The following is a 72,089-nucleotide window of genomic DNA, read 5'->3' as shown; positions in this document are numbered from 1 at the left end:
TGCCGCGGGCGTCGAACGCACGTGCTTTATACTTCCTGGTCGATGACGTCACCGCGCCTGTGACGTCACTCCCGTCATTTCATTGGTTGTAGACATGATTCAGAGTGCGGCCCGCCAATGGCGTTCCCCATAGCGTTTCTAGACGCGGCGTCTCGTTCCCTCAGGGAACTAAGGTTACATACGTAACCCGAGACGTTTCATACGAAACCCGAGGCGTTCCCCTTCGGGAACGTCGAGCTGCGTCACTCCGCTTTGGGAACGATATGCCCACGCCGCCAGAATTCCAAGCCCTGCTCTGTGTGGAGCGGGTGGAGAGAGAAGGGCGAAAGTAGCCCATGAAAAAAGGGCGAAAGTAGCCCTGAGTAATGTGCGGCCCTAGCCGTCTTAGAAGAAGGGCGAAAGTAGCCCGAATGGAGCGAGGGCCTCAGCCTCTCCCGTCAAAAAGGGCGAAAGTAGCCCTGAGTATAGTTGCTCTCAAGCATAAAGCGGCCTCAGCCGTGAATGGATACCAGCAGGGCGGAAGTAGCCCGAGTGGTGCGAGGGCCTCAGCCTCACTCGCAAGCGGGCGAAAGTAGCCCGTGGAAAAGGGCGAAAGTAGCCCAGAGTATAAATGCTGCCAAGCATGACACTGCGGCCTCAGCCGTGCTGGAAATAGGGCGGAAGTAGCCCGAGGTAGAGGGCGACAGTAGCCCGTAGTAAAAAGGGGTGACAGTAGCCCCTGGTAGACGAGGGGGCCTTAGCCCACCTGAATATATGGGCGGAAGTAGCCCAGAGCAGACAGTGTCAGCTTGTCTGAAGGGCCAAAGTGGCCCGAGTGAAACGAGGGTCTCACTTGCCAACGGACGAAAGTAGCCCGTGGCGAAAGGGGCGAAAGTAGCCCGAGGTAGAGGGCGAAAGTAGCCCGTATTTAAAAGGCGAAAGTAGCCTATGGTGATAGCTCCAGCCCCCCTTGGGAAGGGCGAAAGTAGCCCAGTGTAGTTGTTGCTATCAAGCATGAAGGTGCTGTCAGAGCAAGCAAGGGCCTCGGCCATTGCAAAGAGGGCGAAAGTAGCCCGAATCAGTTGTAAGGGGAAGTTAGTTTCGAGGAGTCTGCTGGAGTAAAACACAGTTAGACAGCTCTGCTCGTAGAGGGAGCGTCAGAGAGGAGGGCCATAGAGCCCGGAGTATAGGGGAGATCCAGTTCATAGAACCTGGCAAATGTAAGCGGCGTGGACCATCCCGCAGCGTTACAGATATCTTGCAGGGGGACCCCTGACATGAATGCTTTGGACGCCGCAACTTTGCGGGTCGAGTGCGCCTTGGCTTCCATCGGAGAGGGAAGACCAGAGGACTTGTAAGCAGTTGAGATGGCATCCGTAATCCACCGACTTAGAGTCAGCTTAGAAGCTGGAAGACCTCTATTGCGAGGACCGAAACACACAAATAATTGGTCCGTCTTCCTCCACAGGGCAGCTCTGTGGACATATGTGTCCAGTGCTCGCACTGGACACATACAGTTAAGCTTCTGCTGTTCCGGTTCCGTGTATGGGGGAGGACAGAAGGCCTGAAGCACTACGGGCCGTGGCACTGCTGACGGCACCTTGGGTAAGTAGCCCGGCTTAGGGTGCAGAAACGCTTTGACCATTCCAGGGGCAAAGTCGATAAAAGAGGGGGCCACTGAAAGGGCCTGTAGATCACCCACTCTCTTAAGAGAGGAGATCGCCAGCAGAAAGGCAGTCTTAAAGGACAACAACCTGTCCGAAATTGCTTCAATAGGCTCAAACGGAGGGTTGCAAAGAGCCTCAAGTACCACGGCCAGGTCCCACGTAGGGACACGTGAGCGCAACGGGGGCCTCAGCCTCAGTGCACCACGGAGAAATCGTGACACCAGGGGAAGTCTTCCAAGGGAAGTAGTACCGAAGGGAGCGTGGAAGGCATCTATGGCCGCCACGTAGCCCTTCAAAGTAGAATGAGCATTGCCAGCCGAAAGGCGGGCTTGCAAGAAGTCCAGCACTGAAGCCAACGGGCAGTGAACTGGTTCGATTTGGTGCTGCCTGCACCAGGCGACAAACATATTCCACTTCCTGGTGTACGTCTTTCTCGTAGAGGGAGCTCTGGATTGAAGGATGGTCTCAACGACCTCAGTCGAGAGACCGGAATCTAGGAGTCGTGCCCCCTCAGGGGCCACGCCCACAGCTTCCACAACTCTGGGCGAGGGTGCAGAATTGCCCCTCCTGCCTGTGAGAGGAGATCTCTCCTGACTGGGATTTCCCATGGCGGGCCGTCTAGGAGAGACCTCAGGTCTGAGAACCAGGCTCGACCCGGCCAGAACGGGGCCACCAGCAGGAGGCGAATCCCGTCCTGGCGCACTCTTTCCAGAACTCCCGGGAGCAGAGCGATCGGGGGAAATGCGTACAGGCGAAGCCTCGGCCACGCCTGTACCATAGCATCCAGACCCAGGGGAGCTGGATGACACAGAGAGAACCAAAGGGGACAATGTGTTGTCTCCTGGCTCGCAAAAAGATCCACTTGGGCTTTCCCAAACTTCTTCCAGAGGACTTCCACCACATCTGGGTGGAGTCTCCATTCCCCGGGCCTCAGCCCCTGTCTCGACAGGACGTCTGCTCCCACATTGAGATGTCCAGGGATATAAACTGCTCTGAGTGAGAGGAGCTTCCCTTGGGACCACAGGAGGATCTGGCGCGCCAGCTTGTTCAAGGGGCGCGAACGCAGACCTCCCTGATGATTGATGTAGGCGACCACTGATGTGTTGTCGGTGCGAACTAACACGTGGTGCCCTGTGAGGTCTGGTAGGAAGTGTTTTAGAGCTAAAAACACAGCACGCATTTCCAGGCAATTGATGTGCCAATTGAGATGGTGCTCGCTCCACAGACCTTGGGCTGAGTGGCCACTCATGACCGCTCCCCACCCGGTGAGCGAAGCATCTGTCGTTAGTGTTACACGACGACAAGGAGTTCCCAGCACCGGGCCTTGGGACAGAAACCAAACTTTCTTCCAAATGTTCAGGGCACGAAGGCAGCGCCGCGTGACCTTGATCAAACGGAATGGGTTGCCCCTCGGGGAGAACCCTTTGGTTCTGAGCCACCACTGTAATGGTCTCATATGCAGCAGGCCAAAAGGGATCACGTTGGACGCAGCTGCCATGAGACCGAGCAGTACTTGAAACTGCTTTACAGTGAGTGATCGGCCTTCTTTGACTCTCATGACTGCATGGAGGATTGACTTTACCCGAGCGGGAGACATTTGTGCCCGCATCGTGGTTGAATCCCAGACTACACCGAGATAAGTGGTTCTCTGAACTGGAGAAAGAACACTTTTCTTGGCGTTCAGTCTTAACCCCAGAGACTTCATATGGGCGAGAACGACATCTCGATGTCGAACCGCCAGTTCTCTCGACTTCGCTAGTATGAGCCAGTCGTCTATGTAGTTTAATATGCGGATGCCCTGGAGTCGCAGAGGAGCCAGCGCAGCATCTACACACTTGGTGAAAGTCCGGGGTGAGAGTGCTAGACCGAAAGGAAGGACTCTGTATTGGTAAGCTTTGCCCCCAAAAGCGAACCTGAGAAACTTCCTGTGTTGTGGAAGGATGGAGATATGGAAATAAGCGTCCTTGAGGTCTATTGTGACAAACCAGTCCTCGGACCTGATTTGAGAGATGACTTGCTTTATAGTAAGCATCTTGAATTTGAGTCTCAGCACTGCGCGATCGAGCAGCCTGAGATCTAGAATAGGACGTAACCCTCCATCCTTCTTTGGAACTATGAAGTAGCGGCTGTAGAAGCCGCTCTCTGTGAGATGAGGAGGGACCACCTCGATGGCCTCCTTCCTCAGAAGGGTTTCTACTTCTTGTTCCAACACCAGAGCCTGCTGAGGGGCCACGACCGTAGTGGTGATCCCCTGAAAGGGCGGCGGCCGAGCGCCGAACTGAATTTTGTAACCTCTTTTTACTGTTTGCAGGACCCATTGAGACACGTTTGGCAGAAGTTGCCACGCTGCCAAATGCTTTACTAAGGGAATCAGCCTCTCGAGGCTGACCTCTGGTGGTACTAGAGCTTGCGAGTCCCCCTGTCCCGCTACGCGAACGGGCAGATGCAGGGGGGACAAACCGCGGGAGACCGCTGCGCCCTGAAGCACCTGAGGTGGCAGGGTTAGCGAACGGATCTCCAGAGGGCACTGGGGAGATGTTACTAGCCCAGGGGGGCCTGCCCTCTGAAGCCCAGAGCCACTGGCGTCAGGGCTTCTTTGCCGAGGACCTCTTTGCCTGAAGGACGGCCCTCAGGTCGTCCTTAGGCTTAGAAGCCCCCGACTTAGAGCGCCTACGGGACCCCTGATGTCGAGGAGGAGTCCGCGTAGCAACGCTCCGCTTTTGTTCTTCTCGGTACGAGGAGCGGGCACTCGGGCGGGGCTGCTCCCGTCCAGCAGCCCCAGAGCTCGAGCGGCGAGGAAGAAACCTCTGGAATGCCGCCGCTTGTTGACGAGCCTGCTGAAACCTGTCGACGACGGAGGGAACTGCGTCGCCGAACAGGCCAGACTGCACAAGCGGGGCATCGAGCAGGACGGCCCTGTCGTGGTCTCTCATCTCCGACAGGGTCAACCAGAGGTGTCTCTCTGCGACCACCATGGCTGCCATAGACCGCCCAATGGCACGGGCGGTCTCTTTGGTGGCTCGCAGAGCAAGGTCGGCGGTACGACGCAGCTCGCTGACATCGACCGCCGCCCCGTCCTCGCCCTCATCGAACTCTTTCAACAGGTCGGCCTGGTATGCTTGCAGCACTGCCATGGTGTGAAGGCAGGCTGCGGCCTGACCTGCTGCCGAGTAGCCCTTCCCCAGCAAGGAAGATGTTGTTCTTAAAGGCTTGCTGGGGAGTGCCGAGGTCTTTAGGGACGATGCTGAACTCGGGGACAGATAGCTTGAGAGCGTCTGTTCGATTTGAGGCATCGCCCCGTAACCGTGCTCACGAGCCCCCACCACGTTGGAATATGTGAAGGCAGATTGAGCGTGAACACGGGCCGAGAATGGCTTTCCCCACGACTTCGACACCTCAGTGTGGAGGTCGGGGAAAAATGGCAGACCTCGGCGTGGAGGTGGGGCTTTTGGGCGCAGAAACCGCTCATTTAACTTTGTCGGTTTCTGCTCACCAGTCACCACGTCTGGCCAGCTGATGTTGAGCTTGGCAACAGCACGGGTGATCACCTCCATTAGCTCCTCGTACTCGAGTGGCTGGGCGGGCGTGGTCCCAGCCTGCTCGCCTACATCCATATCTCCCTCCTCAGAGGAAGATAGACGCAGCGGCGAGTGCTCCTCCTGGCGAGAAGAAACCGACGAGCGGGCTTCTACGCCAGAGAGAGGCATGGATCTGGCAGAGGAGGATGGAGAAAGGGGCTCGCCCGTCTCCAAACTCGATACCAGATCCAGTTGCGATCCCCACGAATGCAGGCGCCGCTCAGCCTCAGCCGCAGCGGGACCTGATCCGCGAGGAACGCTGGTGAGGGCTCCTTCCTCGAAAAGAGCCCTCCGGGAGCGAAGCGTGCGGAGGGGAAGCCGCAAACAATGCACACAGTCAGCCTCCTCAAAGGCTGACTGGGCATGCCTCACTCCCAAGCAAGCAACACACATAGCGTGTGTATCCTCGGCCGTGATATAACGTTGGCACGGAGGAATACACTTCTTAAAACGCTTGCTATCGCCCATCTCTATCTATGTCAACACTCAAATAAAAGTGAAGCAAACTGGCTTCAAAAAACAGTGTTAACAGACAAACAATTCACACAGAGCGCGACTGAAAGACAGAAGCTGCCGGCTGCATTCACCGCATGTGCTTTATAGCTTCCTGGCTCCTGACGTCACCCCGTCCGTGACGTCATACGTAACTCTCTATTGGACTGATTTCACACGTGATTCAGAGCGTGGGCACGCTGGAGGCGTTCCCAAAGCGGAGTGACGCAGCTCGACGTTCCCGAAGGGGAACTACCATTTTTTAAAAAACAGATCCTATTTACTATTAAATACATTTCTGGTGTTACAGTGCACAATTCATCAATGCACCTTATTCTAAAGATAATATCATTTTCTGTTGATGTCACCTAGGATGCAAAGGCAGGAAAAAGATACATTTTTGGTCATTCCTCACACAAAATTGCTGTATGTCCACTTTAGGCATTCTAATAACTACAAGCAACTTTGCAACTACATGTCAACTAACTCTTTTTAGAATATGTCAACATGCACTTGCAAACTTACTTATAGTCAGTACACTGTCTGTTGGAGAGCATCAAAATAAAGTATTCACAGATACTAATGGTTATCAAAGGTTGCTAGTTGACATGTAGTTTAAAAATTACTTATAGTTAGAAGAGTGTCCAAAGTGTAACCTGTACTGCATAGTGTCATATAGGGCCTGTTTACACCCGGTCACTTCATACATTTTTTTCTGATCGGATAGCTATCCGATCGTGAATAGGCCAGATTTAAATTCCCTCCAAAATGCTATTGAGACGCATTTAAATCCGATTACACAAAACCACTTCAGGAGGTGGTCTAGGCCGCATTCCAGACAAAACTGGACAAATGTAAATGCATCTGGTTGTTGAAACCACATATGTAAATTTTGCTGGCCTAAAATATTAAAATAATAAACATGAGAGAGTGTTTTATAGGCTATATGGCATGTTATTGTCAGATATGACAGTCCTAATGGAACAAGATGAGTAGCTGAGTATCTCTTTAGCAAGCCGACACACAAATTACCAAAAATAAAATTGAAAGTAAGTCGCAGACACACAATCATCTTCATTAAAAGTAGTGAGACTAACCTATCTTTCCAGTGCTGATGCCGTGCTCTCTTGTTGCGGTCTTTGAAATTGAAATAAGATGGTAATAATAAAATAGCATAAAATGCAGCGTATATCTGTTGCTTTTGCTGATGTGAACTAAATTTGTATATAGCGTGGAAATTGAAGACTGGATTTATATCCGTTTTGTGAAGACAGATGAGTGTCATGTGTCCAGAATGAGCTGTGAATGAAATCCAAAGAGCTGTTTGAGAGTGTGTGAAGAGCTAAACATAGATGTGACTGCTCTTGAGTGAACAGCTCCTCCTGGGCCTGTAATGACCATGTGCTGACACTACAAGAAGAGAGAAAGACACACTCTGGAGGGTAATTTGACGGTAAACGGCAGTGCTGTTTCTGGGCCGTAATTCCAGAGGAGAACAAGTGAGTCACATCCCAGTGGGGGGAAATTGCTAGCCACTGTGTTTTTTGAGGAACGGGGTGTGGATGCCATGTATGGAGATTCAGTTCACCTTGACCCGAAAGATGCATTCGGGATGCATTCATACAAAACTATTTTTGATGTAAGATCTAATGACGAAACTTACCCTTACCAAAAGTTCTGCAGTATCAGGTATAATCTATGGTCACAGTACTACCACATGCAAGTACAAGACATAAGCAGGATACTGAATGTGTTTCTTTGTTGCACTACTTCTCGAACTTGAACTACTTAATATTAATTAATTAACCAGCAAAGGGCCAGCATAAACCAACTAAAACCAGCATTCCAGCACCAAAACATACCTAACCAGCATATGATGTTTTTTTCAGCAGGGAGAGCAGCTTTATACTGAATATACTAAACAGCCATTATAAAATTAATATTAAGTAGTTCAAGTTCGAGAAGTAGTGCAACAAAGAAACACATTCAGTATCCTGCTTATGTCTTGTACTTGCATGTGGTAGTACTGTGACCATAGATTATATCTGATACTACAGAACTTTTGGTAAGGGTAAGTTTCGTCATTAGATCTTACATCAAAAATAGTTTTGTATGAATGCATCCCGAATGCATCTTTCGGCTCAATGTGAACTGAATCTCCATGTGTGTGTGTTTTTTTTTTTTTTCAGTTTGATGTGCTCAAATAAACATAAGTAAGTAATTCCTATGCTGATTCCCCCAAAATTATAAACACCGTCTCTGTGGCGCTATCAAAATTCACTTGAAAAAAAAAATGTTTAATAGAGCTATTGTATTGATTGTTATCATTATTTTTGTCTTACTTTTTCATTTTATTCTACAGAACAACAGTAAAATTACAATGCTAACATTTATGAATGTTGACTTTTATTTTGGAGGAAACCCACAAGAAGAGCTCAGTACTACTTTTTGCTGACAGCAGCAGATTTATGAATGATTCTCATTACGCTGTTTCAGCGCAGATTTTCCTCGTGCTTTGGACTTTGAATCATTGTTTGGTATAATTTATTATGCCTTTTTCGCTTATTCGGCCAGCTATTATCGGCCAAATAATTTTGGTTGCTGAACATTCGGTGCATCCCTAATCTTAATAATAATAAAAAAGTGTAAGAATCAAACTTTTTCTGCTCACATTGCTTATTTTTTGGAATTATCCAAAATTCAATGGAAAATTACTTGTGGATTTCTGTTGAGAGAGTAATGTTAACTTGTTAAATAAATACATCATCCCTCCAGGACTTTATTCTGACAAATTCTGAGTATAGGTCACCATAGTTGGCCACACGTCAAATCCTTTTTCTTTTAAGAATAATCTTCTTGGACAAGAACAAATAATGGGCTGCAACAATTTCACCTTAGGTAAAAAGATGATGCTTGCAACATAATTTGTGGTAGTCTTCTGTCAAAATTTCAAAAAAATTGAATGCATGCAGCCATTCAACATTCAACACAAAGCCTTGTGAAGCGAACTGCCATTGACTCCTGAATGACACCACTTTTGATGCACGAACTGCCATGATGTGTGTAAGGAGAATCTGTGCGCTAACTTGACTTGACTGAATAAATCCTTGAATGTAATGACAGCATGACACCTTATTTCTTCATCTACTCCTCCATCAGCCCAGGTGTGCTCGGATTGGTCAGAGCGTTTAAAGGATGACTGTAAGCTGAAGTGAGGTGGCGTGGGATTGAGTGTGACAGTAGGTTGACAGAGCGGGATAATCGATAAGAGTGGAGTGATGTTCCTCTGTCAAGTGCAGCATCTCGATGTTTGATTATCTGACATGTCAGAGGCAGAACAAGCGTGTATCATCACAGAAGCCACATGGTCACACCTGCATGACAAAACATGACCACCAGGCTCTGATTCACAGGGACAGGTAAAGACGCTGCCGTTTACTGCCATTTATATATTTAGCTTCCTTCAGCAACAATGAATGCTGTAGGCCATTCAACACAAAAAGTTGGAAAATACAGCCTCCTATATGGAAAAATTGCCAGCAAATAAATAAGCAGGAGCATCAAAAAGGTATAAATATTATTTTTACTATTATTAATTATTTTAATTTTTATTACTAGTGCAGTGTGAGCACCATATATGATATTTTGATATCTGGTACTTCGGCCCTGTGGTGGAAAAATGAGTCCACTAGTAAGTTTTTCAAACAATATAAAAGTATTTTTTCCTGTGAATGGGCCAGGAAAATCCCACACCTAATTATGCAATGCACAGTAAACATTACATATCACAGAGTTAATACAAAGAGAAACTCTTCATAGAGTGCAAACTTAAAGTGAAAGCATGTGGGTGAGAGCACGTCCCAGATGACCACATTAATCGTGACTACAGAATGTTTAAAAAGATTAGACTGAATAAATCCTCTAGTGTTCTCTTTTCATTTTGTTACTCATCTGCATGGTCATTCCCTCTCTAATTGACTCATTCTGTCGTGTCACATTAGGATGGAGTGGGCTGTATTTCTAGCTGTGAGTGCTCTTTCCCTTCTCTCTTGTGGGCAACAAACATGAAACATTTTAATGCATTGTAAGTAAACCTTTCCCTGACCTATTTTCTGTCCACAGCTAGAGCTTGAGGGTCTCCTCACATATTGCACACTCACACATACTGACATGACACCAGTGGTCCTGCAAATTAAACAGAAGCAGGCCTGCTGCCTATTACATAATACTACATGACCTGCCACTTATTATTTCATAATCGGATCATGGATCAGGATTATTTGAGATAACTGCAATTACTGTATACTTAACTTTCCCAAAAATATCCAGTCTGATACTTCCAGTTTTGGTTCTTGCTGATATTACTTTCTTTATTTATTTTACAACAGAAAGTAGAGAACCAAAACAACATTAATTTTATTATTGGATAAACTGTTTAGTCATCAGATTTCCTTTAGTGATTTGTATTGTTAATTATGTATGTTAAAAAGTATTGCATAAGCTTCTGTTAAGATCACTGTTCCATTGTATTTTATCTTTTGTTTAATAGCGGAGCACACATTTAGAGATGCTTCAGTGCCAGTAATGGCCAGTTTGGGTACTGTTATTACATGATGTGCTCTTGTAATGATGTAGGGAATCATTTGTTATACAGAAAGCATATAACAGTTAATGTTTTTTCTTGTATATGTGATTTGGTTTTAATCCGAATTAAGTGTGTGTTGTAGTTAAGTGCATGCAACAGAAGCATTTTCTTTATACAAACTATATATAAATCCAAAGTTATGTCATTAAACTTTAAATGGCACATGCCAATAGGTTCTAATTTAATCTGATATAATAACATGATTATTCACATGGCACAGCTAATTTCTTTTTTTTTTTTTTTTTGCATTAGCAGCCAATGAGCTTCCTGCTCAACATTTAAATACTTGGGTAGATCTTGCTGTAGCAGTTGCAGGGTGCTTAAGAAACCCTCCACCTTCCCCAGCTCCACTTGTTTAGATCTGCTATGGGATAATGTCATGTACGTTAAAAATGAGGGTTATTTCATGCCGTATACCCAGGGCTGGAAGGGGGGTTGGAACTTAAAGTGTTTTTTATATTTTATCCATTCAAAATATTACAAAAATGACCATAGTTCTGCACATAAACGTAGCGCATTACTAAGAATTACTAAACCGTAGCCAACACGGCTAATCTTGGATATCTCCATTCTGTTCTTTGTTTGTTTTGCTGTTTGTTCAGCATTTATTTCTGTGAACACAAACACTGTACACATGCTGAATGGTATCGGTTTTTGGTATCAAATAATTTGAGAATGAGTACATGAGAACAGTATTGAGTCCGATACTGATACAAGTAATAGTGAATCCCTAATTTAGGTGAATATAAAAATTCCACAGAATGCACATTGTTATATAGATTTTTATACTTGAGTTGCTGGTTGCTGGTTACAGTTTGCATATTGTGCGTACACAGAATGCACTCTGGGTTTATGCTATTCCAAAGGAAGATATGTAGTTTATAAGTGAAAGATTTGAGTCTGGAGTGGAAGAATTTGACTGATCTTGGGTGGTCTTATGGGTGTGGTGTTAGGGGGTCCATATATTATGTAGGTATTTTATTTATTATACTCATACAATAAATACATTATAATGTAATTTATAATGTCATTCTACCCTTTGAAATGAACACATCGATGAATGAAATAAAACAGAAATCATTCATCTTTATTATTTTATGACTATTTATTGTCAGCACAATTGTATAAAGGACAGACATGAAGAGACAGAAGGGACTTTTCATAGGGAGTGTATTCTTCCTCTTATATAAGTTGCCCACGCCTTTTTATTCCTCCATCCACTCTGCCCTAGTGAATACCCACCAGGTGGCACAGCACACTACATCATTATGTGTCTGAGCCACCCATACCCTTACCCACCCCACCGCCCCCTCTCAGCTTAGCTGCAAAAATCACTCGTAACATATCCAGATGCTGGCTGCTGGGATAAAGGATCAGAGTTATGCTGAGGCCACACTTAATACACACTGAAGCTTTATTACAGAGAGCTAACACACACACTAACACACACTGTCAGATTACAGCTATACACACAACTCCACCACAGGTGATGACAGTTTTATATTCCATACTGCCACAGCAACAAGTTTTTGTGTTTGTTCAAATCACTAACCTTAACTATTAACAATAGTAATAGTGATGCATTCCGTAGCAGTCATCACTAATAATAACTACATATGTTGATCCTAAAGAAGACAAATTGGTTGATAAACAGTGTGTGTGTGTGTGTGTGTGTGTGTGTGTGTGTGTGTGAGAGAGAGAGAGGGGTTAGAAAGATAAAAAGTAGCTGTTCTTGTCGCTAAATCTATTTGTACCTTCAATATCCTTCAGCAAGAACACACATTTACTGTTCTTAGCATGCTATTAGGAAGAGAGTAGCATGCTGGCTGCCTGCAGACACAATTGAGAATTTGAGTTCCCAATCCAGTGTTATATCCCTCCTAGTTCCTGTCAGAAAAGAAAAGAAGAAAAAGAAAAATTCTTCCCTTTATTTCTTCTCTTGTCAAAAGAAGAATCACAAATTCCCAAAAGTTCATGAAGGATACAGAACTTTTTAGAACGCACAGCTCCCTGGAGTATTTGACTCTGATTGTCTGAATTCTCTGTTACAAATATTTTAGTAAAATGGCCACAAAAATGTAAATAGACTAAGTTAATACATTAACAAGGTACACCTGTTCATTTAAAAACCCATATGTGCTCAATTTCATCACTGTACAATAAATATCACTAATTAAATTAGACCTACGGTGGCTGAGAGAGTTCAATGTACTGCAACTGAAGAAAACACATGGAAATAGAAAAAAACACAAGTAAACTATGAGCACATTTTCATCAGTTTGAAAACACATGTGCTGCAAATACTTATGACGCAAGCAAATACAGAAACACACTGCAAATACTAATAAAAGCAACCAAATGCAGAAACGCTACACAATACAGAAACATGCTACAAATTCTCACCATGCAACCAAATACAGAGACACACTGCAAATACTCACTAAAGATAGAAAAACAGAAATGCTGCAAATACTCACAGTGCAACCAAATACAGAAACACACTGCAAATACTCACAGTGCAACCAAATACAGAAACACGCTCAAATACTCACAGAATAACTAAATACAGAAAGCATTGCAAATACTCACAGCACAACAAAATACAGAAACACTGCAAATACTCACAATGCAGTTAAATACAGAAACACACTGTAAATACTTACAGCGCAATGAAATACAAAAACATGCTGCAAATACTCACAGCACAAAGAAACAAGCTGCAAATACTCAATGCAACCAGATACAGAAACACGCTCAAATACTCACAGCTTAGCCAATTACAGAAACATGCTGAAAATACTTACAGCACAACGAAATACAGAAACATGCTGTAAATAGTAACAGTGCAACCAAATACAGAAAGATGCTGCAAATAGTAACAGCACATCCAAATACAGAAACACATTGCAAGTACTCACAGCACAACTAACTACAGAAACACGATGCAAATACTGACAATGCAGCACAAAGCAGCGCAAAGGAAAGCAACACAGCATGTTTCTTAGTTGTGTTGTGAGTATTTGCAGCATGTTTCAATCCGATTATTGGGTGTTTTCTTTGCTTTTTTGCATGTTTTTTTCAGTTGCAACGTTTTGAGCTCTCTCAGCCACTATGGATGCCTCACTACTACAGCAGCAGATCAGATCCATCCTGTGTGATGAACAACCTTCTTGTGGTACTTTAACAGGAAGTTGTTTGGAAGACAGAAGCTGGAGAGGTCATACAGAAATGCAAAAGCTCTAAATCTTGCAGCTCTGGGGCTCTATGACGTCAAGCAAAACACAACCCAGCCAATGATAGGATCAGGCTGTCCAAATAGAACAAGAACACAGATGTCACCACAGATCAAGAGACCAGTGTCTAGACATAAGCAATCTTTTTTGGGTGGAGATGCACGGATTTTTTTTTTTTTTTTTTTCTGAATACTGTTTCTGGTATTAACATTAGTTTTTAATCAGTGAAATTATCAGTTATTTTAATGGCAATCAATTATGAAAATTCACGAAATCTGACATCCCTTGTGGGGAAGGTCCATAATGTTTTACTCAAAATAATACATTTGCACTGTGGGCTTGTGCTTTGTTCTCTGCTTTATAAACAGCAGTTCTAAGTATATATTACGTCACTAGTTGTAGTTCAAGTGTTAACCTTGAAGTACCACCAAACCTGACACTGTCTTTTGCTGCTGGTGTCTCATTGTGTCTCACTGAGCATTCAGGGAATGAACTTTGCATTGGACCAACACAATAAGAATGGCTTGCTGGCCTAAGGCCAGTGTAAAAGAGTTTATTCAGTTGACAGAGCTACATAATGGAATCCATGTTTCCCTCAATGAACTGCAGCTCCCCAGTACCAGCAGCACTCATGCAGCCCCAGACCATGATGCTACCACCACCATGCTTGACTGTAGACAAGACACCATTTTCTTGGTACTCCTTACCAGGGCGTTGCCACACATGCTGGACACCATCTGAGCCAAACAAGTTTATCTTAGTTTCATCAGACCATAGAACATGGTTCCAGTAATTCATGCTCTTGGACAGGTTGTCTTCAGCAAACTGTTTGTGGGCTTTCTTGTGAGCCAGCTTCAGAAGAGACTTCCTTCTGGGAGGATGTTCATGCAAACTGACTTGTTGCAGTGTGTGGCGTATAGTCTGAGCACTGATAAGCTGACCTTCTACTTCTGCAACCTTTAAAGCAATGCTGGCAGCACTCATGCATCTGTTTTTTGAAGCCTGACGCACAGAACAAGTGCTCAACTTTGTGAATCGACCCTCGCAAGGCCTGTTGCGAATGGAACCCATCTTGGAAAACCTCTGTAGTGTAACTCGGATTCAGGGTGTTACTGAACCTCTAATAGCCTTGGCCATCTTTGCGGAGAGCAACAATTCTAATTCTCAAATCCTCAGAGTTCTTTACCATGAGTTGCCATGATGAACATGCAGAGGTCAGTATGAATGAATTTGTCACCAAGATAATGCTATATAGCTGGCTAATGTAGAAGAGGTTTTTATCCACCTTTTTTTTTACCTATAACAGTGGGCGCGGTCATTTGTAAATTTGATGGGTCCGGCTTCCGGTCTTAACCTCGCCCTGCTTTTTTTAGCTGTACAAAACTTGTTTTGCTGCTTGATATTGCAAATTTGTGTGTCTTACCATATTATTATAATGCATTTTTATTGTGGGCACACTGGTTTATAGTGCAAAGAGTTTTACCATTTACTGCATGTTGTAATTGTTCTCATTATTTCGGCTTATGAGCCAGTCTCACCGATAGGCTTACTTCAATGACTACGTTTACATGGGCAAGAATAATGCGATTATTTCCAATAATCAGAGTAAGGACTTAATCGCATTATAATGTTTACATGTCAAGAGCAAAGTTCTTCACTCCGGTTTACATGGAATTTCCAATATTCCTATTATTCCTATTGTCCGTCAATGAATTGCATTATGTCGTGCAAAGTCCAGTTTCCTGAGCTCCCTAAAAGTGTGTCGCCTTCTTCCCCGTCGTTGTTTCTAATCTACAAACAGGCGCCAGAATATTTTCTCTAACGGGGCTAACGGGGGGCTAGTCCAATATGTGGGGGTGCTAAGAAAATAATCGATATTCGTGACGTAAAAGTTACTTAATGAAGAAATTGTGTCTTTTTTATTTTTAAAGAAAAGCAGCTCTGGTAGCCTACACACCATATTTAACAGAAGTAGCCTATAATTTAAATTTTATTTAAAACGGCCTTTTAAATTATATTTAAAACTGACACGAACGAAAAAAAAAAAATAGACACAAATTTAAAACAAGCCCTGCATTCCAGCCCGAGCCCGACGGGCAGCAGTGAGCGCGCCTTCAGCGCATTTTTTTTAGGAGTTCCACAAATCCGCAATCAAGAGCACATGAAAGGCTAACGCATTTGCCTCACGATTGCCTAAAGATTCCTGTTCCTGAAGAAGAGAGCCCATTCCATTTTTTTTATATAGAAAAAGCACATCAATTTGTTGGTATTGTTTGTGAGGGCACGCAAATATACATAAATCCTTTACAGTTACGAATAATAGCTATCGCTCTTACCTTTACGTGCAAAAAAGTCAGCGTATTTTAAGATGTTTGCAATGCAAGTGATCACACTTGCTACTTCATGTCCAGTAAAGCGCGCGCTAGCCTCCACTCTCCGCACAGACGATAGAATATGAGTCTAACAGCGCACATACAGGTTAAACGTTTAAACTAACATTTTGATATGCTTGAACTCTTTAATATCTATAGATTTTATTTTAGGCAAGTCGTGATGATTTAAGAAAGCTAAATTGATCAAGCATATGAACTCACCGTCTGCCGCTGGTCGCTTCTTTAAAAAAAAAAAAAAAAAACTTAGCCTATATTTAACAGGAAAAAAATGCTTTAAACTTTTTTCTAAATTAACTTAAAAAAAACCTGAAACGAAATATAATTACATTGTCATTGGGCCTATATACAAAACTGAACTATTTTAATAGCTAAAAAAATGGTAGTATAAGCTGTTTTGGGAGAAGTGGCCAAAAAGACTTGGGTCGGAGTCTGGCCAGTCTCTTACCAAGAATTCTGCCAGGAGCTGGGCTAGATTTTAGGCCTATTCAGGGCTCTATACACAAAGCAACAAAAAAAACCTGTTACATGCAAAGGAAAGACTTCAAAGCTGGACAGCACCATGCGCTCCGTGAGACTGGGTTGTGCGCTCAACATTAACACAATTCATATGAATGCGTAATTCAACTGTGTATACTTTACACTTATATTAAAAATTAAATGAACGACACGTCTCAATCTTAGTGATGATGTAATGGATTAAATGTAGCCTAATGCACGAAACTGCGCTCACATTACGCGTGTGTAAGAATACTGTGACAAACAGCACGGGACAGCAGCACTCCTTTATCTCAGCTGGTTGGGGGGGCTAAACCGAGATATTCAAAATTCTAATGGGGCTATAGCCCCCTAGCCCCTTTGTAGAGCAGTCCCTGTCTGCAAGTGCGTGGCACGTGACTCAGTCAGGAGTGCGTGCGCACTCTGGTGAAAGCGGCAATACTGCGATTAAGGTGTTTACATGCCGGTATACTTCGATTAAAATCGGCGTGCGCCACCTATGTTAATACGATTATGCTTGCTGCGATTATGAGCTTAATCGCATTATTATAATCGAAGTATTGCGTTTACATGGGGAAAAGTTTAATCACAATATCGCCAAAATCTCATTATAATCGCATTAAGAGGGTCCATGTAAACGCACTCATTGTTAAAGAAAAAAGTGAATTATTCTTCATTGTATATCATAATTTTTTTAGCAAATGTGTGCTGTGACTAAAGAAAAATACGTACTGTTGTGCCCTGTGTATCTGCATTCATAATCTTTGACACTTTAAAGATTCTAGCTCATTAGAAGATTGGTTAGTACACCACTTTCTGAAAAAGGCCAACCTTAAGTCAAGCCAGGAGTCTGCTAAAAGCCATGTGACAAATCTGAAACTTTCCAGAAGAACATATGTGGTCTTAATGAAACCAAAATTGAGTTTTTTGGCCTGAGAGCAAATTGCTATTTTGGCATACACCAAATTCAGCCTAACTGCATGTTGCACCTTCAACTGCGATTTTCCTACAGATCTTTAAGAACTCTTAACAGAATAGGTTTGTTAAAATGTAATTTAATATGGATGGATTTACACAAATCAGGTAAAAATGTGAAATCTCTAAATGTCAAAGACAAACAGAAGAAAAAAACAAGAAAGCTTGTAAACTGTAAAAACACAGAGTGGCACTTGTCATACAGCCTTCATAGAAATATTAACATATTTAAAAAATCCTAAATAAATATCTCCAACATGGAGATTCACTACAATCCATTTTCTAGCTCTCTTGCTCACAGTCCTGATGAAACCCCTGAGGCTTCAACTGGAGCAAAGATGAACAGTGTTGCCACTGACTCCATCTTCTTCAACCTGATTTTACCACAGCAGGGGTATAACACCTTTACATCTGACCCACTTACAGACAAACCAACACAGACCACCTGAAGAACCTCACACATCTTTCAATTTTCTCTGCAATGAAATACTGCAGAGAGACTTATTTCACCGTCATATAAAATCAGCAAATCTCTATTGACTGCTTCTAACTCAGCATGGTCAAATTGACAGATTTCATCAAATAAACCTGTCAAACACTCTGAATACACCAAGGCTACATTTATAAGGAGTATTAAACCCTTTTTAACACCTCTTTTAACTGAAAGAGATGTTAATCACACAGTAAGGTGAGGTGTAACCAGCTACCACTTCATTAATAGTACAGTGTACAGCCACACAGGGTATTAGTCTCCTCTGTTACCATTAAACACAGGGAAATAGCCAGGATAACCATCTCAAAGTGCATTTCTTAATTTGTGTTCTGAGTCCAGTGCTGTACCAGGTGCGCTACTGAGCAAATTTACTATGTAAGAAAAGCCATACAGCTGGTTTTGTTCATTGCACAAAAATGAATAATTATTAATTTGATAATCTCCCCCGTAATCATAGTCTGTGTGAAAAGCAAAAAAAAAAAAAAACAATGTTAGTGTTTTACTGCTATTAGAATTTATTTAATCTAGAAACTGCAGGAAAATATAAAAGTTTGTATTACATAGGTTCCAGCATCCCCTCGATCTTACATAGGACAAGCGATTTGTAAAAATTGATGGAATACAACTATTAAATATGTCCTTTATTGTTATAGCTAATGTCAATCATCCATATCATAGTCAGAAAAACTAATTCAAACTTTCGTAGTAATTAGACCACAATCTCCATACATTTATGAAGACATTTAACCTCAACACACACTGTGACATCATGGCAGTCATGATGGCTGTCGGAACTGCATTGCTTGTTATTAAACTCTGCTTGATAATGATCAGCCATGTGCAGTGTTTTTTCAATGGGCCATTACAGTTGAGTTTGTTTTGCTAAGTGAATCTGAGATGTGACACACACAGGTCAACTAGCACTTTCTATGAGCCATGAGTGCGAGTGCTGAGAGAGGAACTCTACAGCATAATAGAGCTTGAGTTATCCAGACACATTAACCTTAAACACACGCTATTAGAGATTCTGTCCTACACCTGCCGTACAACTCAGAAATAATGCATTACACATTCAATCACTCTCGCCTCTCTTACACAAAATAACTTTTCCTGACCAGGCAAATAGCAATGTGTGACAATACTGCCCTGCCAACACTCTGACTGACTGGAACTGGTCCTCAAGGGCAGAAAACAGCCGTTAACTTGCATCTGTCAGGCTCTAAAAAGGACAGCCCTTGTGAAAAAGGACACTTCAGCATACTTTTAAAATGAGTATTTCTTATGAAAATAATATACTTTAAAAGAATATACCTAAGTGCAAAATGAATGTAAAGTAATCCAGACATTTAAATGCATGTTATTTACGAATAAATGAAAACTCCTTATAGTTTTAATTAATATTAAATGCAATTAGTTGAACTTAAGAGTGAGTTTTGTACTAACAAATGTACTGACAAGTAAGAAACAGTCATGACAGTGTATTCTGTAATGTTAAATAAATGGCCTTTTACTGTTGGTTATTGCTGTAGTTGTAGATTACTGCTGCTGCTGCTGCTGCAAGCAAGTACAGACCTTGCTACTGCCAAAGCATATGGCAATACGGTGCTGTGAGTATTTAAGACATACTGCTGCTGCACAAATAACATAAAATAACCAGATCTATACAGGTGGAGCTAGGGAAGGTGGAGGGTTTCAGAGGAACTCTGAAAGTGCACTGCGAAATGCCCAGGTGAATACTACCAGCCATTTAAATAGCTGCAAGCTGCAAGCTCATTGGTTGCGTATGCAACATGAACCGATCAGCTTGTGCCAAGTCGTATAACTCTGTAATATCATCAGTTACATTAACAACCCGTCAGCCTGCATCATCTAGAGTTTCATGGCAGAAATAGGTATTTTTACATTTCAGTACACTACACTACACTACAGTACACTACAAGTGCACATTCAAAACTTATTTTTCAAAAGGGAAAAGCTAATGCACATGTGAGTTAAAAAGGACTCACAGAGTTCTGGCCACACAACTGCCAGTGACTGCTGGCAAGAAAAAGTTGAGCAGAACTTCATGCAAATGAGAAGCAAAGCAATGTGGCAACAGAAGTGCAAAAAACAGTGATACAGTTGGTCACCACAGCAGACTAGAATACAACTAGAATAGAATACAGCTCAGAGGTTCTGTGATCTGCAGTTATTTAATCGCTGTCAGTGTTAGTTCAGCTTATAAGGGCTGTTATAAAAACCAGGTAATGCTTTTGCCAATAGCTTGTTAATGGTTAGCTTGTGTTTATAAGTGGTCTGACTGCTCTATATAGTGTCCTGTCTGTGATGACTCTCAGCAGTGAGGGGTCAGAGCAGTTCGACAGATAAGAGGCTTGTCTGCAGTCACTGAAGGCTGTATGATACTATGCAAAATCAAAACTGCACACATTAATAACCAGAGGTAACGCATTACATGTAACACAAGTTAAGTAATCAGATTACTTTTTTCAAGTAACTAAAATAAATCTTTTTTTTTTTTTTTTTTAATTTACAATAAATTTTGTTTTCTCATTTATTCACTGACACCTGTCCTGTCCTGTGTTGAGAGAAAGTGGGAGTGAGGTGCAGAGGCACTTCCTTCAGCTTGAGGCTTATAGATTTCACTTTTGGTCTGAAAGGAACCTTGCCAAAAGTACAACTTTTGGGTTTTTTGTTATTAAAAATAAAAAAGCAAGCCCAGCCCAGGTGACAAAAAGTAATTTAAGGTTTAACGTAATGCATTACTTTTCATAAAAACAAACAAATTTTTTTAATGGAGTAACACAATATTGCAATGCATTACTTTTATGTATTATGTAAAAGAAAATTTCCACAACTCTGTTTATACCACATTCTCAAGGCTTTCCATCTGCGTAGCATTAGAGAAAAGTATGAAAAGTTGCACACTTGTAAGGACAGAGATAACTGCGTTCAATCATTTTTCAGCATGACACCCCTGTGCTTAGGGCTGTCTCATATAGCTGTATGGTATGAAAGTATGGATATACCACACAGTAACAGAAATGTGTCAGTCAGCTGAGATTTTGCTGTACAATTTATACCATGTTAGGTATATTTGGCCAACAGGACTGTTTTTCATTATTCACACTCCAGACTGATGAAGAAATAGAGTGAGACGCATAACACTCTAACAACCCAACTGAGGGGCTTTATTATGCACAAAGTGGAGTTCAGATGTCTATAGCTATGTCCATAGCTGCCAAACAACATCACACCAAACCAGAGATTTGAAATGATGTGCTTAAAGTATTTCAGCTACTTTACAACGGCTTTAAATATGGCTCTTCCAATCACAATTCACAGTTTAATCTGTCTTATAATAACTCCTGTTACGTAACGCAAAGCTGTGTGCATATGTCAGACTCATTCATATGCCAGACTTATTCATTTGTCTTATTCACTTATTCACAAATATTTTATTTGTAGGGTCTGATGATTTCTTGAAAATGTGAACAAACGACCACAACATCTATATAGTCATAGAATTCCTTGTATAAAGCAGAAGTCAAAGTATTGTGGCCGGGCGGGGAACAGCACGACAAGACAAGACTTTTAGTTGAGCCCCGGAGGGTGAGTTTATTGAACAGACTTAAGTGAAACGGTGAAGTGGCAGGTGAATGTGCGTCGGTGCTCCGTGAGAGGTGAAGTCCTTGTCGTGCAGAATTCCCCAGGAAGGTGCAAGCAAACGGGTAGGTGCTTGAAGGTGAGTTCGCGGTGGTGGCGGTGTCCAGAAGTGACGGTGGCCAATCGTTCACGGCGAATCTGTAGGGGGAAATGAGAGCAGAGAGCAGGTAAGCTTCAACCTCATCGGAGATAGTTTCTCAGTGATCTGTGGTGAGCAACCGGCTTTTGTAGGGGCGGCGTCCGTGAACGATTGGTCCGTGGTGATGAGGTCCAGGTGTTTGGCGTGAGTTGCCAGGGCGACGCTGATTGTGCCTCGGGACTCCCGCCACACTCCCCCCCCCAAGCGACGTCCTGGTCCTGGTGGCAGAAACAAAAGGGGAGACAGGGGGTGGGAGGGGAATGACCCCTGACAGACCTGCATACGCTGCCCAAGACCGAGAGAGTCCGTCAGCGTTGGAGTTGCTGGATCCGGCCCGGTGGCGCACATCGAAGTGGAAGTCCTGGAGCGAGAGGAACCACCTCGTGACCCGGGCGTTAGTGTCTTTGGCCCGGGCCATCCACTGTAGCGGTGCATGATCTGTAAACAGTGTAAAATGTCGACCTAATAAATAGTACCTCAGCTCCAGGACTGCCCACTTGATGGCGAGAGCTTCTTTCTCTACCGCGGCGTAGTTGCGCTCGGCCTTGGACAGCTTCCGGCTGATGTACACAATCGGATGCTCCTCTCCCTCCTGGACCTGGGAGAGCACGGCCCCCAATCCCGTGTCGGAGGCATCCGTTTGGAGCAGGAAGGGACAGTTGAAGTCTGGGGCACGCAGGACGGGCTCGGTGGTCAGGGCCTCCTTGATGCGCCGGAAGGCCTCCTCGGTTTCCCCAGACCAACGGATCCGCTCTGGCTGTCCCTTCCTGGTCAGGTCTGTCAGAGGGGCGGCTATAGAGGAAAAGCCGGGGATAAAGCACCGATAATAACCCGCCAACCCCAAGAAGGCACGTACCTGCGACTTGGTGGATGGCTTAGGGGCATCCATAATGGCTTTGACCTTGTCCTCCTGAGGCCGGATGAGTCCTCTTCCCACTTTGAAGCCGAGGTACCTGCCTTCGTTCATGGCTAGGTGGCATTTGCGGGGGTTGGCGGTTAGTCCAGCCCGGCGAAGCTCCAACAGCACCCTGCGCAGCCGCTCCAGGTGGTCTTCCCACGCCTCCGAGTGGATGACCACGTCGTCGAGGTACGCTGCGGCATAGGCCTGATGGGGACGGAGGATTACATCCATTAGTCGTTGAAAGGTGGCGGGGGCCCCATGCAGGCCAAAGGGGAGAACCCGGTACTGCCAGTGCCCCGAGGGCGTCGAGAAGGCCGTTTTGGGCTTGGCGTCGGCCGAGAGGGGGACTTGCCAGTAGCCTTTGGTGAGGTCGAGTGTTGTGATGTACCGAGCCCTCCCCAACCGTTCCAGGAGCTCATCCACTCGGGGCATGGGGTAGCTGTCAAAGTCGGAGATGTCGTTTAGGCGTCGGTAGTCATTACAGAACCTCAGGGTGCCGTCGGGCTTCGGGACCAGGACAATCGGGCTGGACCACGGGCTCCGTGATGGTTCTATTACCCCCAGCTTGAGCATCTTTTGGACTTCCGCCTCTATAGCCTGCCGGCGGGCCTCTGGGACTCGGTAGGGCCGTTGCCGGACGAGGACGCCCGGAGGGGTGCAGATGTCGTGGCTTAGGACATTAGTCTGGCCGGGGCTGTCGGAGAAGACGTCCAGGAACTGACCGACCAGGTGCCGCAGCTCCGTCTTCTGTGTGGCTGACAGGTTGGGATTGACATCTACAACCGCGGGATCTTGGGAGGCGAGGGCGGCGAGCTGGTCCCGGTCCCCGATCCACTTCTTCAACAGGTTAACGTGATATAATTGGTTTACTCTTCTTCGGCCGGGTTGTCTTACCCGGTAGTTAACTGGGCCCACTCGCTCCTCAACCGTGTAGGGCCCCTGCCACTGGGCCAAGAACTTGCAGGCTGCGTTGGGGACCAGGACCATCACCCTATCTCCAGGTTGGAACTCCCGCGGTTGGGCCGCCCGGTTGTAGAGACGTTGCTGGGCCTGTTGGGATTTCACCAGGTGTTCCCGGACTAACGGCATGACCCGGTCGATCTTCTCCCGCATGTCTCGGACGTGCTCGACGACGGTCCGGTAGACTGCCGGCTGCTGCTCCCAGGCTTCTCGGGCTACGTCGAGGAGGCCACGGGGTTGCCGGCCGAAGAGGAGTTCGAAGGGAGTGAACCCTGTGGAGGCCTGTGGTACCTCCCGGATGCCGAACAGCACATAAGGCAAGAGCAGATCCCAGTCCTTTTTGTCTTCGGCGGCCACCCGTCGCAACATCTGTTTTAAGGTCTGGTTGAACCTCTCGACGAGCCCGTCGGTCTGGGGGTGGTAGACCGAGGTCCTCACTTGCTTTACCTTCAGCAGCCGGCAGAGGTCAGCCATTAGCCGGGACATAAAGGGGGTTCCCTGGTCGGTCAGTATCTCCGACGGTAGACCCACCCGGCTGGAGAGCAGGAACAGCTCGCGAGCGATGGCTTTGGCGGTGGTTTGGCGGAGGGGGACTGCTTCTGGGTACCGGGTGGCGTAGTCCACGATAACGAGGATGTGCTCGTGTCCCCGGCCAGACCTCGGCAACGGCCCCACGATGTCCATCCCGATTCGCTCAAAGGGCACCCCGATGATGGGTAATGGAATCAGCGGGCTGGGGGGAGGTTTTCTGGGTGACGTGCGCTGGCACGTAGGGCAGGCCTGGCAAAACCTCCTGACCTCGGCCTCCAGGCCGGGCCAGTGGAATCGATCCCGAATCCGTTGCGTCGTGTTTTGGGCTCCCAGGTGACCAGCCATGGGGTGCGAATGTGCCAACTCTAGGACCAGCTCCGTCTTGGTCTTTGGGACGACCAGCAGGTGTTTGACCTCCCCCCGTCGCTCCGCGACGCAGTATAGCAGACCGTTCTGGACGACGAAATATGGGAGAGGGTGAGGTGCCGGGAGGACTTCCTTTCCCTCCAGGATGCGGACCTGTCGCCAACAGTGCTTCAGCCGGTCGTCCTCCTTCTGGGCGCGGCCAAAGTCTCCCCCGCCCGTAACCTGCCGGAAGACATCATGGAAGAGGTTAGTATTACGGGAGGGGGACTCACCATCTCTCCCACTGTCGGTTGTCAACAGGTTGGTATGGCCTCGAGATCCCCGCGACGGCGGCCGATGCTGGTGGTGCCGAGGACGAGGGGACCGGGCAGCTTCGGCGAGGGCAGCCTCCAACCCCGGCCAGTCGCGCCCCAACAGCAATGGGACCGGCAGGTCGCTTACGACTCCGACTTCCAGGGTCCAGGCTTTTCCATCCCTACGAAAGGTAAGTAGACTTGTAGGTACCTGACGGGTGTCACCGTGGACACACGTGATAGGCATCGTTGACTTGGGGGCTGGCCGGGGTTCTAGGGGTCCGGGCCTGGCGAGGGAGACTGAACTTCCGGAGTCGAGGAGGGCCCGATACCGTCGTCCTCGAATCATGACGAAGGTCGTGGGGGCTCCTGGTGGCGTTTCCCGGTGCACCACGCAGCCGGTCATCCAGGCTTTGGGGGTCGGTGATGGTGGATCGGTGGGCATTGGCTCGTCGCGGGGACTGGGCGGTCTGTATACTGCGCGGGGGTGCGCCTCTGGCGTGCGTCGCTCCTGGTTCACCCTCCGGGGGAAAGGCGGCGCTCGCTCCCCGGCCTCCCGGTGGAAGGCTGCGTCCGCCAGCTCCACGGCGTCAACCAGCTCGGCTAGAGTTCTTGGACCCTTCATCCCGGCCGCCTGCTTCATTGAACGCGGTAGCGCTCTCAGCACCCGGTCGACTACTACTTTCTCGACTACCTGGGCCGGAGATGGCGAGTTCTCTAGTAACCAATGCTCTGCTAACCGCATCAGATCGGCTATTTGAGCGCGAATTGGCAACCGTGCTTTAAACTCCCAGTCATGAAAACGCTGTGCAGCCGCAACGGCTGAAAGCCCCAAACGCCCTAAAATTTCTCTCTTTAATTCACTATAGTTATTTTGTGCTGCTGCTGGCAATGAAAAATACGCCCGTTGGGCCTCACCAGAAAGCAGCGGTGCCAATATCTCCGCCCAAATTCCTCTCGCCCAACCCTCTGTGCGAGCGACAGACTCAAACATTTTGAGGTAAGCCTCAATATCATCATCTGCGGTCAGTTTAGGTAGTAGTCGAGCGGCGGCGGCGCGGGGGTCCGGCAGCGGGACGGTGTGAGCAGCCGGGGCACGTAGTTCTGCCAAATATCCTTGAATCTGTCCATGTTGCTCCGTCAACAGTTCAAAGCATTGCTGCTGGCGGACGCTAACCTCGGTGAGTTGTTTGACCAGTTCTTCCATGATCTCGGGGAGCGGCGCGCCCTGAAAAAAACAGAACCGGAAGTGAATGGGGGCAAGATGGCGGTGTAAACAAACAGTGAGTCTTGCTCGTCGGTGTTCTCAGGCCCGGAAACTTGCCCGCATTCTCCACCACCTTGTGGCCGGGCGGGGAACAGCACGACAAGACAAGACTTTTAGTTGAGCCCCGGAGGGTGAGTTTATTGAACAGACTTAAGTGAAACGGTGAAGTGGCAGGTGAATGTGCGTCGGTGCTCCGTGAGAGGTGAAGTCCTTGTCGTGCAGAATTCCCCAGGAAGGTGCAAGCAAACGGGTAGGTGCTTGAAGGTGAGTTCGCGGTGGTGGCGGTGTCCAGAAGTGACGGTGGCCAATCGTTCACGGCGAATCTGTAGGGGGAAATGAGAGCAGAGAGCAGGTAAGCTTCAACCTCATCGGAGATAGTTTCTCAGTGATCTGTGGTGAGCAACCGGCTTTTGTAGGGGCGGCGTCCGTGAACGATTGGTCCGTGGTGATGAGGTCCAGGTGTTTGGCGTGAGTTGCCAGGGCGACGCTGATTGTGCCTCGGGACTCCCGCCACAGTATGAACTAGTGCATATGAATGTTTGACAGAAATTACTATTGTACAGTAGAATGTACTTTCTTTCTTTCTTTGTACTTCCCAATTTAACAATTTAATTTAAAATTAATTTAAACTTTTTTAAATTAAACATTTGTTGTTCAGCCCTTTATCTGCCAAAACTAAAAGGACTTCAAATTTCATGATTAAAATAACATTTTAAAAGATTAACTAAAGTTTTTCACATTCACTTGACCACTACTTTTAATAACACATTTGTATTAAATCATAAAACAAAGAAACATCCATCTGCCAGGTTTCTGTCACTTCAGTCTGGATTATTCTTGGCTTGGTGGCACTAGTGTACTGTCTTCTCTTTGTGTGAGTGTGTGAGTTGCTCAGGCCGTGCGCTCGTCTGTGTGAGGTGCTGTATGTGTGGTTTTTGGATCATGGCTCTCCTGTCTACACTCTTAAAAATAAAGGTGCTTCATGATGCCATAGAAGAACCTTTTTGGTCTAAATGATTCCATAAAGAATCTTAAACATCTGAAGAACATTTCTGTTTCACAAAAGGTTCTTTGTGGTGAAAGAAGGTTCTTCAGATTATAAAAAGGTAAGGAAGAGATGGTTCTTTGAAGAATCTTTGACTGAATGGTTCTTTGTGGAACCAAAAATGGTTCTTCTATGGCATCGCTGTGAAGAACCTTTTAAAGCACCTTTATTTTTAAGAGTGTAGTTCGGTTTCGGGGTCCAAACATTCATGCTCCATGTTTTGTCTACTAATCAAAAATTAAGTTTTGATATACACTATATTGCCAAAAGTATTCGCTCACCTGCCTTGACTCGCATATGAACTTAAGTGACATCCCATTCCTAATTTATAGGGTTCAATATAACATCGATCCACCCTTTGCAGCTACAACAGCTTTAACTCTTCTGGGAAGGCTGTCCACAAGGTTTAGGAGTGTGTTTATGGAAATTTTTGACCATTCTTCCAGAAGCGCATTTGTGAGGTCACACACTTATGTTGGAAGAGAAGGCCTGGCTCTCAGTCTCCGCTTCATCCAAAGGTGTTCTATCGGGTTGAGGTCAGGACTCTGTGCAGGCCAGTAAAGTTCATCCACACCAAACTCGTCCATCAGATTGCCAGATGGAGAAGCGTGATTCGTCACTCCAGAGAAGGCCACATGAAGTTTGGAGGTCTGTAGCGATTGAATCTGCAGAAAGTTTGCGACCTCTTTGCACTATGCACCTCATCATCTGCTGACCCCGCTCCGTCAGTTTATGTGGCCTACCACTTCGTGGCTGAGTTGCTGTCATTCCCAAATGCTTCCACGTTCTTATAATGCTCAGCTTGCATCCTATCACAGTTCCACGCTGGAGTTCACTGAGCTCCTGAGAGTGACCCATTCTTTCACAAATGTTTGTAAAAACAGTCTGCATGCCTAGGTGCTTGATTTTATACACCTGTGGCCATGGAAGTGATTGGAACACCTGATTCCGATTATCTGGATGGGTGAGCGAATACTTTTAGCAATATAGTGTATTTACAGTGGGAAATAAAATATCTTCATGGAACATAAACTTTACTTAATATCCAAATGATTTTTGGCATAAAAGAAAAAGCAATAATTTTGACCTATACAATGGCTATTGCTACAAACACACCTATGCTACCTATGACTGGTTTTGTGGTCCAGGGTCACATATAATAATTAATTAATATAAATTACCCCCTTTTTCCCTTTTGTAAAAAGCTTTTAAATTCTTAAGCGACGTCTCATGTAGTTTTTTTTCTCCTTCTTATTTTATGTGGTGGCCACAAGAAGGAGCTCTGTGTATATATTTTTCTTTCCTTGTTTTCTTTACTGACGTGAAAAGCAAAAGTAAAAGTTTCATGGAAGTTTAATGGATGCTAACAGGACAGAGTGCCTTGGTTTTATTTGAAATCAACGCATATTTTATAAATAGAACACCACTTTCACACATAACGCACTGAAGCAGACCCTGGTAATGTCACAGGTAAAAATGTATATTTAAAGGAGCCTCCTAAGGTATAGTTCGGGAAACACGCCTAGAAAAGGTACACCTTTAGTTAAGGCATACCTTTAGAGTCTTCGTAGAGCGTAAAGAGACAACGTTATCAGGAAATGCAGCTATAGACAGTTGCCTGCAGCGTCTAAAAGTTAGGCTTCAGAAATGAGATTGGTTGGATGAGGGAAAGAACATTAAGGTAAGCCAATCAGAGGCAGAGAAGGACGGGTCCATTCCTTTGCCAACAGATACGACGACGATGACACCGCCGAAAGGTGAAAAGTTTGCACCCCTGTCCATCTAAAATTGCTCTCCATCATTACCCTCCCATTTATTCTTCTTGTGTTCACTGTCCTGTGCCAGATCTAATGTCATTAAATGTTCCTGCAGTCCCATGGGTTTCCAAGTTGTGTCTTGCCCTGCTGTGCCAGAATGTTTTCCCCTACAGTGTATTTTTTCTTTCATCTGTACTACCTGTAATATAAGATTTTGGTCATACCATTTCTAAGTGGGCTTATTTCAATACAACAATAATGAGCTAAGCAGGTTGGTCTGTATGTGTGTCAAGTCAAGTCAAGTCACCTTTATTTATATAGCGCTTTTAACAATACAGATTGTGTCAAAGCAACTGCACAGTATTTAAACAGCACCATAGTGTGTAAGTAACGCATTATTGTAAATAATCAATTTTCAGTTAAAGAAAGTTCATCAATGAATTGTGTGTGTGTCTGGCCTCAGGCTGGACCCACCTCTGACTCGGTTAATTGGTGTCTGTGAACCCAACGCCCATTGCTATTCTGCTAATAAGACATTTCCTCTTCTGTCGCAGATACATCCAGGCTTCTCACAATGGCAACATAAAGCCAAGTAGTACACAATCTGTGTCTTAAGGTAGAGCTGCACGTTTCGTGTGCCAGGTTTCTATTCTCTGATCTTTTCTGTTTTCTTTTCCTCCACGTTCCTGCTTTTTATTCTTTTATATAAAGAATGCTATAATTTGCACTCCCACTCATCCAATAACACATTAGTGCTGATTTACATTGTCTTTTTTTGGTTGTACTGTTTGTCTGCGTGTGGTCTATCTGTCTTTTTATCCACCCATTCTTCCTCTCTTGCAAATTGCAATCTCAAATTTTCCTACTTGATATTTTCTGCCTCCACCCACACTCTTTCCTTTGCTCAGTTCTCTGTCTCATTCTCTCTTTATCTCAACAGCAGTTTTTATGAAGCTGATAATGTAGACAGCTAATTTAGTCTAATTTAACCAGACTTTTGACTATAGTCATAATGTCTGGTCAACTTTACATGGTCAGCTTATTCTGGACATTTTTTATAACAAAGTAACCATCATTTGTTTTTATATATGTGACATTTAAGGGCATGTAAATCTGAAATTGGATATAACCAAACAATGTTAGTTTTTCAGACTGCACAATGCTGTTACGTGAAGCAACTAGTTAGTACATAATTGATGAATTGATTTAAACTTAGTTCATTTAATTTTAATATTTGTACAGGTATTTTGGAGATTTAGAGCCAATTAGATTTTGCTATGGCAGGCCCATTAGGTGCAAAGTAACAGAAACAAGGCAAATGCACAGCTCCAGACTAATAAATGAAAGCAATGAAACTTGCAGTGTAAACATTTTTTTGGCCTAAATTTAAGAAATATTTATTTGAATCACAGTTAAAATTTTAATTAACTTGGATTCCACAGTTTTAACTGTACAGTACTAATGAACTGAATGTGGTTAAATACTCAATCTGTTTACCATCAATAAATTTAATTTGTTTCAGTCCCTCACTACATCTTAACTAATTAAATATTGCTTGTTCAACAAGCCATATTTTTATTTATAGACACACATTTCATGTCTGAATAAATTTAAGTTTCACAATGGACATATTTATGCTGATTCTAGGGGATTTGAACAAATGCATTTGAGTGCAGGAAGCTGTTTCGTTTATGTATGACTGACAATTGCATCACATTAAGTTTACTATGTTAATACTCTGTAAATCCAAATGCATGCAAATTTAAATGCAACTCAAATGCATGACTCTTAAATTTAGGCCTACATTATACCTACATTAACTCCATGCTAAAAAGTAAGGCCGTGATTAGATCCTTCAGACAGTCATTCTTGTCTATTGATTTTGTAAATCCAGGGTTTAGAATCTGGCATGCCATTCTTCCCCATTTACCAAAAGAAAAGATCTTACAAACAGCCCAGCATCTTCACATATCTAAAACTCAAACTTCTATGATGATTTAACATTTATCTCCATCAGGGCTAAACCTGTAAAACACCTGCAGCTGGTTATAGTGTTGCCAACACGTTATTTTCCATGTTATTTTGTTTTAATAATTTGGTCCTATGATTCTACTGGCTGGTTTCAAATTAGCTCTTCACACAGAACATTATAATTATGGCCTTAATATGATAACTGGCCACAGACCAGAGAGGAACCCCATGACACATTTGTTAGTATTATAGGAGACTCCTGTAATATAATATATTATGAGCGCGGCTGAAGCGGTCCATATGGTGCCGCCCACACGTTGCAGGGTCTCACGGCAGCACCCAGTGCTCTAATTGGTATTTGCGGAGGCCGAATGGAGGCCCATTTGTTGTGCTGTCCTATTAACTGAGCCGAGAACAGCCTGCGTGAACAAGCTGGGAGGAGCGCTGGGGCAAACCTTCACCAAATGATGGATAGCCTTCTATTCCTGCATGGAGGAAACTAAACGTTCCTTCAACCAAATATCAAGTGGATAAAATGCAATTAACAGCTACAAACAATTTCACATAATAAACACAGAGGAAATAACCACAAAGCTAATGAATAAACTAAACATTACTATGGCTGTGTTAGGATTAAAAACTCGCTTCCTGTTTAGAATGCAGTGCAAACTGTGTACAGCTTACTATACTTCTTTCAAATACAGAGAGTGAAATAATAGGCAAATCTAAACGTTATATGGTATTGTACAGTGAGGCAAAAAAATATTTGATCCCCTGCTGATTTTGAATGTTTGCCCACTGACAAACAAATGATCTTAATGGTCTATAATTTTAATGGCAGGTTTATTTGAACAGTGAGAGACAGAATAACAACAACAACAACAACAACAAAAAATCCAGAAAACACATTTCAAAAAAGTTTTATATTGATTTGCATTTTAATGAGTGAAATAAGTATTTGACCCCGTAGCCTCTCCAGGACCTTAATGTGCTTCTTCTTGAGCCTATTCTTTGTTGCCTTGGCCGTGTGTTTTGGGTCATTGTCATGCTGGAATACTTATCCACAACCTATTTTCAATGAGGGAAGGAGGTTCTCACCCAAGATTTGATAGTACATGGCCCCATGGCCCCGTCCATCATCCCTTGATGTGGTGCAGTTGTCCTGTCCCCTAAGCAGAAAAACACTGCCAAAGCATAATGTTTCCACCTCCAAGTTTGATGGTGGGGATGGTGTTCTTGGGGTCATAGGCAGCATTCCTGCTCCTACAATTTTGCTCCTCCCCAACTTTGGTCTCATCTGACCACAAAACTTTCACCCAGTTCTCCTCTGAATCATTCAGATGTTCTTTGGCAAAATTCAGACGGGCCTGTACATGTGCTTTCCTGAGCAGGGGGACATTGCAGGTGCTGCAGGATTTCAGTCCTTCATGGCATAGTGTGTTACCAATTGTTTTCTTGGTGACTATGATCCCAGCTGTCTTGAGATCTTTGACAAGATCCTCCTGTGTAGTTCTGGGCTGATTCCTCCCCGTTCTCATGTTCATTGAAACTCCACTAGGTGAGATCTTGCATGGTGCCCCAGACCGAGGGAGATTGACAGTTATTTTGTGTTTCTTCCATTTGCGAATAATCGCACCAACTGTTGTCACCTTCTCACCAAGCTGCCTCAGCTCCCTACCTGTATAAAAGACACCTTGAAGCTAGAAATCTTGCAGATTGATAGGGGATCAAATTTATTTCACTCATTAAAAGGCAAATCAATTTATAACTTTTTTGAAATGTGTTTTTTCTGGATTTTTGTTGTTGAGGTTATTCTGTCTCTCACTGTTCAAATAAACCTACCATTAAAATGATAAACTGATAATTTCTTTGTCAGTGGGCAAACGTACAAAATCAGCAAGGGATCAAATATTTTTTTTCCTCACTGTATATTAACTCCTGCCTAACTGGCACTGTTAACATTTAACAAGAATTGTTCATTCAGATTTGGAACCAAAATTACATTTTTCATCATTCCTATCCCTACATCTGAAGTGTAATTGTTGTTTGCTTTTTTTTTCAGATTTTTCTGATTTTGAATGAGCAGTTGGAATATTAACTGATTATTTTAAGAAAGAAAGCCAGAACATAGAAATTTGAACACACTTTGGTCTGAAAGCACACAATGTGCCCATTTCCTCTGATGAATTCTTCAGCACGCGTGCAATGGCAGAGGAAGAGGCATATGGACGACACTCTCTCAGAACATTGTGTTTATCTGAGCTGTGGGAGAGTGAATTTAATTAAAGGAGGATTGTGGGAAGAGCGGGTGGACACATGTGAAGCCACATAAACAGCAGCAAAGCCCCACCTTATGTAACAACAAGCGTCTAAAGATCTTATTCCCAGAAAGAAGAGAAAAGAAAAGAAAAGAAAAGAAAGAAAAAGAAAACAAAACATTCAGAGAATGTTCTCAGTATGTGAGAATATAACAAAGCAGAGGGCAGAATCACAATGTCACAACTCTGAAACAAGCAAAAACACTACAGCTAAAACATTAGTGTCTGACTTCAAAACATATACTGCATGAACTTGCGGCACTGTTTAATAGACATTAGCTCCAGGGGTTTGTCTAAACACTGTAGAACTCTCACCAAAACCTTTTAACTTGTTTTCCTGCCTACATTCTCCATAAACATCTACTGTAGCTTCTCATGGAATATCCTAACCAACATGAAATCACAACCACACACTCTTCATAGGCAGAAACACAGGTGTTTATAAACCTGTTGTAGACAAAAGATAAGCTGGAAGTGCTTCTTGCGGTTTTACCGTCATTAAATGTAAATGTTGGTAAATGTTACCTTTTAGAGTGGCCTACGATGCCTCAAGATATACAGAAAACCATTAGTGACAAAAGTATAATGGAAACAGATGGTAATTTTACACTCTAGAAACAAGTCTAGTTGTACGTGACAACATTACCTCATTTTTATTGTGTGATTTATTGCAGAAGTATTTTGACTGGATTACAAAAAGTACAGATGGACTCCACCCCATCCCACTGAGTCAGTCATCAAGAAGTCAGTATGTACACAATTCACATCTCTAGTCTAAACAAGGCTACACTTCAGACCAGAAGTGCTAGTAAAAGCCAGCTATCATATCCAGCAGTAGAGCGCGAAGTCCATGTGTTCAGATTTCACATCGGTCATTAAGCACAAGACTGTTGCTCTAATCTGACAGATTTGCAGCTGGATAAAGACATGTCAGGATTTCAATCCACTCCTGACTTCACACTCCATTAAGACAGATTTAGGGCTCAGAGCCGCTCAGTTAACACGTCAAAAAACGTAGCAAATAATATTCTGAGCAGCTCACAACAACCTATCCAACTTCAGCAGGCCACAAAATTTACACTGTGCCTGAATTAGTCATGACATGGCAGGTTTCCACATGCAATTTTTCTGTCATTCCTGAAAGTGAAATATATCCCTGTTGAAAAAAACAGCATATGTTGGTTAGGTAGATTTTGTTGCTGGTTTAAGCTGTTTCTTTGCTGGTTTATTTTGGTCCTTAGCTGGTTTATGCTGGTCCTTTGCTGGTTTATGCTGGTCCTTTTGCTGTTTTTTGCTGGTCCTTCACCAGCACATGACCAGCTGAGGACCAGCATAAACCAGCATCAAAACATACCTAACCAGCATCCCAGCATCAAAACTACCCAACCAACATATGCTGGTTTTTCACCAGGGATAGAGCAACAAAATCACAGCAAGTAGTTATTAAAGTCTGTAAAATAGGGCCCAATGTACTGTTAGTAATTTCCATGTTACTCTTTTACAAATGTGTTTTACCTGTATTTTGAATTATTTATTAACAGGCTAATCATGTTAGAAACATGCTAAAACATGCTATCTGTCCATTTATCGATTCATCCATCTGACAAACTGTATTGCCTTCAAAACATTTAGCTTTAAGCTTTAAAACTACTTTAAACTTCAATCTTTTGTGGACAGAAAACCATTAAAATTTCTAAAACTTTTTTTACACTTTCTGATCAACTTAAAGTTTGACAAAGTATTTATATTGCTGTGTTTTAGGGTTAAAGGAAATGTCAGTAAACTTAACGCATAATTTTCTGACAAAAAAAAAAAAAAACATTTTCTGTTTCTTTTATGGACTTTTGTTTCCCCTGCTGAAAAAAACAGCATATGCTGGTTAGGTATGTTTTGGTGCTGGGATGATGGTTTTAGCTGGTTTATGCTGGTCCTTTGCTGGTTTATGCTGGTCAAGGACAATGTAATTTACTTTTGATTAATTTGGCATTTAATGTAGCTATTTCTGAATGTTTTCGTGAATTGCACTTGCATATTGCAAATGACTCACACTACATCTATGACATATACAAGGTTGCACTTCAGTTAAGCCAACTGTATTCAGATCTGCCTTCTTTCCAATATGCAATGCTTTTATTTCACAACCCATTCAACATCCAACAGATAAAATTGAGTCCCAACTTATGATTTTGTCTTTGACAGCAAAGTTGCTCACAGCTTCTGCTTCATGTCGATTTTTATGCTGTTATGCTTTATGCAGTTACTGTTTTCTTCATTTGTATCCTGCTTGTTTACTTTTGCTTTATATATGCATAGATACGTCTTAACTTTTTTGGATCCGCTTTTTACGATAGCTATAACCCCCCTGTAATTGTAACTTATATGCAAATTGTCACCAGGTCTATCATGTGACATAGGAAGCTCAGACCTGATCATAAAGAATATGCTTGTTTGTGTTGCATAGCATGTTTGTGAGCAATTAAGGGAGGGGTGTGTTTCTTTTGGATAGAGGTGTGTTTGTTTGAGTGTTCATTTCAAATATCAACAATGTTTCTCGGAAATCTTTAATTAAGAAACACCTGACGGCTACATTTCATGCATTCATACATATCATATGTAACTATTTGACTATTCTTTTTAAATAACAGAGAGTTGTGCAGCACAATTACAGGGCTGTGGTATCAACGTTGGCATCAAATATCAAATTTAACTAGTATTTTGGTATCAGCTAATAAAATGCTGGTATTGTGATGATGGTTGTGGCTGGTTAGAAAAGAAACTCAGATTGACAGAAGAGATGGCATTTAGATTTGTGTGAATGGAAATGGAAGCTGATATAGGCATGTATAGCAGATTGATTGTATCATTGTTGTCTGCTTTCACAGGATGCAGGGAGGCTGCAGGGAAGCTCACAGCTGGAGGGGAGAAGTGCCTTCAATTAGTATGTTCCCACTGCCAGATCCCAGTCAGGGTTAAACTGTCTCCCAGCAGAGAGAGAGAGAGAGGTGAGGACACACAGGACGAGTGACAGCAGAGGTGGTGAGACAACCTGATGTGTGTTTAGGTGTATGTATGTATGATAATGACTGAGACACTCCTGCACAGACAGGTAAAGAGCACGATGACAGCAAAAATGATTCAGTGCTGCAGGGTGTGCCTTATTACTGCATCATAATACAACACATCCTGTTCACACACATTCATACTAAATACATGACACTAGGGCCAGACCTACATCCTGCATTCTCTGGTCAACAATGTGTTTATTGGTGATACATTCCTACATGCATTCTCTCGTAATGCACTTGCACCAATTCTCTGGCGATGCATTTACAGATGCATTCCCTGATGATGCATTGACACATGCATTGTCTGGTGGCAAGTCTGAGTGTTTGTGCAATCAGTATATCGCCCACATAATCTATAAAGATAACTGTAATGAGCTTTTTAGCTGGAGAATTCAGATAAGATTTGTACTTGCTAAGTCAGTCAGTTTGCTTTAAATGAACAAATTATGTCTAACTGATTTAAAAAAAAAATTATCTACAAACTCGTTTACTTTACTTTTACTATTGCTACTTTGGGAGCAATTAGTTTTGCAGCAGTGGAGTACATGCACATTAAAAAACAACAACACCATAATGCATTAAAGTTATTATTAAAAAGTAACCTAAAATTTGACATAAAATCTACATTGAATTAAGTAGAAAAAAATGCATATGGAACTTATGGTAATTGAAATGTAGTAATGGATAGGTATTAATAAAATAGTTTAGCAATGATGCTTAATAACGCACAAGTGCTTTAACTGAATGTACTGCAAACCTCCATAACAATTATAAATTACGCACAGCAATGCATATGCTGATTTCCCGAGCAAACATTAATCAAATGCTAATTTAATAAGACGCAATTTATTATGTGTTGAAAAAATATTTATAAAGTAAATAAAACAAATAATAAGCTGACAAAAATGTAGGCCTAATGGTTCCACAAGTTCCAAATATAAACTACAACTTTTCTGAAGCGTAAAAGGCCAGTGTGTTTGTGGAATAAGAACAGCTGATGCTTGCGATTCTTACTTTAGAGCCTCATTAATCATCCTGTCATGTACTTTAGGTCAGTATGAGCCTCAGCATGAGAAGGAAACATATGCAGAACCGACTTACACCAGCTTGTTCTGTTCTGCATATGTATTCTACACAAAAAAATCCAGGGGTGGGTTGTAACCAATTCGTATACACAATTTTGTATCCCAATATAAATATCTTTGGCTGAAACTGAACTAAGAAATGGTTTACATGCTAAACGACCATGTGGCAATGCCTACGTGTTAAATAATCCAATGAATTAAATACTTGTAGTTAAAAAAAAAATAAGAATCCATTTTAGTTATATTGTATAAGGTTTTTGAAATGAATGAATTGAACAAAAATAATAATTAATAATAAATAATAATGTGACTTAGAGTTCTGGCTCTTGCTGTTTTATGCTCTATTATTTCCATTAGCAGACAGTGATGCCTTCAGCAAAGGTCACATCATGACATCAGCATCATTACCAGATCTAAGCTGATAGATGACTGTGTTGACAGGCTTGTGTTTGCATGTGTGTGTGTGTGTGTGTGTGTGCGCGCATTTCTCACAGCTCTGCCTAAATGAATCCGCAGAACGGGCGCTAATTAGCTGAGCCCTTGTCTTAAGCAGTCAGCAACCTAAAAATGACTGTGTTGAGAACATTGTATTCCTGACAGACACAAAGCCTCTGACACACCATCATGATGCCCATATGTGCAATGTATAACCCCACTAGACATTTTTCATTATCAGAATGTTCTCAGAATGTCCCTGCTGGTGTCAAGAACATCAACTGGTAACACGATGTTGAGTTCTTGTAAGCGTTGGGGGACGTTATTTGGCGGAGCATTCAGGACGTTCTGGGAATGTTTAGGGCACTAGTACAATAGGACATTCCCTCTAGGTCTCTACACTACATTCTTATAACATTTGCAAGACCTAGGGGACCAACTTAGAATGTTCGTTTTTGGTCCTATTTAGGTCCTTCCCTCACATTTACAACTCGTTTAGAATAATACACAATGCTAAAACAAGACTGAACTTTAAACCAGGTATAGGCAACGTCAGTCCTGCAGAGTTTAGCTCCAACCCTGAAAAAAAAAACTCACCAGCATCCTAGTAATTCTGAAGACCTTGATTAGCCTGTTTAGGTGTGTTTGATTAGAGTTGAAGCTAAACTCTGCAGAACAGTGGCAATCCAGGACTGACGTTGCCTATCCTAGCTTTAAACCCATAAAATGAATAACATTTCTGCAATCGTTTAAACATTACTTATCAACCTATAATTAAAGGTGATTTGACTTGACTTGACTTGACTTGACTTATCATGTAATGTTTACTCTGTTTGCCATGGGACACAAAAGGTGTTTCCTCTGACATGCTTTGACTGACAAAAGAACCCAACCAGAATAAAACACACCAAAAACACAACATAATTACAAAATTTAATCAATTTTATTGGTGTGCTATAATTTAAATCTTCAGAATCCATACTGAAGCCTTTATTTAGTGATCTCCATCCTAAACAGTGACCAAAAGCATCAAAATCCAAGTTTCTAATGCAAAGACTGCCTCTTGTTTTAAGGCAGTACAACTGAACACTCATTGGCTCTCGCCAGCTTTGCCACAGACCTGCCATGACAAACCGTGTGAGGTGAGGTATTCACGGAGATGATCAGGATAATGATCAGGACAAATAATTGACTCAAAATATCTTTGTAATGCTATATTGTTACTTAAATGGATAGTTCCCTGCATATTTTGGTCAATTACGTTATCTTATCCGTTATGTCTTCTTCTCTGCTCCCGTTATTGGGGTGTAAATGCCATCCTGGACCTTTGTGATGGGATTAAAATGTCAGGCTTTCAGTGGTTCACAAATATAGGGAAATTACAGATTTTCATATTTTTATGAGAACTTTGCATTTCACCTATTCAGCATTCAGACCCTTTGCAACGACATTTGAAATTTAGCTCTGATGCCTCCCATTTTTTTCTTGATCATTGCTAAGATGTTCCTACACTTTAATTGAAGTCCACTTGTGGTAAATTAAATTGATTGGACATGATTTGGAAAGGCACACACCAATCTATAAAAGGCCTCACAGCTGACAATGCATATCAGAGAGAAAACCAAGCCATGAGGTCAACGGAACTGCCTGCAGAGCTCAGAGACAGGACTGTATGGAGGCACAGATCTGGAGAAGGCTACAAAAACTGCTGCACTGAAGGTTTCCAAGAGCACCATAATTCTCAAATAGAAAACATTTAGAACAACCAGGACTCATTCAAAAACCGATAGCCCAGCCAAACTGAGCAATTGATGGAAAAGGCCCTAGACTGCCCTAGGCTCTAGACTGGTGACCAAGAAGCTGATGGTTACTCAAGCGGAGCTCCATGATCATATAAACAGATGGGAGAAACCTACAGAAGGACAAACATCACTGCAACACACCACTGATCTGGGCTGTATGGCGGTGTAGCCAAACTCAATCCTCTCCTCAGTGAAGACAGATGAAAACACACTTGGAATTTGCAAAACAACACCTGAAGAACCCTCAGACTGTGAGAAACAAGATTATCTGGTCTGATGAACCTCAATTCTAAGCATCATGTTTGAAGAAAACCAGCTCTGCTCATCACCTGCAAAGTACCATCCCAAAAGTAAAGTAAAGCTGGTAGCAGCCTTATGCTGTGGGGCTGTTTTTCAGCGGCTGGGACTGAGGCACTCGTCAGAGTAGAGGAAAATCTCAATGCACCAAAATATTGAGATTATTGAAATGCCACTTCAGAGCATTCAGAACCTCAGACTGGGCTGAAGGTTCAACTTCCAACATGACAATAACCCTAAGAACACAGCCAAGGCAACAAAGAGCTTAGGCTTAGGGACAACTCTGTGAATATCCTAGAGTGGCCCAGCCAAAGCCCTGACTTGAACTCTATCGAACAACACTGTAAAGACCTGAAAATGACTGTCCACCAACGTTCCCCATCCAACCTGACCAAGCTTGACAGGATTTGCAAAAAAGAATGGCAGAAAATCCCCCAATCTAGCTGTGCAAAGCTTGTTGCGTAATACCCAAAAAGACTTGAGGCTGTAATTGCTGCCAAAGGTGCTTCAACTAAGTACTGAGTAAAGGGTCTGTTTTCACATCGACCAGAGCGAGAGCAAGATCGCGCCCATCAACGCACTTCATTCGGCTGCATTGCTGCACAGGACTCGGGAAGAATGTCTCTAAAGAAGTGTGGTTTTGGTTGTAAGCAAAGATAACCCTGCTCAGCTTCTCAAAGAAACCAGCGTTATGTGAACAGTGGATGATGCAGTTTCTTTTTCCGGGGCAGAAACAGAGTTTTGCAAATGTTTTTGTTGACAACGTTTTATAAACAAGGCCCAGTTCGTCTGATACTGAAAGATGGAGTGGTTCCCCTCAAAGTCCCCTCAAAATCATTTAAGAAATCCTGAACTGCAGCATTTTTACAATCAGAAGAGGACGATTTAGGAATATCCCCAATGTTCTGTAGAGTTTCAGGATTTTCGTCAACTTTAGAGAACTTTTAGGGAACATTGCGCAAGGTCTTGAGAATGTCCTCTCCTACATGCCCAAGACACTTGAAAAACAGAAAAAAATACTTCTTTGCTTTCACTACTTCTTCCACTCCTTCCTGTTCTAGCTTGTACAATTGTGGACAACATCTGAAATGCTGCTATTGCTAGCACTTCTCAGTTATTGCCTTCTCAATATAAATTAGTTGTTGTATTCCTTCTTTGTAAGTTGCTTTGGTCAAAAAAGTGTCATAAATGAAAAAATGTGTGTATTTATGCCTGTTTAGAGAATGGAGATGTTTTATCAATGTAAGCACAGCTAAGAGCAAATGTTTACAAAACAGCTTTTGAATGGAGTGCGTAGGTTAAGAGGTTTGGGTGTAATTGTGAATGTGTAGTATTTATGATTACAGGCTCAAAACAAACCAATAGAGTCTTGCAAACAATGGAATAAACGTGTGCTGTCATATGCGGTGACTCAGGGCAGCTGGACACGCCGGCCTGTGCGGGGGAGCGCTGTGACATCACCAGCATTTCCCCTCACCGCAACCGCCACTCTGACTCCATCACGCACCCAGATGAGCCGTTACCCTGGCAACAGAGCGCTTCATTCATGTGACGAGCTGTTGATGCTCTGGAAGAGGCATGAGTCGCATTACACATAATTAGAGCTAACGGAGCAAGCCATTACTCTCACTGTAATTAATGTCATTGATGTCACTCAGAGGATATGTTGAAGGACTTGGCTTGAATTAGCAGTTTCTTTTTAGATGCATGATGCAAATGGAAAATAATGGGGGGCTCAGACTGATTGAAGTCTTGTGTGACAGCAGTGAATAATCTGAAAGGAGATCAAACTTTTTTGATTTGTGGCCAACTGATTTAGCAGAGAAAATGTTTGGCTTTGCAGGACAAAACCAATGGTGTGCTTGACACAAAATCAGCTAACTTGATAACTTAATGCACTTGATCAGCAAAGTTTATAACCCTTGTATTGGAGCAACAACTGTGTTTCAGGTGAGTAGGCGCACTGCAAAAAATGCTTTTCTTACTTAGATTTTTTTGTCTTGTTTCCAGCCAAAATATTTAAAAACTCTTAATCAGGAAGGATTTTCTAGACGAGTAAAAATTATTGTCTTGTTTTCAGAAAAAAACAAGTCAAAATGAAGTGTGTTTTTGCGTGAAATAGGCAAAATAATCTGTCAAAAGGTATCTTGTTTTATGTTTGAAATAAGATTTTTTTGCTTACCCCATTGGCAGATTATTTAGCTTGTTCTAAAAAAACTCACTTAATTTTGACTTTTTCTGAAAACAAGAAAACAATTTTTACTTGTCTAGAAAATCCTTCTTGATTTAAGAATTTTTGGATATTTTAGCTGGAAGCAAGGCAAAAAATCTAAGTAAGAAAAGCCATTTTTGCAGTGCAGTACTTCACTCTTATCCAGTACCCAACAGAATGCATTAGCAAGACACACTTTCACCACTTTCAAATGTGGTTTGACATTCATCTTTGATAAAACACCTTTATTTTGCACTGTCCACTTTTGAGTAGATCACATCACCCAAAACACATGTTAAATAAAACCTAAACAAGTACAGGCAGGCCAGCAGCACTTTAAATGGAAGGAAAGGATGACAATAAATAAGCAGAAGATAGATGGATCAAAATATCTGATGTCCAAAACACTTTCCATTCCCTGTAGTTAGACTAACGTCTAAATACAGATTCTGTAGCTTTGAACAAAACAAAACAAGAGGATCTTAAGAACATCTAACTCAAAATTAGCCAAGCCTTGTTGAATCTCAAAAGCTTCTAAGAGCATAAAAAAGACTAAACAACAATCACAAGCTATCGGAAACACCATATCCAGATATCTCTCTTTAGACCAATAATATAAGTCAACTTCAAATCACTAGAAAAAAAGTTCAAATTAACATAATTGTGGCTATTTTAGGCACTGATCCACAGGACTGAGAAATAATAATAACATTCTGGTGGTTCTAGGCTGATCTCTTTCATACAGTGCCCTCCACTAATATTGGCACCCTTGGTAAATAGAAGCAAAGGTGGCTGTGAAAATAAATCTACATATTTTTTCCTTCTGATCTTTCATTCAAAAAAATGCCCAAAATTCTAACCTATCATTAAATTAAAAGAATTAAAAGTGGAGGGAAACTCAGATTTTGAAATAAATGTTTTTCTCCAATGCATGTTGGCCACAATTATTGGCACCCTTAGAAAATCTTATGAGCAAAACATCTCAGTATATTTCTCATTTATATTTACATTTTTAGCACACCAGGGTGAGTAGGAGCATGGAAGAATTTATATTTATAGTTATGGTAGACTGGGGTAATTAAAAATCTGCCTAGAAACACCTATGATATTAACAAAACAGGATTACAGGGGAAAAAATACACACATTTTGTCACTTTTATGTCAGCAAACCCATTAATTCCAGCCTCATTCCCACATTAATTTCTGCAGCAGCTGTGCAGTTTAACTTCTACAGCTTGTGTCATTTACAGTAAGCGATGTGAAGCTTGTGTTCTCCCAGCAGGAAGCACTGTGTAAAACTAACATTATTCTACATTACAGGAGCACAGAAAACCCTACCATTAGCTATAAGTAATAACAGAGCAAACCATCTTAAGAGTTCCACTTCTGTGAAGGAATGCTGGCCGCTGTGTAACGTGTTTATTGTTTCACGTTCTCATCACAGCTCGTGTTCGCCACCCCCTCACTTCTGCTGGCTGATTGGTTAATGAGCTCAGCTGTACTCTGAGATGAGGTGAAGTGCTCCCCTCCTACACTACAACTGAGAGCTCAACGCGGAAACAGCCAAACTCTGTCACCATTCATCAAGATGGCAATATAAGGTATTAACATAACATTATATACTCTTATAAAGGAAAAATCCCAAGTGGATTTTCTTCACTTTTTCTTCAAATAAGCAGTAAGGAAATTTCCTACCAATATGGGATTTTAATACCAATATCAACAGCGGTATAAATAATAGCTTCGTTTTTGTTTTTTTAATGGTGCACTGGTCAATATATGTTGTCTTTAACCCCTAGTGGTATGGCAAGCATTTTATTAGTCAACCATCATCTCACATTGAAAGTACTATTCATTTCAATGATAAACAGTGAGACTGAGAGGGAAAAATACTGATTACACTTTTAACTGGACACAAAATTAACAACCAAACTGAATTTGAACCAGAAAATGTGCATCTATTGACAAGGCTGTGTGTAGATTTTGGAACTGATACTAAGTGGAACGACAAGAGTAATCGGCCAATTGGCTGGCTAATGCTGGCTTAAGAAATCTGATGCTGTCTTCAATTGCATTTGGGAAACTTGATATTATTACATGTCACAGATTCACAAGTCAATGAAACATTGTAAACCCCCAAAACTACATTTGAAATCCAAACGAGAAAATTATTAATTTCTATCATTCATTTATAGATGGTACATGTATTTCTGTCATGACAACTCTCTGAAAAGTTTAACATGGTAATGGATATGACAATGTTAATGTATTTGGTTTTGGCGGAATAGATCTGCTATGCTGCGGAATTGCTGCTGCTGTTATTGCTGTAGTTGTAGATTATTGCTGCTGCTGCTGCAAGCAAGTACAGAACTTGCTACTGCCAAAGCATATGGTGATAGGGTGCTGTGAGTATTTAAGACATACTGCTGCTGCACAAATTGCATAAAATAACCCATAGCAGATCTGGGGAAGGTGGAAGGTTTTAGAGGAACTCTGAAAGCATGCTGCAAAATTGCCAAGTGAATGCTACCAGCCATTTAAATAGCTGCAAGCTCATTGGTTGCGTATGCAACATGAACCAATCAGCTTGTGCCAAGTCGTATAACTTTGTGATATTATCAACAACCCGTCAGCCTACGTCATCTAGAGTTTCATGGCAGAACTAGGTATGTGTTACACAGTTACTGTGGAAGTTGAGAAATTAATGACCTTGTTGTCTATCACCTGTTATCACAACTTCACATCATATAAAATGAAAATAACTTGCAAAATCAAAATTATAATTCACTACAGAGTTGCTTTCCACTCACTGGTCTCAATATACAGAGATAGTTTCTGCTATTTTAAATCGACATGCCCCTTCCAACGTCACAACTTGGAAATTCACATATCATATAGGATTTTGAATTTCCCGTTGTTAATTATGACTGTACTTAGAACTGGTAGTTACAATATTTTATACTTGAAGTACATGTGAATGCAGTCAAAAGTCAGCCTTCCCTTACGAAAAATATGTTTATTCAAGTTTGCTATTAGTATACCTCTTTAAACTTAAATATAGGTAAGTATAGTTTGTCTACTTTTTATGTACTTCTCAGAAATATATTTAAAATGCCACTTAAGTATACTTGACTTATACTTAGAAAAAGTCACAATTTATTTTAGCTATACTTGTGCTCCAAGAATGCTTTCATTATTATATTGCAGGGGCGCTATTAAACATATACTGCATAGAATTTCAAAAGCACAAGTGAAGAAGAAACCGAAACAACAGATGATTAATCTAACATGATCATCAGACATAAAACAGCGTCAAAATTGATTAACGTTATGGAATAAAATGTTGACCCATGAAGAGATAATAATGATTGTCAAGCTTTTGGGTGTTGATCGACTCCATCTACATTTTGATTATCATTCTGAATCCAATTCATAGACTTTTTTCATCTTTTTGTTCAGAATGTTTATTTATTTATGAAACTTACCCAGTTTGCAAAACTACTAAAATTATAGTTTACTGAGACTATACTTCAAAGTGTACAAAAAATGCATAAAAAAGTATTTAATTAGTAAACTATCAGTATACCTACAAGTTCACTTTTAGTATAGTTGCAGTACAAACTAAAAACATAGATGTAAACTAGTTGTGTACTCAAAGTTTACTACTGTTATACTTAAACTATATTTTTATATAGTAGAATGTGGGCCAATTTAGTCCAAACGAGTATTGAAATAGTACACTTACAAGCATACTACTAGTACACTGATATTTGTATATTTACTACATTAAGCCTACCTAAAAATATACTTGAACTTTACTTAGATATACTTAATAAAATAAAAAAAAAACTTGAAGTATACTTCTTTTTGGTAAGGGTTCTCAATATTAACTCAAACATATCTCATCAAATTCCCCTCAATTGTGCCTATTTTGTTTCTCCTCAAAAATATTTCGATAGGAAATATATTGTTTTAGACACCATCAATACTTAATAGAGTCCTTAGTTATGTTTTATTTAAGTTTCTGAAGCAATGAAGAGTTTTTAAAAAGTTTGTCACAACAAAGGCAACCTCATGACAACTTCAAGCCATCAAAACGTGTTCATAAAACAACCGAACAAATTTAGGCCTGCTCTCGTAACGAGGCTAACATCGCTGTAAGGTGTCAGCCATGTCTTCAAAATCCTTCCCACAAGCCTTGTCTGCTGTGGCACATAGCATTTGGGATATCTGACAGAGCGATGTGGTAATGGAGGGTACAGCTCAGAGAGACATCAAAGCAAACAGGAAGTGCAGCAGAGCGGTGCAAGGGCTCTTAATTTGGCAGAGGCCTCTGAAGATAGACGTTCAAATGAAACTCATTAGCATACTGCTGAGGAGAGACGGCTAGAACAAGCAGACACATAAACACTTCAGCTGCACTAAAATACATTTCTGTCACTTCAAATGAAACAAATAGCTCACATGTAAGCGATTTCCAGCCTTTTTTATGAAAAGAGTTTATGTGTACCATTTAGAAACAATGCCATTGAAAAGTTTGGGTTAGTATGATTTTTATTTTTAAGGATGCATATATTTGCTCAAAATACTGTAAATATTATTACAATTAAAATAGTGTTTTTTCTATTTGAATATATGTTAAAAGTTATTTATTTCTGTAATGCAAACCTGAATTCTCAGCATCATTACCTCATTCTTCAGTGTAACATGATCCTTCAGAAATCATTCTAATATGCTGATTTGCTGCTTAAGAAACATTTATTAGCTTCAAAGCTGAAAACAACCGTGACACATTTTCTCAAAGTTCTATGATGAATTGTAAGTTCAAAAGAACAGCATTGTAGTATTTCAGCGAGAATCAGACAATTTAAGAGAGTCTATTAGAAGTTAGAACACTTCTACATACGTACATTCCAAGAGGCCCATCATAAATCTGACGTTTCATAGCTGGCGCCAGAACGCCAGCCTGAAGCAGACCTAACTAACCAAGAACTTGCAAAATTAACACAAAGACACTTCTTCATAATCAAATCCTTCGAATAAGGAGATTGTCAAATTTGGAGCAAGTAACCAAGATTAATGGTCAAAGAGATGCACATTTTGAACATCACATGATTAAAGTCATTAGCGATATGGTTGGTTTTCCCCCACACACAGGACACAACGGAAATTCCTTCCCTAAACTTTTGACCTCCCAGCTTAGAGAACAGACCCTCACAGAAGGGCACAGAAAACTGTCTATTGATGTACATATGCACCCAAAATTATGCTTAAAGGACTCATGAGCAACTCATCATTTCTCTGCATAATTTCCTATTCATATATGTAACCCATACATTTGTCTATTATGTTTTAATCACTCATTGTGTATGTCCCTTTTGATAACTCTTGAATAGTTTAATGGTTTATATTGATGTTTGATATGTCCGAGTTGGAAATCGCATTCTCAAAATGTTCCTGTAATTCAATTCTTTGCGAAATGTATTATAGTCTTGTTATAGAAATCATGTCCAAATTTATCTCTGCAAAGAGCGGGAATTTGGGATCACGGGACTAATAAGATAACATTGTGATTTGTGGTTTGGAAGGTGAAACCAGCAGCCCACCGGAGTTCAGCCAATGTTCTAATTGGTCAAGACATCATTTTGGGAGGTGTCCAAAAGCTGAGTTTAAATACCAAGGACACTCTCAAATCTCTCTTATCTCTTGCAACTTTTCTCACTCCTTACAACGCTCTTCACGTGCTTCGCGCCGCCGCGTCTCGACGCCGCCTGGCCTGCATGCCAGCCTCCTCACCTCAAGGAAACATGAGGAGATCACCACACCTCTATCTTTTACTTTAATACTTTTATTTCTTTCCGTTGAGAGTTTCGTGTCTAGTTAAGTTTGTGCAAGCCGCGACCGACTTAAACGTCTTCGTTGACCCGAACTTTATCAGCGCACTCACAACTCTCATATCCAGCCAACGCCCAAGAAGACATCACATTGACCGACCACCAACCAATCAGCAACCTCGGGAAAGCCCCTTTTTGAAGCGACGCAACCAAAGGAATTCCCAAAGGCAATGCGCAAGTAACCTCTAGAATCTTACTGAACTGGTGCATTTTGATATAAAGTTTAATAACCTCTTTGAGAGACTCAATACGAGGGTTAATTAAGTGATTGATGGTTGTTCAGGTCTAAGCAAATGCACATTGCTATAACTTGGGACTTCATATTTTCATTCCTTTAAACTCATTCTTTCCTCATTTTCTCTTTCTGCAACCTGTGTGAATGCGTGTTTATGTTAGATTAGTTTGTATGTGTTAGGTTTATCTAATAAATTCATATTTTTATTAAGTATCTTGTGTTTCGTGCTTACAAGTTACTGCCTTAAACTGCTGATTTTGCTACTGTGCTAATATATAGTGTTTTCACTATATCCTGGATAGTAATACCCATCGCAGAGTTTCTGTTACGGTTTGTGAATGAATCGCAGGTCGACTCTTGACCAGCCGTAAAACAGCGATTCTGTAGAAATTCCCTATTGAATCATATTCGATTTCCCTTTGAGCTAAATTATAAATTATTATGTAATTAATCCCTATTACAATCTTACCTAATTGGTGGAGAGAATGCGGGCAGTTTAATCTAAATTGTAAGCACAACCAAGTTATTTAATATTTTCTATTTCTGTGGATGAGAGCGTCTGAGTCTAGACTGTATGTGCGTGTGTGTGTGTGTGTGACGTAAGCAGCGCGGCCGCCCCCTTGAATGAATGAAACCTAGAGTGAATGCAGAGGGCTGTAACTCGAGAACGTCTCTCTACTTTTTAAACTGTAGTAAGTGAGTTTAAAGTTAACGTCTGAGATCGTACAATAAGGTCGAAATTGAGCGTGTCCCTCATTTTCTATAATGCCTTATCTATAGTTGAATTAATGTCATTGCGTGTTCCAGTGCCATTCAATTGCTATATTCCCGGCAGGGAATCTCAGTCACCGTTAGCTGAACGGAGCTAAACTACAGTAAATAAAAGTGAAAATAAATCGACGGATAAAGAATAGTTTGAGCGTGTCCCTCAATCTATTTTTAAAGGCCTTATTATTCATAGTTTAATTGTCAATGCGTGTTCCATTGTCAAAGCAACTATGTAATTTGACTCCCCTGGTTAAACATTAGAAATAATGCTTGCCTGTTTGTGTCTGTTCACTAAGTGAAACAGTGCGATTTAAACGGGAGTGTTTTAAATCTTGATCAAGTAAAGTTTAACTCTAAACAACAGCGAATAAAATCTGTTGTGTCTACGTGCTCAGAGAAACTGGCACGGAGATTTAATTACGATCCGCCGAGATCAGTTATTATTTTTGTTTCCTCATTTGCAGCGCCAAGCTGCCACTTAAATAAAGTTTAAATCCAACTCTGAACGAACTAAGAGTTTAAAGCGCCACATCGCAAAACCAACTAGAAGTGGTCTTGTTATGTGTACAGTGTTGAAATGCGCTGCCATTTCATGTAACATTCTTAACTGAACTTGCAATGTAATGCTTCATGTGCTTAGCTCACTATAGTTTGTTTTGGTTGCCGTAGCTACGATGGTGACTCGGAAGTCTTAACCTACTTCCGGAGCAACTCTGAACTGCACGCGCAGCACATTGACGTCATACTATAAACAAACTCTACGGTGTTGCTATTGCTAAGCTAACGAAACTGTTGCTTTTACATTGAAGTCTATGCTAAAGATTAGCCTCAAAGGTTAGCAGTTAGCATTAACATCCAGTGGTTGAATACAGTGTGTGTGGGCAAAGCTAAAGTGATTTAACCCTTTAAACCTCTGAACTAATATACACCTGTTGGTCTATTTTTCTGTCCTATTTCTCAATTTTCTAACTTTACCACTTTATATGCATTTTACTAGAAAGGGGAATATTACTTCACAATTATTAATTGTGACAAATTGAAATTTAATTCAAACATTAAATTTATTTGGACTCATTTGAATTTCCTCATCTGGTCATTTCATATGATCATTATTTCTAGTATTCTCTCTTTTAGGTCAAATCATTTTAGGTACTAATAAGCCTTGAACTTTGAAAGTTAAGGGTAACTTATTTTACCTAATTGATTTGTTACCCCTATCAACAGATTCTATTGACTCACACTTACTCATTTCTTTAATTGCGTTTTTACCCCTATTTCTTCCTCTCTTGGTTATACAATTAACCTCCATTTTTATTTTTTATTTTATTTATTTATTTTGTTTTATTTACTCCTGCATTTAATTTCATTTTGATTACTTTGCCGTTTATTACTTTTAATTTCACTTTACCCTACCTTTCTCCTTTACCTCCTTGTATCCTAGCTTGGGAACGACACACCTGAGCTTTAATAGGAGACACTGTTATCCCTCACTACGAGTTCAAATAAATTAGAAAGACAACTCTCTTTCACTCAAATTTTATTGGTGTTTCATTAGTTGTGCAGCAACTATAAACAACACGCTACTCGTAGTCGGGTATAACAGCCACGCAGCCTGTGAGTGGACCCGATCCACTCAATTTGCTGAGTCTCCTTCCCTTCCCTTCTACCCAAGTCTCTCCTGCTTTCTTCTTTACTCCTCACATTCGCAGGGACCTGTAAGAACCATCAATCGATTCTAAGTGAATGAAATGCAAAATCTTGTCAAAGAACAGTAATCATCCTTATGAATTCGATTGTAATCAAACCCTCCTTCGTTCTTCCTAACCTCCCTGAATTTGAAAACGCGTTCCAAATTTTTGAATCTCATCTCATACTGAGATCAATTATTAGAGATAAGTGTTGAACACACGTTGCTTTCGAAGCCTCCTTGGTAAGCGGTCCAACTGTAAGGTGTTCGGTGTCAATCCTGTCAGACTAAGAAAAGAGATACCAGCATTATTATTATATTCTCACGTCTCGAACAGAGATATAATAATATTGTTTACCTTTTTACAAAATCCAAGTAAAATTCCTCCCATTGGAAAAGGGAGTTGTTTTATTTCACTGACTTGTTTTCACCTTTTTCTTTTTTTTCCTCTTCCTCATTAGAGTGACGAAGTCTTCACATCCCTAGTCTACCTAGACACCCTGAGACCAACACTATCATCGCCACCCTTCATTAGGGGTTCACAATCACTGACACAACACTTAGTTGTCCCACCACACATAGGCTTCTACCTCACACAGATCTGTGTCAGTCTCACTTCTCCTCAGCGTGCAAACATGCCGCAGACTGCAGACCCCCTTGCCCACGGGGAAGATGTGAACACTTGGCTGAGAGGCATGATGGACAGCCTCACCCCCAAGACCTTTGAACTGTTATTATTCTTAATGAGAAGGTTCCTGACACAAGATTCAAGCCAGAACAACAACCACGAGGAGCTAATCAAAATCACCAGCTCCCTAAGCGATGCCTTCACAACCCAGCTGAAACTGAGCGACAAGCACATCACCCATCTTCAAGAGGAGCTGTCACGTGCTCAACGCCGCATAGACAAGCTGGAAGTGAAAGTTCAAGATCAACTCAAAGCACCCAACGAGAGGGAGCAGGAAACAACGGAACAAGTTAAAAAGCTCCAAGCAGCCCTGGCAACAGCTCAACTTGACCAGCAACAAGCAAAGGCTGCCCAGGGAGACCTGGTAAACAGACTCCAGTATGCCGAACAGCTACTAGAGAAAGCCAAGAACGACATCAGCGACAAGAATGCTGAAATCAGTGCCTTAGAAAACCACCTTGAAAGGTACAGCACTGACATAGACAATCTGACCCAACATCTAGACGATGCCAACAATGAGCTCTACGTGGTCAGAAAAGAGTTAAAATATGCTTATGAGCTGGAACAAGAGCCAAGAAGAGCGAAGCATATCTCAGCCTCACCACTGCTGAGCAGAGCTAAGTCTCACATCCAAGAACTGACATCCAACGAAGGAAGTGAAGCGCCACCTCCCGAAACATCACTAGCCTTCGCCACACAGCTCTTTCCTGCCACTGAAAGCAGAAACCCCATTCAAGCAGACCTTGGAACTGCACCTGGGTTGACAATCAAAGACCTCAACAAGCTGTCTAAAAGCATCAGCCAGTTTGACCCGAACTCCAAAGAGGGCCACGACATCCAGGCCCACCTGCAAGATATTAATTTTCATTTAGAAATGAGACCTCATGTGACTGACAGAGACAGGTTGTACCTCCTAAGAGCAACGTCAAGTGTCGAGGTACGAAACTTCATAGATCGACAACTCAGTCACACAAAGTCAAACTACCAGCTACTTTGTGAGGTCCTGATCAAAGAGTTTACAGACCCTGAGTCTGAATATGGACTGTTAACTGCCTTGGAGACCAAACAAGGTCGACAAGAGACACCACAAGCCTACTATAACCGGCTCCGAAAAGCCTACTTCGGTGCACACAACAAACCTGACCTTGAAGAAGAGGTGAGCTTCAAAAGCCTTTTTCTGAAAAATCTGCACCCTGGAGTCAGTCGTCACCTCTGCGTCATGGCCTGTCCGCGCTCCATGACCATCCAACAGTTGCGCGATCTAACACAGAAGGCCTACACCAAGCAAAAGTTGACCTCAAAGAAAGGTAACAAAACCTCCACACTCTTGAACTCTTTCACCAAAGACTCAATCCATGCACTGGACGACACCCAGTGGCATCACAACACCAGAGTCTTCTATCAAGAGCAAAGAGAACATGAGCCCCATGTCCACAACAGCTACCAGCCCAACCGCTGGGAAAAGCCATGGGACCAGCCACACTTCTCAAGAAACCCAAAAGAAAGGATCAGCTGGAAACCTAACTGGACGTGCAAAGCCAAACGACCGGCTTGTCCAACAGCAACTAGAGTGGGTAAGCAAAGACAGAACCCACATCAGCACCACTTAGACATCCACAGTGCTAAGTCTACACAAGAACAAGACTGTTCACCCTCAGAAGACATGGAACAAGTCATGAAACAACTGAAAGAGTTCCTTGAAAACCAGCTAGACACGAATGACTAGAAACAGAAGTCATGCTCGCTGTGACCAGCGACAGAACGGAAGGCCGACGATCACCTGGTACACCACCGCATAAGAGATGACAAGCACCTGTTCAACAACCACCCAGAACAAACAAGTCTCTCACGGCCAACCGCTGATAAAACTCTGAGGTACCAAAGAACATCACCTCAGTCACCCATCACTTCCAAAGAAACTGTCAAATGAACTTCAACTCCATGAACCACATTCATGTCTGTGCAACAGCAACCACTAAAGCACAGAAGGTCAGAAAGTCTGCCACAACCAGAAGGCATCACAAGTGAAATGCAACATAGGAGACAAAGTTTTGCACCCCAGCTTCACACAGCCATGCCAAACTACCTCCGACTGTCTGCTAAAGAACTTCCTGCCTTGCTGGACTGACCCCCATCTGAACACACCCTCACCCAAGCCAAGGATGCAGAGAGCATCTTCACCGACCTACAAGAAAAGGGGGAGCCAAAACAGACTGAAACAGATCTGACCATACATACACTACACAATTAACATTCACAACCCAGAGGTAACCACACCTACTGATAACACCTTTGACAAACATATTCTTCCCACGAGTAGAATATTCAAATCTCAGCTTAACATAGTTTTACATCCACCAGGAAGGAACATGCAGCTAGCCTCACCCCAGGTAGAACACCTGACACTATGTTAAGGTACATGACACATCAGCTGCACCTGCCATCCTAGCTCAATAGTACTCGCAACCCTGACTAGGAAAACCCGCAGCTAATTTTCTTTGTTTTGTTTTTCCTCTTGCCTATCGCTTCCCTTCCTCTCTTACTTTAGCAGGTGAAACTCCTAGCCACCCTACAAGGGTCAAAGGTCTGATATTAGGATTGACTTGCCACACCTAATATCCGTAAACCATTCTGAACTGAATGGGAGCCAGAGAGCTCCATGCAAGATAGGTCAAATCATTTTACCACAGATGTCACCAGAACGTCTCTAAATTTAAAACCTTAAATAAACAAACAAATTTAATCACAGTTGATCAAAGCATCATTATACGAGAACAAATTTGAACAACAATTTCTATGTGAATTCGACCATTTTCCAGGTACTACATGTACCCGAATAACGTAATGCCATGCACCGGTACAGTAACTGTCCTGGAAGTGTTGTCTTGTTGTTTGCTGTGTTTCTGCCTGCTTCTTCTGCCTTTGTTTCTCCAGCGCTCGTCGATGTCTTCTGCCAACAACACATCACCGATCGAAAGGGGGATATGTAGTATTTCAGCGAGAATCAGACAATTTAAGAGAGTCTATTAGAAGTTAGAACACTTCTACATACGTACATTCCAAGAGGCCCATCATAAATCTGACGTTTCATAGCTGGCGCCAGAACGCCAGCCTGAAGCAGACCTAACTAACCAAGAACTTGCAAAATTAACACAAAGACACTTCTTCATAATCAAATCCTTCGAATAAGGAGATTGTCAAATTTGGAGCAAGTAACCAAGATTAATGGTCAAAGAGATGCACATTTTGAACATCACATGATTAAAGTCATTAGCGATATGGTTGGTTTTCCCCCACACACAGGACACAACGGAAATTCCTTCCCTAAACTTTTGACCTCCCAGCTTAGAGAACAGACCCTCACAGAAGGGCACAGAAAACTGTCTATTGATGTACATATGCACCCAAAATTATGCTTAAAGGACTCATGAGCAACTCATCATTTCTCTGCATAATTTCCTATTCATATATGTAACCCATACATTTGTCTATTATGTTTTAATCACTCATTGTGTATGTCCCTTTTGATAACTCTTGAATAGTTTAATGGTTTATATTGATGTTTGATATGTCCGAGTTGGAAATCGCATTCTCAAAATGTTCCTGTAATTCAATTCTTTGCGAAATGTATTATAGTCTTGTTATAGAAATCATGTCCAAATTTATCTCTGCAAAGAGCGGGAATTTGGGATCACGGGACTAATAAGATAACATTGTGATTTGTGGTTTGGAAGGTGAAACCAGCAGCCCACCGGAGTTCAGCCAATGTTCTAATTGGTCAAGACATCATTTTGGGAGGTGTCCAAAAGCTGAGTTTAAATACCAAGGACACTCTCAAATCTCTCTTATCTCTTGCAACTTTTCTCACTCCTTACAACGCTCTTCACGTGCTTCGCGCCGCCGCGTCTCGACGCCGCCTGGCCTGCATGCCAGCCTCCTCACCTCAAGGAAACATGAGGAGATCACCACACCTCTATCTTTTACTTTAATACTTTTATTTCTTTCCGTTGAGAGTTTCGTGTCTAGTTAAGTTTGTGCAAGCCGCGACCGACTTAAACGTCTTCGTTGACCCGAACTTTATCAGCGCACTCACAACTCTCATATCCAGCCAACGCCCAAGAAGACATCGCATTGACCGACCACCAACCAATCAGCAACCTCGGGAAAGCCCCTTTTTGAAGCGACGCAACCAAAGGAATTCCCAAAGGCAATGCGCAAGTAACCTCTAGAATCTTACTGAACTGGTGCATTTTGATATAAAGTTTAATAACCTCTTTGAGAGACTCAATACGAGGGTTAATTAAGTGATTGATGGTTGTTCAGGTCTAAGCAAATGCACATTGCTATAACTTGGGACTTCATATTTTCATTCCTTTAAACTCATTCTTTCCTCATTTTCTCTTTCTGCAACCTGTGTGAATGCGTGTTTATGTTAGATTAGTTTGTATGTGTTAGGTTTATCTAATAAATTCATATTTTTATTAAGTATCTTGTGTTTCGTGCTTACAAGTTACTGCCTTAAACTGCTGATTTTGCTACTGTGCTAATATATAGTGTTTTCACTATATCCTGGATAGTAATACCCATCGCAGAGTTTCTGTTACGGTTTGTGAATGAATCGCAGGTCGACTCTTGACCAGCCGTAAAACAGCGATTCTGTAGAAATTCCCTATTGAATCATATTCGATTTCCCTTTGAGCTAAATTATAAATTATTATGTAATTAATCCCTATTACAATCTTACAGCATGTACTTAAAATAGACTGCCTGTTGAATTAATTGCCTGTTCAAATGTCTGGCATGTAAAAATACTAATTCTGAACACTTGGGAGAAAATAAGAATTAAATTAAAATAACAGCTCCCATCATCTCACACCATTTGAGGTGTCATTTATGTCTGCAGAGTTATTAAGTGCTAAACTTTATTGCCAAGGGCTAGGGATTTTCAATAACCATAACTAGAAACAATAGTAAAAGAGATGCCAGTGGTGAACTTAAAGGATGAGTTCACTTCCAGAACAAAAATGTACAGATAATGTACTCCCCCCCTTGTCATCCAAGATGTTCATGTCTTTCTTTCTTTCTTTAGTTGTAAAGAAATGTCCAAATCCAAAATGCAGTTTAAACGCAGCTTCAAAGGGCTCTAAACGACCCCAGCCAAGGAAGAAGGGTCTTATCTAGCGAAACGATCTGTTATTTTTAAAACAAATAGACAATTTATACACTTTTTAACCTCAAATGCTCATCTTGCCTCGTCTCTGCGATGCGCATGCATAGTCTGTGTAATCCGGGTCAATACAGTTAGGATATGCCGAAAAACTCCCATCTCGTTTTCGTCTTCAACTTTCGATCTTCTTTGTATGTTCACTTTGTAAACACTGGGTCGGTACTTCTGCAGCGATGTAGGGTGATTTTGAAGTTGGGGATAAAAAACGAGAAGGGAGTTTTTTCAACATACCCTAATTGTATTGACCTGGATTACACAGACTACGTATGCGCATTGCAGAGACAAGACAAGACGAGCATTTGAGGTTAAAACGTATATAAATTGTCAATATTTTTAGAAAATAACCGATCGTTTTGCTAGATAAGACCTTTCTTCCTCGACTGGGATTGTTTAGAGCCCTTTGAAGCTGCATTTAAACTGCATTTTGGAAGTTTAAACTTGGGGGCACCATACAAATCCATTAAGAGAAATCCTGACATGTTTTCGTCAAAAAAAAAAAAACATAATTTCTTAACAACTGAAGAAAGAAAGACATGAACATCTTGGATGACAAGGTGGTGAGCACGTTATCTGTACATTTTTGTTCTGGAAGTGAACTAATCCTTAACAAACACTAAAATACCAAGCAACAAAAATTGTATAACAGTTGGTGTGAGCCACTCTCAGGCACATAAATAAGGGCATGTTTCATGTGGCACTCTTTATCTGCGATCTAATCTTTTTTCAACAGTTCTTCGAAAGGTCAACAAAAACAGAGATAGCGAGGGAAATCTTCCAGACCCTCAGAAACAGCAACCGTTACCGTGTCAGCACACACTGCAGGCTACTAAAGGCCCGCTCACGTTCTGCTACTGCTCACTCTGTGACGAAAACATCCACTTCTGTTTTCCACCGCTTTCGCCCGTCAACTCAAACCGCAGCTGTCAGACTGTTTATGTTCCCCTTGCCAGCGGCTCACTAACTCCACCGGCTTGCTCAAGCTCATCCTTCAATCACAGCGTCGCTCTCTTCATTTCTGGACATGGCACGACTCTCCAAATAAAGTGGCACCTTACTTCAAAGGCCCGAAGGGGACGAAGAAAAGACGGGCAGAACATCTGCATTAGCCAGCTGATTTATTCTGTGCCAGTGCTGAAGAGGGCAGACACAAAGCTGTACTATTAACAGAGAGCAGTTGGAGCGCAGTGGTGATGACAGACCTGTTAGCACTGACCCTTGAGGAAGAGAAACCCAGACAAAACAGAGACAAATTTGGACAGAGAACAACGAGAAAACTGTGCTCCCAAACAGCCTCAGCTCTTCTTTTCGTCAACTCATTTCACTTCTGTGATTTGATGTATTCAGTGAGAAAAGTAAGCAGGGCTTAATTTTATCCATACAGAATAAATTAGATGGTAAAAAGTAGGGATGCACGATATGAAAAATTCTAACCGATACCGATAGCCGATAATTAAGTCCTTCTTTTGGTCGATACCGATACCGATAACCAATACATTCATATTTTTATATCATAATTTTGTGCACACAGGAGAATACAAAATCTAAGATAAACTAATGAAATTTATATTATATATCTGGGTCTAACAATCATAGCAAACAGTCCTGACTCTTCAAAAATGTTTATATTTTTTTGTGTAAGGCACCACAATTCTAAATAAAATAAAATGCTTTGACATTTTGTCAACCTGGAAAAAATTAAAAGTGCATCATGGAGTAAAATCAGATGTCCAAATGTCTGTGGTAAAGCTTACATGCAGTCCATTCTTATTGATCATATTATGAATGTGTGCAGCAGCCAAATCGTACAAGGCGGAAAATAAAATATCAGAATAGTGATAAAAACATCTCAACTCTTCAGAATTCTGCAAGCGCAACGCAGGTCATGTGACATGAACCACAACCAATCAGCTTTGATAACAGAGCTACTGCAAGCGATTTTTAATGCTGAAAATCTATTTATTCTTTGCCGAAACTACCGCGTCTTTATGGAGAGCGCATGTCATGGCTGCTTAGCAACGGCAGATGCCACAGCAGAGCAGGCTACAGAGCATTTTGGCAACTCTGTCACCGTGAAAAACTTCCAGACCTGCGAAGGCGATGATGACGACACAGATGATGACATATTAAACGCGACAAAGGCCGAGAGTCACTGCAGTTTACAGCTGCAGTCACTTGCACTCGGAAATCTCAGATAAACCAGACTGATTGATTGATTTACCAGCAAGAGTACTTTATCGGATCGGGTTTCATTTATTTATCGGAGCAATAAAAATGCTCATTTTAAAAACGTCATTTTTACCCAAATCGGTCGATAATTTATCTGTCCGATAAATATCGTGCATCCCTAGTAAAAAGTCTTTTAATATAACAGGCGATTAGTGGGGAGGGGTTGAAAAATAAGTGGGGTCGGCAATGCCAGACAAAAGGGAAAATTGCTTGAGGAGAAGAAAATTATAATATTTTTATTAAAGATTTTTTTCTTTCGCTATACCCGGGTTGCTTCTGGTTATTCAGAAATTATTCAGACTTCCATTTCATTTAAAGGTAATTACATCAGCTTGCGAATTTTTATGTCTTGCTTGCTCATTAGGAGAATGGATTCAAGTAAATGCAGTAAAACAAATGTGTCTGTTCTTCTATTTTATTTATATTTAATTGCTTCAAGTGCCACAACAGGACTTACCTATTATGCATATTGACAACAACCTTTTTACTCTCAAGTGACATGAATGACAATTTAAATTGTGCAACTTGTTAAGGAAAGGGATCAGACGATGGTTATGATTTTTCTCTGGTAAACATTAAAAAAAACTTGTCATCCACCCTTGGCAACATGGTAAGAAAAATCTAATTTGCTTCTTGGGATAATCAAATATTAATATTATGTGAGCATGTACTTGCATGTGCTTATAGCTAATACTAGCCTATGTCTCTTGGATATGGTAATGTACTGATTCAAAAAGGTGTTTAAAGAACAGGTCATATGGGTTTTCAAAAAATAACTTTTTGCAGTTTGTAATGTAGCTATCCTTCAATGTAAACAGTCTGCAAAGTTGTTAATCATAAAACTGCATGATAAATAAAGATATTGTGTCTCAAAAGAAAAAGTCGACATTGTACCGCCTTAACGAGTCATCATTTTTTCGAATTTTCTGCCTGTTACTGATCAACATCACTGAGTAACACATTAGCATAATCCTCAAATGCCCGCGAAATACGAACAGTCTGACCTGCCCACAAACACTTCCGCTAGTTAGTGTGTTTACATCATGTCGAGAAGAAGTTGCTGTTTTGTGCTGTGAAAGCAAGTTTGTTTGTTTTCATTGACGAAAGATGATAATGTGACTCTAATCTTGGCTTTTATCTTCTGAAGTTTCTAATCTTCTTTATTTGGACAAACAAGTGTCTCCCAACCACAACCTGTAAGTACGGTTTATATATGTTTTGTGTACATTTTCAAGTGAGTGCTATACCTAGTGCAGCTTTAGGTTTCCAGGTAAACCACGATATTACTGTCTTGCTGAAATAGTTCTGATAATTTGCTGTGAACCCACTATTTCCTAAGAATGTGTCGATTAATGTAGACTGTCATTGTTCTAATTACTTCTTTTAATAATAAAGAACGTAACTTAGACATATTTTGGCTTACAAACTGTGTTGAGTTCTGATGAGTTCTCTACAATCAGACATTGGTACAAACTGTTGTCTGGTCTGGACAGAGGAGAACTGGTCCCCCGACTGAGCCTGGTTTCTCCCAAGGTTTTTTTCTCCATTTCTGTCACCTGTGGAGTTTTGGTTCCTTGCCGCTGTCGCCTCTGGTTTGCTTAGTTGGGGACACTTTCCAGCGATATCGTATACTATTTGAACTGAACTGACGATGATATCACTGAATTCATTGATGAACTGCCTTTAACTGAAAATTGATTATTTACAATAATGCGTTACTTACACACTATGGTGCTGTTTAAATACTGTGCAGTTGCTTTGACACAATCTGTATTGTTAAAAGTGCTATATAAATAAAGGTGACTTGACTTGTTTCATCAGTTAGTCACGCTAGCACTCGGCTAACATATCAACCATTATTGTTTTTGTTATGTGTTTACAGTTTAGCAGCTAAACTTTAGCTGTGGGCACGATTTGCTTGCATAAGTGTTAAACAAAATGCTTAAGAACAGATTTGAGCACTATATTATTGTTTTATGTAAAGGTGCATCAGGGTTGCCAGGTTTTCACAACAAAACTCACCCAATTGCTACTCAAAACTAGCATTTAAAATTCACATTCCAGGGGCTAAATATGACGTTATTGGGGTCGCTTCAACCCGCGCATCAAAAAAAACCGCGGACTTGGCAACACAAATGCTAGTGCTCGCTAACTTGCTCAAGTACTCCTCTCTGTGCCAATCACAACGGGATTGACCAGCTGACCAATCAGAGCAGAGTAGGATATTGAAGGGACAGGTTTACAGACATTACACTCAAAGCTGGTTTGAACGAACCGTTTCAAAATTATTGACAAATGGATCTGTGTATAAATGTTTTTTCTGAGAAAATTACAATGTTTTCTGACCTTAGATGCATTTAAACCTGTTGTAGGGGATATTAAAGGAAGAGGACAAGGAAAGGAGGAAATATTAGGACACTTAAAAAAACAAATGAATTTATAGCGGTAACTAAACAAACTTTTCAAAGGATAAGGTCATTTTGATGTTGGTTAGCATCTTGCAGAGTTAATATTAAGTTTTCAAGTTAAATGTTTTCTTAATAGTTTTCTTTTCTACAGGTTTTTGTGAAGACACAGTGAAAAGTGTTATCTTGTAATGTTTTGTCAACAATAAAATACATTGGAACATTGAAATGTATAGTTGATTATCTACAAATTAGACTAGAAAAGAATAATTATTTTGATTACAGACTACTAATGTCATCCATTCAGGGTTTCCCCTGCCTATGTCCCAAGACACTGGGATAAGTAGTTATGGATGTACTGTATGGATGAATAGATGGATGTATTATTAATATAAACTTGATTTGTCACATCCAATCAAGGTTATGTTAATAACACTTTATCTGGTTTCACCTTTTACATTTTATGATTTATGGTAACAGGTTCCCACACAATTTTCTAGTAAAGTAAACTACATCAGGTAAAGAGGCGCACCTGCCTTTTCTTCAGACAGGCAAATTACAGTTAAAATAATGATACTCTAATGATAGTTAAATCTGACTCCACAGAGGCTCGTAAAGAAGGCTTCAGAGGAAAGAGGAAGAGAGTGAGAGAGAGAGAGAGAGAAAATTAGGGGAAATCAAATATTCTCTCCACAGAAGAGCCCACAGAAAATTACCATTGACATTTTTATTTCCAGAGAGTACTGAGGCTAAACAGAGATTCTCATCATATTGCTAATGATCTGTAACAGAATACAGAACAGTACCCATGAGCACTGCACATTAGGTAGAGATCTCTCTCAAGAGGGCACTGTAGGTAGAGTGAGGGTGGAGAGCAGCTGGTGTCTGTCTGATGTCTGTCTGTCATTCCTGCTGAAACAAACAGCTTAATTCAGACTAAACAATTTTGGTGGTCTAAGCTGTCTTGTCAGGCTGGTCTTAGAGAGGTTTTGGGCACTTGTTAGCAAGTCAGGCTGGGGAAGACCACCTTAAGGCAATTAACAGCTGATACCAGCAAGCCAGTTTAGACAGGCTTTGTCAGCAATAACGACATCATTCTGGGTGTTTAGATGCATGTCTCTGACTATATGATACAGATGCATCATCTACAGTAATTCATTCTTCATTCTAGAAAGCTTTTTAGCAGTTTTGCATGCTCCTAAAAGAAAACACTATTATAAATGAATTGAGCATTACAACATAACACTAGCTATACATAATACATATTACTACTACAAGGGATATGCCCAAGTACTGAAGTAACACCAGATAATCGATAATGTAATAATCAGTCAAGTCCACAAAAACCATTCAAATACTTACAGTCCATCCAAAAAGCCACCCTCCACTTTTTTCAACTGCGTTATGTTGCAGCCTGATACTACCATTGTTTAAATTATTATTTTTTTCTCATTAATCTACACTTCGTACCTTATAGTGACAAAGTAAAAACAGAATTTACGTAAGTATTCAGACCCTTTACTCAGTACTTAGTTGAAGCACCTTTGGCAGCAATTACAGCCTCAAATCTTTTTTGGGTATGATGCAACAGGCTTTGCACAGCTGGATTGGGGGACTTTCTGGCATTCTTCTTTGCAAATCCTCAAACTTGGTCAGGTTGGACAGCCATTTTCATATCTCTCCAGATATGTACAATAGAGTTCAAGTCAGGGCTCTGGCTGGGGAACTCTAGGACATTCACAGAGTTGTCCTGTGTTTAGGGTCATTGTCCTGTTGGAAGGTGAACCTTCAGACCAGTTTGAGGTCCTGAGCGCTGTGGAACAGGTTTTCATTAAGGATATCTTTGTACTTTGCTCCATTCAGCTTTCCCTCAACCCTGACCAGTCTCCCAGTCCCTGCTGCTAAAGAACAGCTCCACAGCATGAGCCTGCTACCAGCTACTTTACTTTTGGGATGGTAGGTGAATGAGTTTCTTTCAAACATGATGTTTAGAATTGAAGTTCAGACCAGATAATCTTGTTTCTCAGAGTCTGATGGTCCTTAAGGTGTTGTTTTGAAAATTCCAAGTTTGTTTTAATGTGTCTTCACTAAGGAGGCTTAAGTTTGGACACACTGCCATAAAGCCCAGATCGGTTGAGTGTTGCAGTGATGTTTGTCCTTCTGTAGGTTTCTCCCATCTGCATATATGATCATGGAGCTCAACTAGAGTGACCATCAGCTTCTTTGTCACCAGTCTAGACAAGGCCCTTCTCCATCAATTGCTCAGTTTGGCTGGGCAACCAGCTCTTGGAAGAACCCTGGCTGTGCCAGACTTTTTTCCATTTGAGAATTATAGAATCTATTGTGCTCTTGGGAACCTTCAGTGCAGCAGATTTTTTTTGTAGCTTTCCCCAGATCTGTGCCTCCATACAATTCTGTCTCTGAGCTCTGCAGGCAGTTCCTTTGACCACATGGCTTGGTTTTTGCTCTGATATGAATTGTCAGCTGTGAGGCCACAGTTAATTTACCACAGGTGGACTTCAATCAAGGTGTACCTTGGTGTACACCTGAGCTAAATTTCAAGTTTTTTTTGCAAAGGGTGAATACTTATGTAAATGTGATATTTCAGTTTTTTTTTTAATAAGTTTACAGAAATTTCTCAAATTCAGTTTTTAATTTGTCATTATGAGGTACAGAGTGTAGTGTCAGGCTGCAACGTAACAAAAGTCAAGGGGGTCTGAATACTTTCTGAATGCACTAAAAGTAACTAATTTTAGCATTATGCCATAACTTTTGGGCAGCATTCAGTATATATGAGAGCATCTATACACAAAACACATTCACTCTGGAAAGAGTGCATAAAGGCAAAGTGCAAATGAATGCAACAGACGGCTCCATCTTGAGAAAGACTTTTTAAAGGTGCACTATGCAGGATTTTCAGTTGCTGTTTGTAAATGCAAGATTCAAGCTTGATGCTAAGAAGCTCAGAAGATAAGTGATGAGGTGTTTTGCAAACATTTTTTCAAATACTGTGTTAAACATTCATTAATGGCATTTTTGTGTATATGAATAAATACGCTTATTTGATGACTGGCTGCAATTTGCAAGCAAGTTTAGTCTGCAGTCTAGCTCACTAATAAACAATTATTATGAGTCATTATAATCGTTATTACAATTACAAACTCCAAAATTAAATTATTTTTAAGATTATATTAATTTGAAAAAGTCGCTGTTTCTTTGTTCAGGATACCTCATGTATCTCATTCATCTCTCAGTAGATGTTTTGGAGCAGCATGCTCAAATCGCAGGTGACCACAGTTCTGGTGTCTCTCATCACGAGCTGAAAAGCTCTTGGTCAGGTATCAGAAGCCTTTTCATTGTTACACACCATTACACATCTCCCTAAAGCTTCCAAGAACATGCACTCTCTGGCCTGGCCCTCATGTTCGCTTCCCACTCCACTGCACACCAACCAGCTCCCACGGCCAACCGTCCATCAGCAAAGCCATCTGTGAGCTCACCAACAGCCCTACTGTCAACCTGTTCAGAGCATGCTTACATGCTTGTTTTAGCCAGTTTTCTTCATGTTCTCATGCTGTCCTCACTCCTTTGCGTGCAACACATTCTCCAGTGAAGAAGTAGATGCAGACAGGCAGGTTACTGCACGGACGGAGGTTAGAACCTTCTGGAGCAACACATGCTGACTGCAATGACACTTAATTAAGGACTCAGAATATGTAACCATGTGGTAGGTGCTTGGAAACAGGAAGCAGTTATGACAGGGTCGTATTAGTAAGAAACGTGCCCGCCAAAAGCTCTAACACAAGGGACAGTGATACCTCTTGAATAACCTTCCCCTTGATGACTGCTTATAGGCTGACAGTCATTACGTATGTGATCCGTACAAGACCCAAAACATACTCTACACAACAACACAAGAGCTTCCAGCTATACAGAATTTGTTGCATGTGTCACTGAGTTTCGAAATGTACAATTTATAACTCAGATGCTTTGTTAGATCAGATGCAGATGCAGCTGATGTAAACACTAGAGTGACGACCATCGGCGGTCACGTCAAGCCACACCGTAGACATGTGCAGTGTGTGGTAAGAGATTTATTCATTATACAGTGTAGATGGCTTTACTAGCCTTATGCTGGAGCTGGTTTTGGGCATGTAAATAATTAAATACATTAGCACAATAATGATAATATCATGTATCGGTGATCTCGCAGGCTGACGATAGGACCAACACTACTGTAGCGTATTATTTACTCCTACCTCCATGCATCCTAGGTGTATATGACTTCTTTCTTTCAAACAAATGCAATCTGAGTTATATTAAAAATAATTCTAGCACTCCCAAGCTTTAGAACGGCATAGATTGAATGGCATAGACAAGTGTTTCTGTCCATCAGTCAATAAAAGCCTCCTTTAGCGATCCAATGTGTTTTTGTAAGAAAAATATCCATATTTAAAACGTAAGAATCACTTTAATCTAGCTTGCGCAGTTGTACACGGAACTTGCTGCTTTGGGAAGGGGTGTGGCAGGACTGAAATGCCGTCTAAGCTATTCGCCAATCGCAACGCAGCTAACCAATCAAAACACATTTCATTTTTCGGAAGGGGGACCTTTATTAAACCCAGAACTAATCGAGCCATTTGTGCCAGCCTGAGGAGAAAGCTATTGTAATAATGTAAATTATGTGAAAAATAATGCATTTTTCGAACCACCAAGCATGAGAGCATGTTCTAGTGCACCCCTAAAACATCATAAAGACTGTAAAGGAGCATAATAGGACTCCTTTACTTAAGTCAAAGACAGCATAATAGTGAGATGTAGAGTTGGTGTTTGTGTAGAGCAGCATTTACTGCGATTCGAGTCATCTCACTACTGAAAACACCTGAATACAGTGTAAATAAGCACAATGTTGTGCTTCACTTAGAAACACAGAGTGCAACTAAATCGCAGACTTTTCTGGTAATTGCACTAAACCTGCAGTCACATTTACCGTAGCTCTGCGAAATTTTGCAGGCAAAATCCAGTCATTTCATGGCGGCAAAAAAGTTTCCCATGCAGATTTCGCTCACGTTCAAGCTGGTCACATCAATTCGGCGTCTCTGACCAACAGAAAGCTGATTAATTTGAAAGTGATTTCTATGTGAGCTGAGTACATCACTATTTATAATGGCACAGATATTTGAAGGAAACTTTATTGCTGCGCCGTTTGTACTGAAGTTTGTTACCACCACACAAAAGCAGAAATTCCAGTATCTCCATGGTTTTTGTGCTTGCAAAAATAAATCCTAATGCAACCAATCATTGCATCATTTGGGACAGTTTGCATTCTTGTCTTTTTTCACAAAACATGTTCTGAGATGGGAAAGCAATATTAGCTAATCAGAATGTACTGTAATAATATAATTCCAAGTCCAACATAATTACCAATATGTGTTCAGCTTTCTTGTCATTATAAAATGCTGCTTCTGAGAAAGGCTGAAGCATTTTGGGCTGCATAAAACAGAAAAAAGTCCCGTGAAATCCCAATAGGACTAAGGAATGCATGCTAAGCATGTACAGCAGGACCGCATGCTTACAATGCGTTGACCGGCTATTCGTGCTACACACTTATGTAAAGTATATCTCTAGTCCAACACTGCAGAGGTCTCTGGAATATATTCATTGATGTACCCACACATCCTCAAAGACTTGACCATCTTCCATGGCAAATGTCCAGTCGACAGGAAGATACACAAACATGATAAACAAGATACCTTTGCCATCTGACCATCTGAGTCTGCCAGCTCTTGCGTCATCCTGTAGTTCTGCTCAACGTTTTCCAAGAGCCAAGATGAATGAATACACTTTTAAGTAATGATATTCTCATATAATCATATAAAGATCAATGGTTTTAGGGGTCAGTATCCCCAAGTTCTTTTTTTTTTTACTATGCATGTTATTGCTGCACCATAACAAGTCAAGTTGTTCTAGCATATATCGAGTTTTTAACCCTTTGTAATGTATCTATGTATGTAATCTAAATCAGCAATGTTCTTGGAAAGTCTATCGTCCTGGGACCAGATTTACAAAAATCTTCTTAAGAAATAAGGCATTTCTTAAGATAAATTCTAAAGAAGTTCGTAAGGATGTTCCTAAGTGCAATTCCTAAAAATATATGTTTTTTTGTCCTATATATTTTATGTAGTCTAGAGTTGCCTACTAAATTGCACAAATTAATTTGAAATAACCCATTAAGTCCATTAAATCATCCTTCCCTAGTGAAAAAACAGCTAAAACCAGCCTAGGCTGGTTGGCTGGTTTTAGCCGGTCAACCAGCCTGGTTTTAGCTGGTCAGCAGTCTGGTTTTAGAGGTGTTTTGGCTACTTTCCCAGCCTGGCCAGCCTGGTCAGGATGGGAAACCACCAGCTAAAACCAGCTACTTCCAGCTTAAACCAGCTAAGACCAGCCAACCAGCCTAGGCTGGTTTTAGCTGATTGCATTAGCAACAAAACATGGTCAGGTCAAAGTGTCTGAATAATTTTTGATCCCTAATTTTTATCAGTTTTACTGGTAGTCCACTGTATGAAGAACTTTTGGGTATAATATAATAGGCATAATTGGGTTGGTGTCGGAATAATTTTTGGTTTGACTGTAAAACAAGTCTGAGGCTTTAAGAATAACTTAAACGTTATAAAAGTTATTCTTGTCAAGAATTCGAAATGAGATGTCCATTTCACTGCACATAACTGTATATTAAACATCCAACCTGATTTGATTTGCTGTCACATTACACAGCACTTCACTTTCAGTGTGCAGAGACAAATTGCTTGATTTGTCACACCTGGTTAGGACACGGTCTAATAGTCCAGGGAACTTGAGAATTAAGACTGCTTACCTGGCATCTTTTTCTTCTGACCTACTTGGAGTGGGCTTGTGCCAATTCATTTCAAAGCAGTTTATTTGAAGCTTCAGCTGTCTAAAGCGACAAACTTTTTGCACTTCCTACATGAAAAACTTTTAATTTCATCACACATTACATTTGTTATATCTAATCTGAAAATGAGGAAACAACTTTCAGACCAATTCTTATAGAGCAGGTTGCTTAATCAGTAGACATAGTGGGATATTGCGTTAGCCTGCAAACAGCCATCTTATTAGCTGAGGTCAAGCACTTGACTCCAGCTTCCTATTCTAATTCATCATCATTCATCAAAGGTGTTCAGCAGGGATCAGGTCTGGGGTTTGTGGAGGACACTCAAGTTCTTTACAGGGATGTTGTAATTTCCAAACAGAAGCAGAGAATTCTGCAAAACTAGACATCAGCCATTGACCCTTTCAGAGTTAGGACCAACAATGTTCCCAGAAACAATGGTCCCAGAAGCCAACAATAACAAAGCAGACATAAGATTTAAACAAATTTGACAAAAGACCCTTGCAAAGCCAACACTTTCCACATTATCCAGATGATGTGCTCCTTAATGGCACAATGATAAAATAAACTAAACATTCTCATCTGCCGTGAAGTAGTGTAGTAGAGTAGTAAACCCTGGTAAAGCTCAATACATGAGCACATGCATCAGTGACAGAATCACTGACACTAAACCACAACCTCTCATTACAGCATAAACACACACACACAGTACCTTGGCACTGGAAGCCTTGTTTTCCAAATCCCCTGTAGAGTTGCATTTGAGAAAAACAGAAAAAAAATGTGTTAGTGACAAAACTGCAAAACAGAACTTGATCACTATCATTGTTTTAAGATAATCTAAAATGCCCCCCACCCCTCTTTCCTAGGGATTTTCTAATTTTTTAAATGTGCAAAACTCTTTAACCTTAATGATTGTAAAGGTTGAAAGGTATTAAAACAGGATTTAGGTATTAAAATGCCAAACATCTGTTCAGCAAATTCAGTTTCATGATATCATGAAATGATTTTCTGACCATGCATTAGTATCTCATTATCATTATCCGTAACTGACCGTCTTTAAGTCTAAATTAAACATTAACCATATTGAAATTATTAAAATGACTGAATTATTATCATTATTATAATAGAATATAAGCCTGCTGAAATACTACAGAATGAATGAATAAATGAATAAATGATAAAATTATACAAAACTGTGACAAATAGTGGAACTGCAAAAAAAAAAAATCTCTTATATTTTAACATTTAAGAGGTTTTTCGTGTATTACTGAGAAAGACCATATTATGTTTGCAACTAAAAAGTAGGAAATGATTGACATTTGTCAAAACAAACATTATTATTTTTGTTGATGTAATTTCAAGAGGTTTTGCCTCATGAAAACAAATCATCCAGTTATTTAATAAATATAATTTACAAATTCATTTAAATTTAACATAAACAGAGAACATCCGAAATACAATGCATTTCCCCTCTAGGTTCAAGCCCAAACTGTAAGAGCAAACCCGTTATCAACGTAGCCTATGCACCTCAATTTCCTGTGAAAGGAAAAATAGTTTTGCATGTATTACTGAAGAAGACCGTTTTATGCTTGCCACTATAAAAAGTAAGGAATGATTGACACCTGTCAAAGCAAACATCCAAGACTGCAAATTCTCAAAGTTTCATCTGTAATGCACGAGCGTTAAATGCAAAGTATGTTACCAGATAAAGTCGGTGCAGTGGCTGCAGAATGTGGGCTGCTTGAAGAATCGAGCGATAAATTTGTGGTTTTTAACTTCGTGCACGTTCTTCTGTCGCAGAGCTCCTTTCCGCGCGAATCGATTGACAGCGGCGGAAGAGTCATTGATCTGTATCAGATGATCAGCCATCGCACCGCTATTCCTCAGGTGTGTGTCTCCTCCGCTGCGCGACGCGTCTACTGTACGCGTTCAGCTGCTTCTCTCCTGTTACAGCGCTCCTCTCTCACTTACACTGACGTCAACACTCTCCATCATGCTTGTCTATTCGTCACCTTTAATACGAGGGTGTATAACGCCATCCCGTGGAACAAAACAAGAACACGCCATGCGTAAAGTTCGAAACGCGTTAAAACGCTGCCTAACAACACTCTGCTTAACTATTAGAACCATTTGTAAGGCTAAATAATGGATATAGCCTATGTATACATATAGACTATTTGGGTTGTCGTAAACGTTATTGTAGAATTGATTTTTGCAAATTTTCAAATTATTTTAAATGTTTGGTTAATATAAGTACAGTCAAACCAAAAATATTCAAACACCAGATGTAGTTTTTGATATTTTTTTACTAGTGGGTGCAGGGCACTATAGTTCATTTATATAAGTGAAGATAGCAACCGACATATTATACCCAAAAGTTCTTCATCCCAGCCAACATTTGTATGTGGGGCCCATGTGGGTTTGAAATGGGCTGAAAAATGGGCCCCATGTAGGATTGTCCGCGGGTTCCATAATGGCCCTATGTTAATTGCCCACATGGATATCATATAGGATTGCACTCGCCACTAGGTGGGACCTAACTGGGCAACATGCACAAGACCCACATGGGTCCCAGCTTTAACCCAGCTAAGTTTTATATGTGGGGCCAATGTGGGTCTTAAATGGGCTGAAAAATGGGCTCTATATGGGATTGTCCGCGGGTTCCATAATGGCCCCATGTTAACTGCCCACATGGATTTCATATAGGACTACACTTGCAGCTAGGTGGGACCTAACTGGGCAACATGCACAAGACCCACATGGGTCCCAGCTTTAAACCAGCTAAGTTTTATATGTGGGGCCAATGTGGGTCTTAAGTGGGCTGAAAAATGGGCTCTATATGGGATTGTCCGCGGGTTCCATAATGGCCCCATGTTAACTGCCCACATGGATTTCATATAGGACTACAATTGCCGCTAGGTGGGACCTAACTGGGCAACATGCTTAAGACCCACATGGGTCCCAGCTTTAAACCAGCTAAGTTTTATATGTGGGGCCAATGTGGGTTTTAAATGGGCTGAAAAATGGGCTCTATATGGGATTGTCCGCGGGTTCCATAATGGCCCCATGTTAACTGCCCACATGGATTTCATATAGGACTACACTTGCCGCTAGGTGGGACCTAACTGGGCAACATGCTTAAGACCCACATGGGTCCCAGCTTTAAACCAGCTAAGTTTTATATGTGGGGCCAATGTGGGTTTTAAATGGTCTGAAAAATGGGCTCTATATGGGATTGTCCGCGGGTTCCATAATGGCCCCATGTTAACTGCCCACATGGATTTCATATAGGACTACACTTGCCGCTAGGTGGGACCTAACTGGGCAACATGCTTAAGACCCACATGGGTCCCAGCTTTAAACCAGCTAAGTTTTATATGTGGGGCCAATGTGGGTTTTAAATGGGCTGAAAAATGGGCTCTATATGGGATTGTCCGCGGGTTCCATAATGGCCCCATGTTAACTGCCCACATGGATTTCATATAGGACTACACTTGCCGCTAGGTGGGACCTAACTGGGCAACATGCTTAAGACCCACATGGGTCCCAGCTTTAAACCAGCTAAGTTTTATATGTGGGGCCAATGTGGGTTTTAAATGGGCTGAAAAATGGGCTCTATATGGGATTGTCCGCGGGTTCCATAATGGCCCCATGTTAACTGCCCACATGGATTTCATATAGGACTACACTTGCCACTAGGTGGGACCTAACTGGGCAACATGCACAAGACCCACATCGGTCCCAGCTTTAACCCAGCTAAGTTTTGTATGTAGGGCCAATGTGGGTCTTAAATGGGCTGAAAAATGGGCTCTATATGGGATTGTCCGCGGGTTCCATAATGGCCCCATGTTAACTGCCCACATGGATTTCATATAGGACTACACTTGCCACTAGGTGGGACCTAACTGGGCAACATGCACAAGACCCACATCGGTCCCAGCTTTAACCCAGCTAAATTTTGTATGTGGGGCCAATGTGGGTTTTAAATGGGC

At 41.5% G+C, this 72,089-nt stretch overlaps 1 protein-coding gene across 1 annotated transcript; it reads right to left on the bottom strand.

The window, feature by feature from the left end:
* Nucleotides 1–11,706: 11,706 nt before the first annotated feature.
* Nucleotides 11,707–70,023, bottom strand: LOC141337530 (protein kinase C alpha type-like). The gene is made up of 3 exons (XM_073843369.1): nt 69,800–70,023; nt 68,810–68,841; nt 11,707–12,248 (listed from the first exon to the last, which is right to left on the bottom strand). Exons 1-3 carry the CDS (start codon nt 69,964–69,966, stop codon nt 12,154–12,156), a joined length of 294 nt encoding a protein of 97 aa, XP_073699470.1. The 5' UTR covers nt 69,967–70,023; the 3' UTR covers nt 11,707–12,153.
* Between the last annotated feature and the right edge of the window lie 2,066 nt (nt 70,024–72,089).

The sequence above is a fragment of the Garra rufa genome, chromosome 1, assembly GCF_049309525.1.
Source record: "Garra rufa chromosome 1, GarRuf1.0, whole genome shotgun sequence".
Lineage (NCBI taxonomy): Eukaryota > Metazoa > Chordata > Actinopteri > Cypriniformes > Cyprinidae > Garra > Garra rufa.
Note: the sequence above shows the minus strand (reverse complement) of the source record. Positions and strands in the feature narration are given on the sequence as shown.

Excerpts from the sequence above, each read along its gene's own strand:
- LOC141337530 (XM_073843369.1), bottom strand. The coding sequence starts at position 69,966 with ATGGCTGATCATCTGATACAGATCAATGACTCTTCCGCCGCTGTCAAT. Across the intron at positions 68,842-69,799 it reads CACTGCACCGACTTTATCTG|GGGATTTGGAAAACAAGGCT; the intron begins GTAACATACTTT and ends GCAACTCTACAG. Across the intron at positions 12,249-68,809 it reads ACAAGGCTTCCAGTGCCAAG|GAACTAGGAGGGATATAACA; the intron begins GTACTGTGTGTG and ends CTTTTCTGACAG.